At 33.0% G+C, this 51,358-nt stretch overlaps 5 protein-coding genes across 18 annotated transcripts; 2 read left to right on the top strand and 3 right to left on the bottom strand.

Moving 5' to 3' along the window:
* Positions 1-1,218: 1,218 nt before the first annotated feature.
* Positions 1,219-2,411, top strand: LOC133314941 (probable BOI-related E3 ubiquitin-protein ligase 3). Its single transcript, XM_061516493.1, has 2 exons — positions 1,219-1,658; positions 1,774-2,411. The coding sequence occupies exons 1-2, from the start codon at positions 1,413-1,415 to the stop codon at positions 2,341-2,343; spliced, it is 816 nt and encodes a 271-aa protein (XP_061372477.1). The 5' UTR covers positions 1,219-1,412; the 3' UTR covers positions 2,344-2,411.
* Positions 2,412-6,375: 3,964 nt separating this feature from the next.
* Positions 6,376-8,540, bottom strand: LOC133314924 (chloroplast protein FOR GROWTH AND FERTILITY 2). The gene is made up of 2 exons (XM_061516471.1): positions 8,240-8,540; positions 6,376-7,454 (listed from the first exon to the last, which is right to left on the bottom strand). The coding sequence occupies exons 1-2, from the start codon at positions 8,528-8,530 to the stop codon at positions 6,615-6,617; spliced, it is 1,131 nt and encodes a 376-aa protein (XP_061372455.1). The 5' UTR covers positions 8,531-8,540; the 3' UTR covers positions 6,376-6,614.
* Positions 8,541-16,561: 8,021 nt separating this feature from the next.
* Positions 16,562-44,191, top strand: LOC133314906 (uncharacterized). The gene is made up of 16 exons (XM_061516436.1): positions 16,562-16,822; positions 17,002-17,139; positions 17,299-17,380; positions 17,687-17,763; positions 17,887-17,987; positions 18,368-18,497; positions 18,873-18,989; positions 19,077-19,159; positions 20,084-20,150; positions 20,379-20,457; positions 20,647-20,738; positions 21,140-21,283; positions 42,897-43,176; positions 43,341-43,636; positions 43,746-43,886; positions 43,983-44,191. The coding sequence occupies exons 1-16, from the start codon at positions 16,712-16,714 to the stop codon at positions 44,100-44,102; spliced, it is 2,058 nt and encodes a 685-aa protein (XP_061372420.1). The 5' UTR covers positions 16,562-16,711; the 3' UTR covers positions 44,103-44,191.
* On the bottom strand, positions 24,420-35,922 carry LOC133314907 (uncharacterized). Of its 14 annotated transcripts, XM_061516439.1 has the most exons (11): positions 35,830-35,922; positions 35,540-35,577; positions 35,071-35,429; positions 34,081-34,225; positions 32,576-32,671; positions 32,446-32,488; positions 29,675-29,790; positions 28,839-29,017; positions 26,983-27,021; positions 26,667-26,881; positions 24,420-25,384 (listed from the first exon to the last, which is right to left on the bottom strand). In XM_061516439.1, exon 11 carries the CDS (start codon positions 25,294-25,296, stop codon positions 24,643-24,645), a length of 654 nt encoding a protein of 217 aa, XP_061372423.1. In that variant the 5' UTR covers positions 25,297-25,384; positions 26,667-26,881; positions 26,983-27,021; positions 28,839-29,017; positions 29,675-29,790; positions 32,446-32,488; positions 32,576-32,671; positions 34,081-34,225; positions 35,071-35,429; positions 35,540-35,577; positions 35,830-35,922; the 3' UTR covers positions 24,420-24,642. The 14 variants fall into 14 exon arrangements, with proteins under 14 accessions (XP_061372423.1, XP_061372425.1, XP_061372422.1 ...); XM_061516441.1 differs by lacking the exon at positions 28,839-29,017; XM_061516438.1 differs by lacking the exons at positions 26,667-26,881; positions 26,983-27,021.
* A 3,033-nt stretch (positions 44,192-47,224) lies between the features above and the next one.
* On the bottom strand, positions 47,225-50,259 carry LOC133314940 (uncharacterized). Its single transcript, XM_061516492.1, has 4 exons — positions 50,107-50,259; positions 49,123-49,260; positions 48,118-48,329; positions 47,225-48,032 (listed from the first exon to the last, which is right to left on the bottom strand). The coding sequence occupies exons 1-4, from the start codon at positions 50,228-50,230 to the stop codon at positions 47,289-47,291; spliced, it is 1,218 nt and encodes a 405-aa protein (XP_061372476.1). The 5' UTR covers positions 50,231-50,259; the 3' UTR covers positions 47,225-47,288.
* Between the last annotated feature and the right edge of the window lie 1,099 nt (positions 50,260-51,358).

Raw genomic sequence — 51,358 nt, 5'->3', positions numbered from 1 at the left:
ACAGAGAAACTGCCATCCTATATAATATATAGTTTTAGTGGATGTACCGTGACTGCACTTATAACTTAAGGTTTGGTGCGGTTAACTATGTATTTTTGGAAATACATAGTTATAATATTTACTATAATTATGTATTTTCGGTAGTATACCAAAGAAAAACAGTGTACTCTGATGTACTTCCGAAAGTACATAATTATAATATTTATTATAACTATGTACTTTCAATAGTACCTAATGATCCGCATCAATCTTTAAGTACAGTCACTTTACAAACAATTTTCCCATAATATATACAAGATATCATTTGCAACTACAATCACATATTAATATGATCTGTTCTATATTTTTTATGCTATAACTTGAATTTTAATTTAATTTAATTTATGCTTTAAAAATTTAAATATAACTGATCACCTCATGATTTAATATAAATTTGTTTTGGTAATTTCTTCATCATAAGCTTACCAAAAATTGAATCGGTAACTACAAAGGTGAAAAAATGTCATAAATCCTAATAAACAGAGATGGTTAAATGACAGGCAGCTATAATATCCTTATTTAAAACCTTCCTTAGATTTATCAATTATGGAAGGAAACAAGAATTCAATTGACATTTATTAAAGAAAATGTTCGTGCATAATCATGTATAAGGAAAACAATAAGCGGATATTCGTGAAAATGTTAATTCCTGAGATTTCAAATCTTTGGTTTCCATAAAATCAAATTGCTGAAAAATTTGTCCCTTTTTTTTTAATTTTTTGATAGACTGACTGTTTTTATTTTTACTCGTGAATGAAACAGACTTTTTTTATATTCACATGTTTACGTGAGTTTCTCACACACTTGGAATTGAATTCAAATCCTTTATTCAAAAGAAAACAAACGCCTCTGACCGATAGTTCAGTCACAAAATCTGCATGGGGTACATGGTTGCTTACCGCGTCCCACACTCCTCTTCCTTTAATGCTTAGACTATGGATTGAGAAAAAAGAGGAAGAAAGTTAAAAAAAAATAAAGAGTCAGAGAGAGAAACTCTGCAGTATCCTAGGCTAGTATTTCTTTTTTCCTTTTCAAGTTTTTCAGTTACTATTTTCTTTCATTCAAAATCTATCCATTATTTTATTTCCAACTCTTTTTTAGATGCAAAATTTATTCTCCCACTTTATATTATTAAGTATAAATATATTTGCTTGCCAAGTACTCACTCTCACTGCCACAAACAACTCTCTGATTCTTGCTTACGCGTTTTCCTCGAAATAACAAGACAACCAAAAACCCGCCGTTAGACCCTGAAGTCCTTTTGATCCTTCTAGCGTTATATATTCTATTCTATTCTATTCTATGCAAGCAAATATGGTGGTGCTCCTTGTTGAAGGAAGGGATTTGTTTTGATGCTTTGATTGGATCTGTATATGGCAATCGGATCTGCATATGTATTTAGTCTCCAACATCAACATCCCGGAGACCAACGCTTATACAACAACGAGAGTCAGATGAATCAAAACATGTCTGTTATTGGACCCAGTCTTCTTCTTTCTAATTCGAATCCCTACATCGCCACCAATAAGCTGTATAACAATTCATTGCTATATTCTCAAAGCCTTGATCTTGAGCTTCATAAACAGAGGGACGAGATTGATCAGTATATCACATCACATGTTAGTTTCTATTTTATTTTATTGTAGATTAGCACATTTGTTGTTTTGTATTTGTGAGTTTAAGTTCGTATCTGAATCTAATCTAATCCAATTGGTGTTTTTTTTTATGTGACAGAACGAGAAATTGAGAACTATGATGCAAGAGCATAGAATGCAACAAGTGGCTGCTTTGCTGAAAAAAATGGAATCGCAAGCACTTTGTGTGCTGATCCAAAAGGATGAACAAATAGCACATGCAGCAAAGAAAATGACCGAGTTAGAAGATTTTGTAAGGAGATTGGAGGCTGAGAACCAATCATGGCAGAGAGTGGCTCAGGAAAAAGAAGCTACGGTACTGTCGCTTCATAACACCTTAGAACAGATAAAAGAAAGAGATTTTTGTTATTTTAACAATGGGGTGGCAGCAGCAGAAGATGTAGAGTCATGCTGTGACGAAAGCGGGAGAAACATGGCATTGGAAGAAGAAACAGGGGAGAGCAGAGTGTTCAATGGTGGGGTAATAAGGGAAGCTGAACAGATTAGGAGAAAAACTATGGTCTGCAAATGCTGTAATTCTAGGAGCTCGTGCTGTTTGTTCCTTCCTTGCAGGCACCTTTGTTCATGCAAAGCTTGTGAGGCTTTTCTCCAAGCTTGTCCTGTTTGCAGAATGCCAAAGAAGTCTAGTATTGAAACTTTGAACTTTTAGGCTCATGTTCTGTTCTGAGACAACAAAGTGAATACACAAATTTGCTTAGATGTTGATAAACCAGCAGATTCAGATGGATGGTTCGGGCTGTTAGGGATTTTTACTTCTTTAGATTGTCATATTCTCTTTTTTATTTATTTTAACAAACAAATTTTACTTCGTAATGCATCCTTTTATATTATATATATTTTAGGCCTTTATTAATATAATGCAATATAAAGTCTCTGGTGTTATAGAAACAATCATGCATGGGACCATCCACTTATAATAAAGAAAAAAAGAAAAGAAAAACATAAAAATCGATAAAATTCTCTTTTTTATGCCAAATTTTTTGTCTCTCATTTGATGTGTAATGTTTCCATTGATGAGATACACTAAATCTTGGTGCAACAGTGTGTACGAAAAAAAAGTACTCTTCTATAACATAAGAGTATATTTCTCCATTTTTTTATGGAAAAAATATTTCTCCGTAAAGTTATCTCCAGTAAACTTAAAACAATGTTGTTTTGGGTTATAAGATTAAAAAATTATAATGATAAAGACTAATAACCCTGCAATATATTAAAATTACAAAAATACTTTCGTTTCCGTTCCAAAACAATATCGTTTTGCGCTCACCAGAAATAACTTGACTCCATAAATTCTTTATTTTGTTTATGAGAAATAATTTTCTGAAGTTGCATAAGATAATTTATTTCATGTAACGTGAGAAAAACATATTTTTTTTATTTACTCTAACCTTTAGCTTTTAAATTTGTGTGCTTTTGTAATTCTCTTCCTTATTTATTTAAGCGCAAATAACCTTTAAAATTAAGATTTGACTATTTTTGTATTTTCCGAAAATCATTATTTTTTATTTTTTTTGAAAATATTCCAATCGGTTCATCGCTTCGCAACTAATTCGATTCGGGACGGGTCCAGGATTAAGGCTTTAAACCCCTCCCAAAGATGATATGGGAGGATTTGAACACGTGCTCTTTCCCCACCTGCTCAGTTCACCTGCGTCAACTGAGCTACCATATTTGGTAAAATCATCATATTTTCAAACTGCCCTTTATGCGGTCTTTTATTTATTATATAGTTATTTTTCTGTTGCAATATTCATAAATTAAAAAAAAAATTAGGATTCTATAGCACGAAGAGTGATTTGTGATAGCAACTAGCAAGTCGGTGAGGGGGATCTTTTCGCGCTTGGAACGATCGTGATTCGTGACTACTGAGTTGCTATTTCTCTATATTTTAGATTTGAGATCGAAATAAAACGATTCATTCACACAGTGGGAAAAGTAAGACTGACAACTCGAAAGAGTAATGCAAGAAAAGTTATGGCATAAAAAATTGGAGATATTACTTTCCTAATATAGTAGAGAATTTTTTTTTATCCACTCATAAATTAAATGAAAGAGGAGAGAAAATAGAGTAGGCCTCACTTTTTATTTAAGGGTGTATAAGAAAAAATTTCTTTACATGAGAATAACATTTCCTAAAAAAATTGGGAATGTAATTTTATATATTACATAAGATCATTTATTTCATGCACACAAAAAATGGGTGACTGGTCTACTTGTTTTTTTCCGTATCATGGCCGAAACCGAATTGAATTTTGCAGAGGTTGCTCTTGTCGTATCGTGCTTATTTTTTGGGAGGCCGAGACGCTGAGTTATTTTTTCAAACTCTACTCCTAGAATTAATACATAATTTTTGTTTTTGTGATATCATGATTTTTGTGGTGCTCACTACTCAATAATGATAATTGTTGAGATATATAGTCCCACATTTGGTTGTATGAGCAACTAATGTGAAGTTTATAAGGCCTTGGGCATTCCCACCCTTTGAGCTAGCTTTCCAAAATTCTTTACATGGTATCAGTTTTTATTTTTGGGCAACCAAGGTTCTTTTGAGCTAGCAACTAATGACATTTTTTATTTTTGTTTTTCAATACAAATTTGAAGAAATTTTATTAAACGAATTAAACTCAATAAATTTAATATAATATTTTACTTAAACAATAAAACATTAAAGAAATAATATCAAAATAATACCATTATATATCATGTAATATACGTTCCAAAAGTTATATATAACATGGCATTCTCATTTTAACTTGTCAGCGGCATCTCGTTGATGGATTTCTTCTAGAAAGCACCGACATGTAATTTTTTTTATTTTTTTGAAAAATGCATGTCGGCATCAATAAGTATTTGATGTATTTTGGGAGACACAGTCAATATTCTCTATATTTTCAGTTTATTAACTGTATTCTACTGCATATATGAAGAAGCTTTCAAGTTTAAATCGTGTCTATTTGAATGCTCTAATTTAGATTTAGCACGTGCAGTTACTTTGTTCTGAAAACATTGCTTTGTGGCTAGCATGTTTTACTTGAGCCTTGGTGCACTTTAGCTTGAGTTTGGATTTATTAACTCTTTAATACGATTCAGTAATTTAATATTCATGACTTGATCATTGATTTTATAATTTCCGTTCTTTACATTTTAGCTATAAGTATCGGAATAGAATATTTATATATCTTCTACAATGTAAGCTCCAACTAATATGTGTTCATATTACCAAAACAACCGCAGCAATAATAATAAGGAAAAAGAAGTATCATTTAAAAGGACACAAGTTGTGTCTTTTTAGATGATTTATACAGAGTATGACTGATTATACTTTGTGTAAATTCTAAAAGTTACTTTTTTTTTTCTCTCCATTCACTGCTGAGGTGTAAAGTGAAAAACAAAAAGTAACTTTTCAGAATTAGACAAAATATGACCGGTCATACTTTGTGTAAGTCACTAAAAGGACAACTTGTATCCATTTAAATGACTGACACTAAACCCTAATAATAATAATAATAATAATAATAATGAAGTAGTATGTGTTCATGTCATGCCTTTAAGATATTATTTAGTTGTTCCCTATCAAAGCTCTGTAATTTAATCTGCCCGAGGCCCTTGTAGTTTCTGGCGAAGACACCAGCAGATATGTGTGCTTTATCACATCGGCAAAAAACAGAAGCACTGATGTTTCTTGTATGACCATGAATTTCATGTCTTGTGAATACCTTGCCTTTATCTTTAGTGCCAAGTTGAGCTTAAAGGTTAATACTAAGGGAAATATTAGTCTCCTTTTACATGAGGTAGCTTATCTCATTTTTTCTCACTTCGATTTCCGCACCTCACTTTTTTTTTTCTTTTTCTTTTTCTTTTTTCTTGTAATGGTGGGACCCACCTAGTTTCTCTCTACAACATAAGATATCTATCTTATGTAAAAGGAGATTAATAAAATCCTAATACTAATGCCATAAAATCATTGCTTTCTGGTTTCTCACTATTAATCACCCTACAAAAGACATTCATTTCTTAATTCCGAATCCCATTTGTTTCTTTTTCATCTACCGAGGAATAGGGCTGCACCAATTTAGTAGAAACTTGTGATCATGATTTTGTGGATGCAATGATACATACCTATATTCCAAGAACTTGGCGAGTGTTCTTAACATTTCTCATTACTGGGTGAATGGTCATTCCCATTCATGGAATTGGGGCTCATAGATTTGACAAGAGAAAAAAAAAATTATACTTATGAGCCCTTCATATAATGTATCATTTCGACATGGGGTCACGTAAGACGAGTAATTATATATACTTGATAGCACAATTTTCATGCGGGTTTAGCAATTACAATTTGAATGGGGCATGTCTCGACTTTTCATTTTGGCAAACAGCATTGTTTAGCTAGAATAGGGTTTAAATATTAGCTGCAGGCAAATATGGTTTTATCCAACAATATTACGCACACAAGGTCAACTTGATTTTAATTAAAGCTCTAGGCAAATGGTAAGAATTGAAAAAAAAAAACATTCCATATTATGAAATAGACTATGCACTAGTACAAATCCAGGGATCAACCTAAAGCAGGAGCTGCCTGTACTCTACTAGCATGGCCGTTTACTAAAAAAGTATCTTGTTTATATACTTTATACACAACACCCACATATGAATAAAAAACTGTATGTGAATTCCAAGGCACAACCAATATAGGTCAACATTATTGGTAAAATGAATTTGAGAAATATCGATAAAGAGCTAAGTTGTTCTCAGCTGCAGAATCGTTTAACTTAAATATTACACATTCAAAAGCAATGTCAAATAATTGACAGGACGATGAACTAGCCTTAAACAAACAAATTTTTCTCTGACGTCTCTACTTTTTCTTGACCACAAAACGGTGTTCGTAAAATAAGTTCCTTACTGATTAAAGATGTATTAATACAGACTAAACCCAAAAAACTGGCTAATAATGATAGCAAATCCGAGGGCTATTGCAATAAGGGAAGAAGCCCAAGTGAGTTTCTCAGTTATCCTAGGTACTCTATCCTTTAGTGCCTGGCTACATGAACCTATAAATACGGTATAGCTTCCCATTGCAACTACAGTTCCAAGTAAGAACATGACCAGAAATGCAGCACCAGCCAAACGAGAAGGCAAAGCAAGGGCAGGCAATACCATCATCAATGCATCTGGTTGCAGTCCATGAACGATCCCTGTGGCAAAAGTTGCAAAACCAATCTTCTTCTTTCCAACTGTTGGATTATTAAGCGATTCATAGACATCGACATCACATTCACCATTTTCTAAGGCAACACAAGGAGCAGGCACTTCTGAAGCTTCTTTAATTCCCATAGCACCAATTATTAGCAGGGTAAGACCAACCACTCTGGTGCCCCAAGTTCGAATAATTTCAATGTGAAGTCGATCCTTCAGGAGTAAAAATATTAAGCCAAAGATAACCTGACCAGCGTCATGGCCACAACCCCAAAGGGCTCCAACCGCGGCACTCTCTATTCGGGTGCGTCCAATTGACAATGGAGCCAAAGCTGCAAGGTGATCAGGCCCTGATAAGGTGTGCAAGCAGCCAGCAAAGAAACCAGTCCAGGCACTACTTAGGAGCTCAGTGCGGATTAGTTTCCCACCAACTATAGCAGCAGCAGGACCACCGGTCTTGGCAGCGGTTTGAAAGGTTGCAAAAGCTGCTGGTGCAATAGCTGGTTGGATTAAGATCACAACAAGAGCAGAGAGTATTACAAGTGTCCGAGCTGTTATTGCCTGTGACAAAAAGCATAAAGGATGATTTTTTCCCAAGATCAATTTATACACCGGAATTTTAAAAGATCTTAGCTAAAACTAAAAGTAATGTTTACATTGAGTCTGTATAGAGTATAGACCCCCATGCGGCAAAATTGATCGTGAAGAATTGAATATCAGCCAAATGAAAAGGATACACCGAAATGTCAAAAGTCAGGTCACCTACTTCAACAGAGTAATTTTCCAGTGAAACTTTCCATATATCCAAGTCTCTATTCAGTTAATGATAACTCCAAGAGTGTGTCGATTATCATGATTTATTAGCAAAAAAATGTAATTAAAGAGCTAAGATTGGTTAAGGTATAAAAAACCATATAAGACCAACAACAAGCTAACATCAAGCCCTAGTCCCAAAGCCTGGTTGTAGATTGAAACTATAACAGAACGGCTAAACTAAATTCATAAGAAATATGTCTCCAAAAGTAAATAAATAAGTCATAAGAAACATGATATTTAATTTAAACACCCTTCAGTACATATTGGCTGAAAGTCATCAGTCAGATTATAATAGATTTGTGCACACATATCAAATTCAAATCCTTTGGTAAGGTTCCATGGCATTTTAAAAATCAAAGAGTAGCTTTATCTCCCTACAAGACTATTTGACTATAACTCAAATAACCAAATGGGTTTTCCTCATGAAACATCAGCTTGAAAATGACCATGATATACAAATAAACCCCCCCCCCCCCCAAAAAAAAAAAAATTGTATTTCATAAGAATGATTACTCAGAGTACAACGATACCTTTGATTTTTGGAAAGCCTCAGTTGCAATCTGATTGGGAGAATGGGGCTCGGGTATGGACCTGTTTGGAGAAGACGCAAGGGAAGGTAAATTATTGGGGGCCACGGATGAAGCAAACAAGGGAGTTGATGACGAAAATGGAGATGGGTTTTCATGGTTGCAACAAATTGAGGTGGTTCGCCTCAAGAAGGAACGCGTTGATGGGGAAAGATTGAATCTTGCAGATTCAAAACGACTCCGAAATGTAAAAGGCTTAGAAGGGGGTGAAGACAACGATAGAAGCCTATCCATGGCTTCTATCTGCAAAATCAAAAATGAATCGCACAATCACAGATTCTTTCCTTAAATATAAATCCACCCACTACCTAACCCTACCCTTTTTACTTTTTCTTTTCTTTTTTTTCTTGTTTATTAACTTTTTCTTTTCTTTTATTTATGTGAAAAACTGTTGTGATTTTAAAAGACACAAGTTATTAAGTTATGTCTTTTTAACAATTTTAAATAAATATGTTTGAGGATAATTATAATATTATATTTATATTTTTTTTTTACTTTTCATATGAAACCTTTTAAAGAGATAAAAAATATATATAATTTTAATATCACAAGTATAAATCCTTTGAAATGCATCGTTAAAAACCGTTAAACCCTTTATTTATATTTTAAATTATAACCTCAAATGTTTTCGCATCTAAGATCTCCAAATTAATTGTTTCATGCATAAAACATTGTATCTTCAATTATCTTTTTTGTTTTCATTATCTTTGTTTATAGTTGGTAAAATTTTCAGTAATTCAAGTTTAAAAAATTTGTTTATTTAGCACAATCGTAAATTCCAGATTTAATTATTTATCAACGCCTCTATGTCCCGTGATTACATTTTCACGAAATTTATCAGCTATTGACATGCCTTTCTATTTTTATCAATCAAATGGTACAATTTTAATCAGGCTCGCAATTTATTTTGACTCGCGATTTAATATCAGCACATTTTTCTAAAAAAAAATATAAAAAAAATCGGGTGCATTAGTATATCTGTTTATTTATTTTCAATAGAATACGAAAATAGAAAATCACTTCAATTTAACGAGCCGATGATATGCTTCAGTGTACAGAGTAGCTGAAAAAAAAAGCCTACGCTCACCAATTACATCGCAGAAAGATACCAACCAACTTAGAATAGAACTAATGACAGTGTTACAGTTCAAGCCTAAACACAAATACTTAAATTCGATTATTTACGCCAGTTAAATTAATGAAATATGGCAGTTTTCCAAATTATTTTGATTTGTAGTGTGTGGTATATGTGATGCTTATGTGTAACTATAGTCTTCTCATGTACCATGATTTGGTTGTACAAACTAATATTGACCCTTTTTTATTTATTCTCCATTTTGAAGGTGTTCTGGATGGTTCACAACCAAGCGGCCCATTAAGGCACACTCAAATCTTTTTCTACGTCAGTTTTATTGATCAGTAATTACCAACTCTCTTTCCCTTCTATCTCCCACCACACAGTATTCCTAAACCCTCTAAATAGAAGTTTCTCTTCTATAGATGTAGTAACAGTGACGGCCACCAACCTGGCAGAAGCTGCATTGCTGTCGTCACAGTAATGCCAGCCACCCGTATCACCCCCAAGAAGAGTTGACCAGGCTCATTCTTCCATGCAAGGAATGCATCTTCTTCACCTATAAATACCCATCTATCACCAGACAAAAAGCACAACTTATGAACCGTTACTTTGTTATTACTTTTAGCCCTCACTATCACACCCCCCTCCGAACTTGCAGGTAAAGACTCCTTACTTGGGATGTTGTTGTTTAACTTAGTCTCTATCTTTAACATAGAGCAATCCATATCCTCTCCTAGAGAACATATTGGAGTTACAGTACTCAATGGTACTGAAGGAAACAATCACAAATATCTTTTTTTCGTTCTAAAAAAGAAAATTAAGTGGCACGAAGAAAATTCCAAAAGCAACTGCTGGATGACTAACTTCCCCAACTCATGCGTACGACTAAGCATTTGGCCGGTGTCATTTTTGACTTGTCCAACAATAAACACGAATTTGAATTGCTTTTAGTTGAGGACTTGTTTTTTAAATAATTTTAAAACTAATTATTTCTTTAAAATTAACATTCATCAAACATGTTATAAATCTTTCAATAATATTCGTATCAGGATCTGCACGACCTTAGTATGTATTTATTATTATTAGATTTTATAATTAATATTTAAACATTTACTACGTATAACTTGCAATAAATAAAATATTTAAAAACTCCTCCAAAGTACTGAAGGAACAGAAAAAGGCATAGAAGAAACGCAAACGATACGCTCTTCCTGCTCTTATTTAGTAACCACATACCATCAGAGTGAATGAAAAATATTCCTTATTTATAGACAATACTAGCCACGATGAAATAATATTAATTCTCATTTATTAGGACCGATCTTGTTAGCAAGAGACTCATTTTATTGAAAGGGACATGAAATGTAGAGTATTGGTAAGAAGGAGATTAAAAAATAAAAGTTGATGTTAATTGTTTATCATGAACGTGTCTTTTTTTTATTTCTCTGAAGAAAATTTAATTAGGGGAAGAATATGATGATTTATTTTATAATTATGAGATGTGGTGGTTCAGGATTTGGAGATGCGGTGTTGTCGTTATTGAGCCAGCTAAGACTTTGTCGCATTACGGTGATTGATGACATAAAGCGGTCCACATTGAATAAACCAACGCGAAACAGGTATTTCACCACACTATTCTCCTTGTCACCTTGTGAGTGCGTGTGTTCGGCACACACTGCACACCCACTCAGCACATGCCATCCTGGCCCACACGGAAAAGTAATTGAGTCACGGGGCTTGGGATGAGATGAGAGTTCGTAAATTTAATTTTGGATAAATTTATACTTTAATTGGAAGAAATTTGGTTGAATTATTTCATATTTAAAAATATTTCTTTAAAAGTGCTTTTAACATAATAAATATTTTTATATAATAATAAAAATTATTTTTTGATATATATAATTACAAAAACAGATGCGGCTTTTTTATTTAAATGTTATTGAAATAGAAATATAATATTAAGTAAAATAGATATTTTCATCACCCCGCAGAAATGAGATTTTACTCACCGCATAAGCTATAAAATGTTCCTTTCATATTTAAACATCATAATATGAAGTTTCAAGTCAAACTTGATCTTGTCTCAATGAAGCTAAAAACAGCACTTCGTTTGAGACGAAATTCATATGTAGAACGGAAATTTAAAGTTTTCCAAAACCGAAAGCTTGAGTTGATAAATGATAATCACGTTAATAATTTTTATATTAATATCTCTAACAGCAACAGTGCATTGATCCTTTAGTTAATCAACTTTTTTTCGGTTATCAAAATCAATTTGCATAATAATTTCATTTGTTTTTAGTTACCTTTTTCTATTTTTTAAAACTAATTATGTGGTAAGTGGATTGATTTTGAGAGAAACAATTTTTTTTTTTTAACTTCTCCAGTTACTAGAATTGATTGTAGGCATATGATATAAAAGAATTTTAAAAATATATTTATTTTCACTTTGAAAGTGATTCTGTTTTATTGTCCGAATTAAAATAAATTTTTTGTAGAATAATATTCTAAATCAAAAGTAATACCGTTTTCTTTCAAAATTATTATTTTTTAAATATTAATTCTCTCACAATTAATTCTCCCAAAATTATTAGGTTTGGTTGAACTACTTCGACGATGATTTGTGACAATAGAAGAAGAGGTCCAAGTAAGGCCCAAAAAAAAAGACGTGATTCATAATGCAGGGCTTCTTTCTTTTCTTTTTCTTTTTCATATTAGTTTGTTTTATACATCGAGAATTATTATTTTCTTCCTTAAAACTTTTGTTGAAGCTTGGATTTAATGGAATTTTTTTGTCTCCACTATAAAATGTATTGTCAATTATTAACTGATAACTTTGATTTGGGTTTTAAATACAGATGTAACACCTCTATAACTAACTAGCATAGATAATATCACATTATTTTTTAAATCTTATTTTAAATAAAACAATAAGAATTATAAAAATAATAAAGAATATAAGATTATAAAGCAGTGGTTATAAAATAATGAATATGTCAAAATACCCTTAAAATTTAATTATACATTAAACAAGAAGTCAGGTTTACTAGTACATCTGGATTAGGCTAGATTACATTATCATCTAAACCGAAAGGAAACGACTCTACCTTATCGGAGTAGAAAATTAAAGTCACTTCATGGGTATACAAAAAACTGTTTGAACTGAACTATGTATAGCCCTCAAAATCATTAATTATGATGCTTCATCCCTCTCCAAAGATACCCTACTATGCATGTCTATTTTATGTAACATTAGCATAATATAAACACACGTGAAATAAATCTCAATAAAATTGTGGTTTTCAAACTATAACCAGTTCAATCGCTTTAACAGAAAATATCATTCTCTCAAAGTATGTTCATAATTTGAAAATAATAACTAGAATAATAAATATGGAAAATAGGAAAATGTTATACTTACTATCATTTTAGACTTATTACTCTTACTACCCGATTGGTTATCATTGGATAAATTTAAAATAAAGGGCAATTATTTTTTTATATTTTTCAACCATTGGTTTCAAATTGATCTAACGGTAATCAATTAAGTAATAAGAGTAATAAGTTTAAAATAGTAGTAAGTAATTGTCACTTAGAAAATAGTATGTAACTTTTAACTAAAACTACTAAAGCCCAAAACTCTGCGAGTTTCTGCACATGAAAAGTTCTGATTGGCTAAGCTCAAAGTCAAGTAAAATGTTCCTTACAATATTATCGTCTGAACCCAAATCTTTGTGGGCCAGTTCACATAAGAAATATTCAGTTAAAAATTATGTTTTGTTAATATTCATTTGGTACAAAAAAAACAAATTAATTAATATATAGTCTTGCTTCAACATCATTCAATACGAGCATATCCTTCAAATCCACAACCAAAATTTAAAAGACAAAGTCAAAAGTTAAAAATAAAATCAAAAATAGAAGGTATTCGTAAGAGAATGATTTGACAGAGTAACAACACTTTCATAGCTTTTAAAGAAATATTTTTAAAATAATAACTTTAAATATGAAAATAGATGAAGAAAAGTAAAATTAGGAAAATAAGATTCTCTTCCAATATTACCTTTTTCTTTTATCTCTCTTTCCCCCCTCTCTCTTTCTATTTTTTCTTACTTCACTAACTTGGTGGAGGGATAAGTCTTTGTATAGAATTCAAGTTGGCTTTTATAATTTTTTTTCAAAGATTTCACTTCCTTGCAAAGTCTTCAATTTTGGTCTCTTGGAGGGGTGCTTCCACGTTGCCTCCCTCCAAACCAAGTTAATTTCATTTTTTATTTATTTTATATTATTTAATTATTATTTTAAAAAATATTTTTTTTTGAATGTTACACCATATAAGTGCATTAAGTTCAAGCTACAAGACAAAAATAAACTGTCTTAATGTAGGGTTAACTTACATAATTAGTTGGACTATTACTCACATCTTCAATCAACTTATCATGTTATCTGCATTAATTACATGTATATCCTTTATTGTTGTAAAAATAATTCTTTAATCTTTATTTTTAAATTTGACCTAAATTTAAAGGAGAAGGATCAGTTTACAAGTTTTTTTTACAAATTATACTAAATATGACAGTTATACACTCTTGATTGAAATATGACCGGTCATATTTAGTATGATTGAAGTATGACGGGTCATACTTAGTATAATTTGTAAGAGTTTATGAACAAGAGTTTGTAAATATAACTTTTTCCAAATTTAAATTATTTAAAGTTTTAAACAATAGGGTCATACTTAGTATTTTTCAAAATTCCTTTTATAATCAAAACATGTTCTCGCTAAAAAAGCATGATGTTCTTTCATTTTTCTCTCCAACATTACACGACATTCTTTCCTTTTTTTAACCATCTTATTCATACGTATTATCATTCTTTATTTCTATAATTCCATTGCACAATTTCGATTGCAAATTAAGAAGAATTTTAGAGTAAGAGAAGAAACTCCAACTAGCTCGACCACCCATCCTAGATATCGAGTCCAGGTATTACACTCCACCAGCCAAAAAGTTGCAGGTGGCTTTTACCTGTTTTTTGTGAGCCTAAATGCATTGTTTTTCTATCCGAGTCAAATACTTTTTGTTTTTGTTTTTTTTTTCTTTTAACTTATTATATTAATGTCTTGAATAATAATGGTTCCGTTTTCTTTCATTATTTCCATCCCCTTGCGAGCAAAGAAACCAAACTGTAACCAAGCAAAATTATTGGCTTTTGGCATGTTATTTATGATAAAATACCGAAAGAAGCAGGGGATTTGTTCTTGTGGCGGCGTCTTTAGCTAAAGATGCTAAAGCTGCTCGACAGTTACATTTATTCACAAAGAAAATCTGAGATTAATTAAAGGGTTAGTCATTTCTGTTGTCACTGCTAATGGAAAAACTTGCAGCAAATATATTTACATAACACACGGAGATGGATCTTGAAATTAAAAAAAAAAAAAATTCCAAGATACAGAACCTTTCAAGATACGGAACCGAACTGTAAATTTTCTGATTTGCCGAGAGCTATTAAAGCCTTAATTAAATGAGTATTTTCTCTTTCGAAATGTTAAATCGGCAATAGTTCAAGTAATCCTTTCGTTTCTCATTATTATCTTCATCACGGATTCTCTCCTTTCATGTTCAACAAACTCGAATGAAAATATTCATTGATGCGATTTTGGATTTTAATTTTCTGCCTCAATTGTAGACCATGATATAATTGACTGATTCAATATTAGTTAGGTCTTATATAAATAATTGAAATAAAAAAATATAAAGTTTTGTAATTTTTTAAGTGATCGTATGATTTATAAATAGTTTCTAGTCATAACTATTTATGCATATTGAATATTCAAAATTTGCTCTTTTCATTAATTACTCCTCTCACTGAATATAAAAGATAATTAATCAGGATGGTAATAATATTAATCTATATAACCATAAAAACACATTACATAATGTATTGTAAGATAAATGTTATAAATAAAGGGTTCGTTTTTTCTAATGTTACTTTAGATAACTTTATCTAATGTTCGCTAAAACGACGTTGTTTTGGGACGGAAATCATGGTGTATTTGTAATTTTAATTTGTTTCAGGGTTATAATAGTATTTATCATTCTAATTTTTTAATTTTTCAATATCAAAACGACGTCGTTTTGGTGAACATTAGACAAAATTGTCTAAAGTAACATTAGATACTTTTTCCCATAAATAAAATGCATTTAAAATTATGTTTCGCTGATAAACACTTTTAGGGTAAAAAGATAATTAAAAAAAAAGCACACCTCGCAAAACTCTCACTTTCCAATGTAGGGCCATTTTACACGAGACATATTATATTTACAAATTTTTTTGTTTATAAACTCTTACAAATTACACTATGTTCTTCCGGGAGAACATAGCATAATCTGTAAAAAAAAATTCAAAAAAATTTGTAAACGGATTCTTTCACATTTTATAAATTCCATCACGTAAACTTTTGATCACAAAAAAAAAACTTTATCAATTCCCCATATCACCCTCATAATAAAGACTTTTAGGACAATGGTTAAAAAAACTAAAATGACGACTATTAAGTTAAAAAAAAAACACAATTTTATATAGTATGAACTAAAAAATATTTGTTATAAAATTTTAATTAATTAAAAATATTAAATGTTACTCAACTAGACACTAGTACCCCTGGGATACTAGTGAAACAAGTCCCTAGACAAATTTGATTCTGTATGAACTATTAACTGACGAGGAGACATTAAATTTATCAAAACAAAAGTCACAAATATTTTATAATTCTAAAAATACTTATTCCTTCTGGAATGATGTAATGTCTCATATTCAGATGAGATTATGGCACGCAGTACACAGTTTCACACTCACACTGCCACATATCGATTTAGCCCTGTCCATTAGCAAATAGCCCTCGATGCCATTGGTTCTATTTCTATATGTTCCAAATTTCCAATATCACATTCTCAGTGGCTGTGACATTAGCCATACACTAGTCCGATTTGAAATGTCTAAAAAAGATTCAAACAAGGTTGCAAAAGACATGAATTAAATACTTCCTGATTTTCTGTGGCAACAAGACATAATTGGTGTTAATCACTAACATGAAGGGATCCAATCAGGTTGCGCCATGCTGTCAGAAGCGAATAGCATATTTCTAGGTTCTTACGCTGGCTTATCAAACCATACTAAAAAAAAAAGGAAAAAGAAAAGAAAAGAAAAGGAAAGAAAAAGCATCATCGAGTTTTGGTACCATTTGTTTTGTTGCAATCCAGCTCAGATTGATCAGTGGAAACACAATCCGTACTTCAACGGAGTACATTTCGGATAATTTTGTGAGAAGAAATAGAATGGCTGATCCGCAGCCCCTGCTGCTCAACGATTCCGAGCCAACTCAGTTTCAAACCGGCAGAACCACCCGAGTCGCTTCCGTTGACGTCTTCCGTGGCTTCTCTGTCTTTGTAACTCTCTCTCTCCTTCTCTCTCTCTCTGGTCAACAAGTATGTTTTATTTGCTAAGAAATTGAAATTGAAATTAATAAATGAATAAAGATCTCCTGCTTGTAGGAAAAATGAGTTTATCGATGATTTCTTTAAGTTTGCTTAAACATATACATAAAGCTATTTGGTACTGTTTTCAGCTGATGATATTGGTTGATTACGGTGGCTCCATCTTCCCCATCATTTCCCATGCCCCCTGGAATGGTCTTCGTTTGGCTGATTTCGTCCTCCCATTTTTTCTCTTTGTTGCTGGAATTTCCCTTGCTCTTACATATAAGGTAACTATTGTTGTTAATGCTACTTTTTCTAATTATGTTTGATAAAATTACTCTTCAACATAGCATTTTGAAAGAAGCAGTATCCATGTACCTAATATAATTAATTAAAGGCTTCTTCTTCACCCTTTTTCTTTCTTTTTCCCCCTAATAAAACGTCAGAGAAGGCCGCAGAGAAGAGAAGCTACATGGAAAGCCTTACTTAGAGCAGTGAAACTCTTTATTCTTGGTATTGTTCTTCAAGGTAGTAATATCTTCTTAGCCTCTGCCATTGATTTGTACAACACAACATTAATAAGCTCAACTAAATTGTGTGTGTGTGTGTGTGTGTGTGTATATAAGAATTTGTGGAATACATTTTGATGGAATCAAACCTTGTTTACCCAAATTTTCTGTAGTATCCAACTGTAAAGAACCTCATTCATAAGCTTATTAAAAAGGCCCTCGCTCATAAGCTTAAGCTTTTGGGTTGAATTGGTTCTTTACACCAACCAAGTGTTTTTGTCATTCTAGTTTCATCAGCTAAATAAACATAATTTATTCATTTCAGGTGGTTATTTTCACGGAATAACTTCCTTGACTTTTGGTGTTGACATTGAAAGAATACGGTGGATGGGCATTTTACAGGTACATCCGTCATTTACATAAACATTTTGATAGTGTTTTCACTACTTTACACTTTTCATGCTAAGTTGACTGTACAAAGAAATGTAACTAATATAATTAGGATATGGTGATCTATGAATCCAGAGGATATCTATTGGATACATTGTTGCAGCTTTATGTGAGATCTGGTTTCCAGCTCCGCGAGGGAAAGAATTAGGTTTCATCAAAAGTTATTACTGGCATTGGTAAGGTTTTCACGTCATTTTTGTTTTCCATAATATTAAATATGAGAGCTCTCGTGTCTTTATCTGCTCAATTAAGATTGTCTCAAAACAAAATCAACCTTGATCAGTAGAATCAATGTGATAATTCAGATAACTATTTGCTGCCGCTGGATGTTCAAAAGTAAAACTTAGATCTAGCTTGGCACTCACCGAAGTCCAAAATCCCAACCCAAAGATGTTAGTAGAAAATTAACTACATTTAAATAACAGGATTATTCCATTTTACATCCACTTAAATTAGCAAATTATAGTATTATTCACTGAGTATTGCAAACAATATATTCATATTTCTTTTATGTAGTTTTCCTTTCCTCTTAATTTTACAAATTATTTTTATGCAGGTTTATTATGATAATATTGTTGGCACTTTACTCGGGATTATTGTATGGTCTATATGTTCCAGATTGGCAGTTTGATGTATTGGCCTCAGCCTCTTCTTTGCCTCCAATTGATGGTGGCAATATTTACACGGTAAGAGCAGGCTCAGCACCCCTCACCGGCACTTTGCTATCTTTTATGTGCTTCAATTTTTGTTTTGGATTTGACCTGAATGCTTATTAATATTGAAATACTTGCTAGTCCTGGGCACCTGTTTTAAGGTTAGTGTGAAACTGTACATACGGTTCATGCTACAGCGATTGTCTCTAATAGTAATATTCACGCTTTCCTACTGTTGCCTTCAAAATTTGAATTCTTATTAAATTTGACTCTCTATGATAGTTGTCCAATGCTTATTATTCATTGTCAAAAAGTTTACCTGAGCGCGTTCATTTTTGAAAATGTACTTCTAATCAAATTCAAAATATTTAATTCATAATGCTTGCAATGTTCTCAATTCAATATCAGGTGAATTGTTCGGTGAGAGGTGATCTTGGACCTGCCTGTAATTCTGCCGGAATGATTGATCGCTATATTCTTGGTCTTGACCATCTGTACAGAAAGCCTGTTTACAGAAATCTTCAGGTATCTTGTAGTTGATCCCATTTCTTTGCTCGATGCTTTACAGCATAATTTGACACATTAATGCTTTATTGATGATCTAACTTCCAGGAATGCAATATGTCTAAGGGCCAAGTTTCAGATAGTTCACCTTCATGGTGTCATGCTCCTTTTGATCCAGAAGGCATTTTAAGGTGACCAGTCGAAACTTTTGATTTTTCCCTGGGATTCCATAGCTAACTTCCTTCATGTTGAGTTGCACTTTTATCTTGTTAAGTTCTTAGACAGGTATGCTGGGTGCAATTTAAAGCTTCTTTTGCAGATTAACGTGATCTCTCTTCTGATCAGTGATCTCATGGAATTACACTTTGTAAAAGTAAAATAAAGCTTATAGCATGCTGGTTAAATGCAATCAGATTCGTGTCACACTTGATCTGGAAGCTTTAGTAGATGTACCTCCTAGAAATCTCCGTTAAGCAGTATTCCATTACTGGTTATTGAAACAATATAACAGGGTCCAAGTGATATTGTTCCAAATAAAACCTGCTTGATTTTTCCTTCTAAACTCCCTACCAAAAAGAATGAGGTCCTTGTTTGATTTATGCTAAAAGTAACTTTACCAAACTCCTTGATGGAGGAGTCCTTGGTTGGGACAATCAACATACCTAAGTATTTACTTCAATTACTTTTGCAGGCATCTTTCTTTAACATACACTTTGTTTTCATTAGAGTTTTAAAAGGCTTCTACTTTTGGAAAGACCGAGTTGTGATGTGCTTTCAGTTGATGTTCACCTAGAGGTCCTTATTTTCTGGAACTGTCGTACCTGACTGATCTCATGTTTGTGTGTTATCTATTGTGCTTAATGATGTGATCACTTCATGCATTGATTCTTTCAACCGTAATCTAGGTTTCATGATTGATTGAAAGACCTAAAAGGCTCCTTTTCTACTGAATAAATAGCAGATATTGATATAATCTATTCATTTATCCCAATGCTTACATTCTTTTATGATTTTTCATTGATAGTTTGGCAAAATATATTTATTTAACAGCAACTTATATGTTGATTGTATGCTTTAATTAGTATTTAAGTTGTGTTAGTTTTACTTGTTCACAGCTCCATAACAGCTGCAGTTTCATGCATAATTGGACTTCAATATGGTCATGTTCTTGCCCATCTACAGGTGAGATCATATATCAAGTTTACTGAACCTCAATGGCCTGTGAAATTTTAGTGTTCTCAAAGATATGAGTTCTTTAAAATCTTAACTCTGTGGTCTAATAGTACACTTCCCTTTGTAGCTTATTTTGGCACTGAATCCTCCCATATCCGTTGTAAATTGTGGCTTGAAATTTTCTTGTTGACTGTCTGGTGGAGCTGACCTTTTACTTTTCTCTATCTTGTACTGTAGGATCACAAAGGGCGCCTAGACAACTGGCTGTGGTTTTCAGTTTCATTTTTGGGTCTTGGATTGTTCCTAGCCTTAGTAGGTGTGTGCTGTAAACTGTCTGGGGGTATCTTCAGTTTGTGGAATACCTACTAGAAGTTACTAATTGATAATAGTTCAAGCATTTTCTATTCATAATCATATTTTTTTGTTTTTAGCAAATCAACTTCTTTCTACGTTCATTGATGCCATTGAAAAAGTTACGTTGATTTTTTACATTTTTTCATTTCAGGCATTCCTCTGAACAAATCTCTGTACACAGTCAGTTATACGCTACTAACATCTGCAGCTTCTGGTCTCACATTCATCGCTTTATACGTTCTGGTTAGTTCTAAGTGTTGTGACAAGAGAAAGCTGTCTACAGATAGATATTATATACAATACCTGTTTTTTATTTTAGTACAATGACAACATGGGGATTTAAACCTATGACCTCCAACAAATTATCAAACTTTTGACCACTAGCTTATTCCTAATGGCTTATATATAATGTAGAGTATTGTGCCATTGATCAGAGTTTAGTTTTGGCTTCTATACAACGTTCTTTGGTCATTATCTTTCATTACATTATTCCTACCGTATGCACTGTGTTTTGTAACATTTATTTTTGCATGACTCTCCATTTTCTGATGTCAAAGGTTTGTCGTTTCCATTCTTTGTAGGGATCATTTTAATTTGGAACGAACCCAATTTGACCAAGTTGTAATACATTTTCTCCACTGCAGGTAGATTTCCATGGTCACAGGCGTTTGACAACTGTGTTTGAGTGGATGGGAAAGCACTCCTTGAGTATATTTGTCCTTGTATCTTCAAACTTGGCCGTCATTGCTATTCAAGGATTTTATTGGAAAAAACCCGAAAACAACATTGTAAGACTCTGTTGCATGCTGCTTTATAGTTTATACCGGAAAAAGTTCATGGTACACCCAACAAACAATTGACTATATTGTTTGGCTGTAATTTTCTTCCTTGCAGATACATTGGATTGTGACACCTTTTAAGAATACATAACGTCCTCGCATCCTATTCAACTGCTGTTAACTTTACACCCCTCGCCTTTCATATTGTATATCTTCAAAGCAAAGTGACGAAAAGAGGGAACAAGCAAACAAAATCATTGCAGACAGGCTCTTTCCAGATATAACAGTAAGTGCTTACAGAATTGTATAGGTACTTTCCAATTGCACAACTTCAACAATATATTTTCAATACGTATTATTAGTTGAGTTTTTTTATTGCAATGATTATTGATAGCGCCCATGCTCACACTCTCTCTTCAACTGGGCTGGCCCAGGTTACAGCATTACCCCTAAATCCTCTTTGAATCTTTCATGTGTACAAAAGAAAAGAATTCCACACGTTCCTTGCAGCAGGCTTTACTCTCACGTGTAGGACATATTTTGATACGCGGGAATCTTATGAGAATATGTAGATAAGATATTATGTATAACATGTTTAGTTATTAGGATTCCCATATTTGATAGTTTAATTTAAATGCAGTATCAGAAATAATTTCATATGTTGTCAGATTCATTAAATAATTTACAAACTTATTAAATGATGTGACAACACATCATTGGATAATAATGTGCAATTTTTTTTAACACTCGTAGTGCATTCAAATTTGATTCTATTTGATATGACAATGTTAGGTATCCAAACTCTACAGTCTCCTTTGGTTGTACTTTATCTGCCATAAATTTTATGAATTTTAATAACTTAATTGTACGCCTATTTAGAACAACACATCACAAATTGAAAAACTAACAGCATGCACCTCAATGGGCGAGATTAATTTTTTTTAGCAAATACTGAACTTTCATTTTGAAATGATGTTATATGTTAGGTAGTTTATTTTGTTGGTAAATTATAGTAATGTAAAGCAATCAGCTCACCTAAAAGTTTAAGTTGGTAAGTGATGTGCCTGTAATAGTTTTATATTATATTTCTATAACATACCTTCTCACACAGGTCAATTTTTTTGTTCCATCTTATGTTGATTTGATTTCACTAGAAAATGGAAGCGGTGAGGATTGATCTTATGTTCCTTTGATCACCTTAGCTCTGATACCATAAAAAACAATCAACTCACCTAAAAACTTAAGGCAATAAGTTATAGGTCTTTAAATTAATTTGTATCATTTGATGTTTTTCTTCTTTTTAACTTGCCAAATTGGGCCATGGAAGAAGGAACCAATGCACTTCTTTGATTACCAAGGTATCCGAAATAGCCGAGTGCCATGTTGATGCTAAGCCTATGATCCCGTTAATTATTTATCAAAATTTTAATAATGATGTTAATTGTGATACACAGCATTATTAACGAAATCAAATATGGGTCAGTATTTTCAGAGTCAGATTGCTGTGTTGCTTTTGTGCCACAGCTTTGCAAGCACAGGGAAGATAGTGTGCTTTGGGTGCTCCTCTTTGATCTGCCTCCAATGTTCTTATATATTTTGTAGAAAGGATTGAAGTAAAGAACACAAGGGTCAAGTGAATACAACTCTGGTATCCAAAAATAAAAATAAAATAAAAATGCATACAACACTAGTACAGTAGTTCTTGAAATTGATGGCTTGAAAATTAAAATGACAAAGAAGCAAACATATAAAAAAGAATTTGAATTTTTTTTTTATGTACTTTTAGATTGAAATACCTCTCTTATTTGGTGTCATATAATGTTACCTATATTAGTTATACAAGTCATTATTTATTTATTGAAGTTAAAGACAACAATGACATCCTTCTATGACGGATGTCTACGATTCCCAATCCAAGCCCATACAAGTTTATAACTTTGGGAGTGGGCCAACTTTCCCGCAGTGCCTTTTTATCAATCTTTGCCCTTTGACCAAAATCTTCTTTCATTTGGCGTTTAGTTTTGACGGTATGAAAATTTCTCTGGCAAACGCTTTATACCATATGCAATCAAATTAATAGTTGATAATTCGATATATATAAAAGATTGTATGTACCATATTAGAAATATACTCATTTTTATTTTTACATATGCTGATGATTGATTATAGTAAATATATTAGACCTTATTCAAGAATTACTTCTGAATGCAAATGATCATATTTTAATTAATGCCTTTGAAATATTTATTGAAGATATAAATTTTTTAAAAAATTATTCAATTTTTTTATGTATTAATGATTATAGTTTTGATTAATTTTTTTTTTAATTCTGTAACAAGTATTCTTAATTCATTCATTAACAGGACCTGTTATATTTGTTTTTACAATTATAATCTATCAAACATAAAAATAGAATGTAATCAATTTCCCTTCATACCTATATTAAACAAAAAAAATAAATATTTACATTATATTTCATTCCATTCTCACTCTTATTTTCACTCTCTCAAAACCATTGCATCCAACCGAGCATAACCGTAAGTAACGGAGGATTAGAGGTATAAATCAATATTTCAAATTCATGCAAAGATTGATCTTTCATTGTAATTCTCCTATTTATCCTAGTTTATAAAAAGTTGAGTCAGACTGTGGTTGGTGAAACTTCCACAACGGCTACAGGTCCAGTTATCCTCATTTTCAAAGGAAGAAGCTGAAATCATGTTATTTTGTCACCAAGAAATAATATTATGCGAGAGCTCACTTTCAATTTTCAGTTATTACTCGTGAGTTAAGCATTACCAATCAAGAGAAAAACCAATGCTAGAGCTCGACACTTTACCAATTCAAAAAGTGGTGATCGTTCCCTCGGTTGATGCTTCTCTTGTAAGGTCCTATAGCATGAAGGTTCACTGGCTCAATAGAAGTGAAGAAAATCCATATACGTGTAGGTAGCCTTATTCTTGTATCTTTGCACGGAGGCTATTTCTTGGATAAATAAAGAGTAACCATGACCTCTTGGTCACAAAGGAAAAGCTTTAAGTGCACCAAAATTCAAATGATAAAAAAAAAGTTATAGAAAACACTAATTTGCTTGTATTTAGTAATGTTACTGAATATGTATGCAAATGAATATCAGAACTAGGAATACTACTTTTATTCAATATAGAAGGACACGAAGGATAATGTTTCATAGCTGCAAAAAATCAAATTTTCGGTTTATGCTAAAAAATGAGCACAACTTGAAACACAACACCAGCAAAATTTGTGGTATCCTTGGCCAACAACATGAAATTTTCAAAATTTCAGGTAACTTGTAAAAATTTTGAATACTGGAAGAAACATCTTTCCAAGAAACAACATACATCACTTCATTCCAGAACAACTTTTGCACCAAGAGCTTTCATTTTCTCTATTATCTGTTCTCCTTCTTCCTTTGAAACACCTTTCTTAATAATAGAAGGTGTTTTTTCAACCAAATCCTTTGCCTCCTTCAAACCTAAATCAGTAAAACCGCGAACCTCCTTAATGACTTTAATTTTCGAAGCCGCTTCATAGGACTCCAGTTTCAATTCAAATACAGTTTTTTCTGGCTTTTGCTCCTCCTTGGCTGCTGCTGGTGCTTTTGTTGCCATTCCGGCCAAACTCGCAGCTCCGGGTTTCATAAACCCCACGTTAGGCAACTCCTTAATCCCCATTTTCTTCATCAGAATGAGACCCAATTCGGCAGCTTCGGCTAGCGTAAGAGATGCCATTTCATCAACAAGCCTGAAAACTCTTTCTGATGGAGGGCTACGGTGCTCAGTAGGATCAAATGTTGCAGGATCAAAATCAGCTGGGAGACTTCTTTGGTCGATTTCCACTTCCTCGACATCCTCCTCCTCCTCCTCTTTCCTTGCAGCTTGACCAAGATTTCTTGAAAATACTTTTACATTACTAGCATTAAGCCCTACCAAGGTTCGATGAAAAGGCTGTCTATATAAACCATTCGGTAAATAATGCCTTATTCTTAAAAGTAAGTTCATTCTTGGCTTGTAAGGTTGCTATATCTCAGAATGGAAAATCAGTCCAGTATAACACACATTGTAAACTCCTATTCCAGTAAATAAAATCCTGAAACCAGAACAAAACAAAACATTTTGTTTAAATATCATCATCCAAAGCTTGTTGAAATACTGTTTATCTTATATGAATTAAACTTTCAACTAACATCATTAGAAAACCAGCAAAATCAAATACTACAATGGCAGAATCGGAAAGAAAAAGTTGTGCAAGAGTCCTGAAAATTGCATGTTTGTCTAAAGTAAATTACTAAATTTTAAAGAAAGATGGACCCAACACTATGCATATTCTCATGTCATGGATGATTTCATAGAAATAAACAGTTCTTGAAGAATTTAGAAACCACTCGAAGTCAAAGCTTAACAAAATGGAAATATAAGAATGAGGAACAGATAGGAAACGCAAGAAATCACAAATTACACAACAAATTAATACCCTAAGCATAACTGCCAAACCTTATATAAGCCAAGCAAAAGTCAACACTTCCATGCATCCTTCATCATAACCCCACAACAATGAACAGGCACGCCAAAAATAAGTTCTCAGACCAAAAATAAGTTCTAATACCAAAAATAAAATGTATGACATGTACACCAAGTTATGAAACTCAGCAAAAGTTAACAGAATAATACAAAGAATAAATAAATAAATAAAAGTTCAAGAGTTTTGCCACTGAAACAGAATATTAAACTTCGAAAACATCAAATCATCATTCCAAGGGAACCACTTGCAGTGTCAGCTATACCAAATCCAAGATTAAAAAAATATACTTTTTAACCTTGTTTGCAGCAACAGGCAAAACAAGGACTTAAAAGGGGCCACCCCGGCCCGTTAGGCCCTAGCTCACGCGAGCCAGGGCTAAAAAGCCCGCAGGGCCAAAAAGCCCGCATATTAAATAGCCCGCACGGGCCAAAAAATCACATAACCCAATGGGTTAGGACCAGCCCGCGGGCCAAAAAAAATAGTTTTCTCTTTGATAACATGAAATCAAACATGAACCAAATACAAATCCAAATTCACCCCTCCATACTTAGAATTAGAACCATTAAACACTGTCATTAAATTAGTCAAAAAAAAAAAAAAAAAACTTAAACAGTGCAGAAACATTCGGTCTTTTCCTGGCACTTTCCAAATAATTTTAACAAAATACTGAGTCATCAATTCAATTTTCTCCTGTATATTATTGTAAAGATCCATCACTAACAAACAATTCACCAAGTAATATTTAATGCATTTTCCCTGCCTCTATCAAGGACACCAAAAATTCTCATCAATGAGGAAAATCTATAATGGTATAAAAAATAAACAATCATAAAAAAGGTAACATAGTAACTGCAAATTATATCCTTCAAGACAAGCTCAGCAGTTTTGTCAAGCCCCATCCAAGAAAATTGTTTCAAAGAATCAGCTTGTGTGTCTTTTTCCTATAGAATTTTATCCAGTTTCCTCTGGATTGTGGTACTTCGCAAATTGTTTCAAAATTGTTTCAAATAAATAACAAGGTCGTTTTGAACAATTCCACATGCAAGGTGTAATCAACACTGTTCCCTGCGAATTGAAAAGTGAAAACACTAATAATTCATTCCTTCAATAGAAACAGAAATAATGTCACAATATGGAGGACCCTTTGAAGTTTGAACCATTTATACCTATGCATCACTTGTAATACGTGGACTTTCATCAATGGACTGCAGTGAATAAAATTGGCATAAAGTGAATCTACTAGTACTTTCCGAAAATAATTTGAATGAAGTTTTTATAGCACCAACAAACTTGGAATATTTCATGGTTTATTTTATAGGACCAGCATGCATGACATAACATCAATAATGGTCAGCATGAGCAACAATGAACAATAATAGTCCAAGGTAAATCAAAACAAAATAAATATTCCAAGTTTTAATACTACTGTACATGGTCTTTGTCTCGACGAAGTAAATAATACATCAATGACGCAGCAAAACCGATATAATGGAATCAATAAATCTTACACTATCAACCACCATTGAAAATATGAGTACACTGACAAATGTATTCACAAGAACTTAAAAAAGTCAACTATAGACCTGTTGAGGGTGGCGCGGCTTTAAAATAAAATAGTACAATTATTGATGATAGAATAATACGTATAGAAATGAATGAAGGTATCAAGATCCGACTTGTGTGCCTATAAAAACCAGTGCAAAATACAAGTTGAACATCTCCAGCAAAAACAAGCAATCTCCATTTATTTAATTAATAAGAAAGAAAGTGAGAGTGACTGGTAAAGACATGTCTGGAGAAGGAGATCATGGGATGGGGATAGAGGAAGGGATGAAACTGAAAGACATCTCCAAATTTCATATTAGTCTTTTAATAGCTATTTTCGTAATATGTTAACTCATTGTGCCCCACTTTTATGCAATTATAAACCACAAGCATTACAAAAGTAATTGCTATTATGCTTTAGCCGCTAACAATGAACAAGCTGCAGCCAAAGCAGCTGCTGTCAATGCTGATAGTGGAGCTCCAACAATGTATCGGGTTTAACATTATCTCAATATTGTCATTTTAAAGTCATTGAATGCTTATCATTCTGAAAGATATTTGTAAACAATATCACTAACAAAGTTGGAGATACTTCAAAATCAAAGAACATTGAAATATTTTAAATGAGACATAGTCTATTTTTTTAGTAAAATGTCATTATTAAACACAGTCACAAAATAAAAGGGAGCACCAATCTGATTGCAAGGTAGAAATTTTCCAAAATACCCCACCAATTCTCTCTAACACACACACATAACGATGTTGAAGATAGAGTTGATCTTAAATGTAAAGAATCACTGGAATTGTATAAGACTAAATAAGGAAATCTCTCTCTCTCACACACACACAGTCACACACACAATGATATTAATTTTCTTCTTTGCAGATTTGACAAGATCATAAATAAGGAAATCCCTTCAATCGTTGTATACGAAGATGAAAAGGTCCTAGCATTTCGGGACATCAATCCAGAGGCTCCAGTTCATGTTCTTGTCATTCCAAAATTTAGAGATGGATTAACAGAACTTGGGTAGGTCACTAATCACCCTTTTCTATATGTACACTAACAGAAGGCTTTGCACGATTATTCTGTTTAGGGAAAAAGATAAAGTATTTATATATAGCTTCTTATATTTATATAAACTTTAACCTGAGGCTCCCAAGATAGTCTTGATGAACGAAGGCTCCCTACGCTTTAAGCAGGTTTTAAACATACCATGCTTGTGCGAGATTTTAAATTCCAAAAACATTTTACCTCGATTATGTGATAAACAACAAATTTCAATTAACTAAGTTCTCTTATTGTTTGGTTATATTAAAGGAGATATAAGCACAAAACAGAGGGAATTCTCCTCAGCAGCTGATGATCCATCAAGTTGTAGCAAGTGAACACATCATGGTTTTAACAAGCCCTATATAATGTCACAAATAAATGGAGTAACAATGCTAAAGCTACTGGTATATTAAATGGAGATACCTTATTGTTTGCTGAAGATAAGGGAATCAAAGTTATTTTGTGAGAGTGCACTTAGAATCTATGAGAATCCCATGCCTGGGGTCCCTCCAGAAGAGATTGCTACTGGTCTTACTAATGTTTCAGCTATCTATGAATCAATGAATGAGCTTGAACCCGCACTCAAGTTACTCCACAAGGCACTAGAAAATACATGATAAACACAATACTCTTTTCAAGAAAAAATGTTACTGTTAACAATTGCTCCCAAAATAAGAAAAGATGGGAAGAAATGATCACCATCTACATCATTTACCAAACAAAGTTACTTTGAAAAGCTCTCACGGTTAGACTTGGCCATAAAGGTAATAAAAATAATCAAAACTAAAATAAAATCATGTGGTATGGGAAAAGCTATGTATCTCCCTTATCATCTAGATCTAGCCATTTACACCCAGAATCAATTAAACTCGATACAGTGCGGAAAAAAAGCCAAACCAGAAATAGAAACCAATTTTCTAAATGTAAACGAGAACTAGCACAGGGAAAACAACTAAATCTAACTTCGTTAGAGTAGTAACACTGAATTCCTTAACTGGGAATGGGGTATAGCACCAAAGTAGTATCCAATTAAATGTCTTGAAACACATAGAAGATGGTGAAGATGCAGAACTTCCGAAGAAGGTAGATGCATCGGAGAAGGATTTACGAGAAAAGGAACATACTAAATGGTAAGTATTGCATTTTTATGTTAATACATTATGTTCATGTAATGAAAATACTCATCACCCAGTACCATCGTTAAAATTTTTAGAACCAAGGCAACAAGAGCATATCAGTTTGAACAAAAAAAAAAATACCAAATAGTTGATGAGAATACAAAAATCTCATCGGTCCTTCAAAACAACAAATACTTGTGCAAGATTCGATGATAGTGGCAGAAAACAACACCCTTGCAAAGCTGGAATATCAACCTCTGCAAACAAATCCACAAAATCAAAGAAAAATTCAAAACTCGATAGAACAATTTAAATTGATAAAAAAAAAGACCCAGATGAAATTTCAAATTTAAAGGGCAAACACCCCATGATAACATATGAAGCAAGCAGAAAAATCCTAAGAAAAACATATGAAGCCATTGAGGAGAAAAAAAACTTGTGAACGGAAACCGTACCTTTGTAAAGAAGAAGAAGAAGAAGAACTAGTTGAAGCAAGAAGAAATCAGAAGAGAGTCGAACAACCTTTGTGAAGAAGAACTAAGAGAAGAAGAAGAAAAAATGGCTCGTGGAGAAGAAGATCGACGACAAAGAGAAATTAGGTTTCGATAAAGGGCTGGCCCGCGGTTGACCCTTCTGTAACCCCAAAAGAACGAGGGCCAAAAAAAATGGGCCGAAAAGTAAACCTACTATATGAGGGCTAAAAATCGGGAGGGTTGAAAATGAGGGCTCAAGGGGTGGCCCATGGGGTTAGGGCCTTTTTGACAGCTCTAATGAACGATGCTCTCTTATCTACCTTAGCATGTATCCTTGCGTTAAAGCAATGGAGTACTGGTGAAGATCAAATTAACAAAGGTAGCAGGGAAATACAATTATTAGGAATATGGTGGGAAAGTGAGTTTGGTAGGAAAGCTAAAAAAAAATTGTTTAGTACGACGAAATATTACCGGAAAAATTGAGTTAAATTTTTTGAGTCTATATTTGGTTGAAGATTAAATATTGATAGGAGAATGGGTTAAAAAGAGTAAAATAACCTTTTTGTACTTTTTGAATGTGAATAGCCCTTGTATAAAGTATGAATGAGTGTGTCTTCAACATTGGTTGCAACATCAAAGAACACTGTTAATCTCTTGATCTCCGTGCCATCTAGCCGGTTAACTACAAATACCACCTTGGATGTTGTAGTATTTGAGAACAGTGCTTTTATCCCATTTTATAAACATTTTTCAAAGGCTAGGCAAATAAGTTTGCTAGGAAAATATTTGAATACTCTGTACCAAACATGGACTACACAAAATACCAAACTCAGATGCATGGGTATCTTTTGTGAACTCTCCTACCAAACACTACCTAAATTTCTCCTAGCTATCACATCCTGCGCTGTTTATATGAATGCATTGTCCTGATATTCCTGCAGGTCTTGAATTCATTGAGTCAAACATTACTTCAATCAATGATGAGAAGCAACGCCCTCCCATAGGATTTGATATACTTTTTCCTTCTTTGATTGAATATGCACAAATTTTGGGCATTAACCTTCCAATTGGAGCTGCAAGCTTAGAATCAATGATCCAGAAGAAAGAAATAGAGCTCCAAAGGTAGTATTTTGGTCTTCTCTTATATATATTTCAACATTTTTCCTGTCATTGAAATGTTTCTGATTTTTTAGATCCTTTTAGCAATTTATAGATGCTAAGAATTTGAAGGTAGAAAAATCTTATTTTCGACTTTGCCTGAATTCCCTGAACTGACCACTTTAAGTCCATTTGTCTGAACTTAGGGGCAGTCAAAACAACTCAGAAGGGTGGAGAGCATATCTAGCATATGTTTCAGAAGGAATGCTGAAGTCACAGGACTGGAAAACAATCATGAAGTATCAAAGAAAAAATGGATCTTTGTTTAATTCACCTGCTACAACAGCAGCTGCTTTTCAGCACCTTAAGAATAATGACTGTCTTAATTACCTCCAATCAGTATTAGAAAAGTTTGGTAATGCAGGTATGTTTTCACTTTTTAGACTTATGTTTCTCTGAAATTACTTCTATTTACAATTATTTTTATCATTAATTGGCCTTTTTTTTTAAAAAAAAATAAAAAATCAGTTCCAACAGTTTATCCTCTGGATATATATGCCCATCTCTATATGGTTGACAGTCTTGAAAGGTTGGGTATTACTCATCATTTCAAAGAGGAAATTCGAGGTGTGTTGGATGAAACATACAGGTAATAATCCATTTGAAAGGCATACACCTTTCAAGGTGAAATACTAATATGTCATGCACTGGAGAAGTTGGAAGAAAAATATAAATGTATGTGATGAATACCATTATTTAAAGTATTAAGCAGCCTTAGATAGCAAGTTTGAAAACACTCAAATATTTGTCTAAGCATAGAAACTAGACCTGTCAAAATGGGTCAGCCCGGCCCATTTAGCCCTAGCCCGCGTGGGTTAGGGCCAAAAAGCCCACAATGATATAGGCCCACATGGGCCAAAAGCCCTAAGGGTTAGGGCTAGCCCCTGGGCCTTCCAAAAATTTAATATGTATTTTATTGTTTAAAAAAAAATTCATATTTGATATAGCAATGTATGTCAAAAGTCCTTACCTGTTACCTGCATTAAAAATAGATTAAGGAGCAACATTTTCTCATAAAAAAAAAAGTGACAGCATATTCTCATAGATTATTGGAACACTAACGAAAACAGATTTTATAGTAATGCAGAGGAAACTGAGATGGCTAAGGGGGTCTATGACTATGAGTCTATGACACTGCTATGGTATTATTGAAACTGAGAATCCAAGGTCGAATAGCACAAATGAAGTAACAAAAACACAATGATATTCACCAACTAACAATGAGGAGAAGAATACAGACAAGCTTAACATTATTAGTGTTAATATTTAGCTGAGGCTCACCAAAGTACTTCTTGTACTGCCAAGCAATTCTTAGATCCTTTTCCTGCAGTTATAAGCATAATAAACAAATTATATTACCATAATAAAATTTAAAATAGTTACAGAGATAATATGTCGAACAAATACTTACATTACACAAAACAAGATTAACTTCTCCTTCTTGAGTAAAGAACCAAATTGCCTATATGACGTAGTAGAAAACGCTTCAGAATGTTTTTGACCAGCTCTACACGTTGAACATGAATGTTACATTATTAAAGTAACCTAGCAAACGTTAACTATAATCACCTACACACAGCAAAGCTGCTTCTTCATGTTCTTTGTTACAGCATTATGGAGAACTAACTAAAAAAAATTCAATTTTGAAATTAAATAACTCTGAGCTGAAGATACTATTCCTTGGTCGAATAGTTGAAATTAACTAATACTTATAATTAGCTAACAACGATGGTTTGATAAAATAATAAGAATTATTTACTTGGTATTTTATGAAATCAAACAAATGTTGGTTGAAGTGATAGTAGAGGAATAAGAATGGTAATAGATGTATCTTTTGTTGTGTAAAAATTTTGGGAAGTGGTAGTGACTAGTGAGTACCATGCATTGTAAATGGAGTAACAAATTAAGTACAAGGCAGTTTACATTACATACCGGAGACACAATTGGACACATGGCGGTTACATAGAGATAATATGTCAATAAATTCAATGCTATCTCCGGATTACCTTCGGTCAAGGGAAGTATTTGGTAAATCTCCTTTTCTCATTTACAAAATACATGCACATGTGCATATCTGTACATAAATGTTATAATACTAGGATTGGATTATTATATTTTATAGCTTGATTCTTTGCTCACAGCCGAGTCCTTGTGAGTTAGAATAGGAAGAGAGAACTAAGTAATAATCTCAAATGACTCAAACTCTTAATTATCAATATTAATATTAAGCTTACATCCCTAAGACAGATAGTATATGCCTTATATAATTCTGAATATACTAAGGCAACCAAACCAAAGGTAAGAGCAAGTAATCCTAATATTGAATAATAAGAATTAAACTTGATCCAACAAGAAATAACATATCCCATGAAAGTTACACCATAAATCTGTCTCATCTCGTTATATTGCATTCTCCTCTGTACTTTTAAAATGGAATGCAAAAACAAACCCCGATTATTTTATCTCCAAGCAGGATTCTTAATCCATAAAGGTTGCATATTGTATTTCATTTCTTCAAATACTTATTCATTTGATTTTGATAAATCATTTAGTAATACTTTCTGTTATGTTCTTGGTATTTCCAAAAGGCAGCTGAGTTAGAAATTGAAGCTTATCCATTGTTGGATGAAATAACATCTAAAATCAGTACTCTAAATTTGAAACGTGCTTGCCGGTTAAAAAGCAGACTTGTTGCCCTCACTAGAAGGGTTCGTATCCACTTCCCAAAGACAAAACAAAAAACCAATTAAATAAACTTAAAAAAAAGTAATCCCAGAGACACAAAAAATCCCAATCCCCCACACAGCCAAGCCAATGCTTCATACTGACTTCAAAATCAAAACTTAAGAACTATTACGTGTCCATTCATATTATCCCTAAACTAAAATTTCCATAGGAAAAAAAAAGAGTAGGTACCTTTCCGACAGTATCAACAATACGATCTATACAGGGTTATAGACAGGTTCAACAGAGCCAGGTTTAGCAACTTTCAAAGGAGATTTCTTTCAAAGAATTGGGTTCACAGACAGATGAAACACTGATCTTGTATATTAATTTCACCCTGGAAAGACAACCAAGAGATATTCAGTCACAATTGACATACATAGAACAATAAGCAAAAACCCCAAATCTCAAATTCAAGTTCTGATCAAATTGCCCTTCTACTCAAAATTGATTTTTTTTCCGAAGGGGTTATCATATCAATCTTACTCATAAGCTAAAAGCAAAAGAAACCATATTTCGTATCAATTAAGATGGAGTGATTAGAATTGCAGTTAAAAAAACAAAGGAAAAAACAGAACAGGTGGAGAATCATGACAGAAAAACGAATAAGAGATAGCAGAAACTCACATCAAAAGTTAAGCATTAGATGAAGATTAATGAGAGAGAGAGAGAGAGAGAGAGAGAGAGAGAGAGAGAAAATAGAATTGTAGAAAGAGAACGGACGAATGTAATCGAAAGTGCATATCCTGTCCTGCACCGGTTTAAAATAGACAAACATCCAAATCATCAAATGTTTTAATTAATAACAACACTTTGACTTCACATATTTGTTTTTTCAGCTAAAATAGTTAGGGTAAAGAAACAGTAGTTGCTGAAACTCAAAATCGCATAAATATTCTCGCACGAAAAGTCAAACCAAGAGTAAATCACGGAGAGAGATAGAGGAACAAAGGGAAATTCTCAAACTAAGTCAATTCATAGCAATCAGAATTCGAAAGAAAAAAAAAACACAACACACCCACACTTTTTTTTTTTTTGGTCTTTGGGGGTCTTGTAGAAGCAACCAAGCAACTGATTTTCCAGTGGCCACAATCGATTCTAACATGCATTACTACAAAAAAAAAAGAAAAAAAAAAAAGCAGTGAATACAAGATTTCCCTCATTGCTTAACGGTCTTCTCACCGAGTGAAGAAATGAGAGAGAGTCGTATTGTGTTCGGTGAAGGAAGAGTGAATGGAGTGATCAATGAAGGTCGCGTGTGGTCATCTCATGGAGGCAACGATTTTGGCGGAGATCGGCGATGAATGCAGAAGACAGATCAAAATTCGTCACCATCGTTTACAACCTTCTACCATTTCACATCGGATTTCAAATGTTCCTCGATTTTTTTCTCCCACGCTTTTCTTAAATCACCGTCACCTTTGATCTAGGTTTAAAATCCAGAGAGAGGAGTGGCCAATGGGGAAGACAAAGGAATTATGGAGAGTGGAAACAGTGGTTTACAACTAACTGCACTTTACAGCCCAGGTGGAGAATCATGACTGAAAAACGAATAAGAGATAGCAGAAACCCACATCAAAAGTAAAGCATTAGATGAAGATTAATGTGAAAGAGAAAATAGAATTGTAGAAAGAGAAGGGTATGTATATACCTGATTGAAATCCACGTAAGTTCGTCATTCACGCGAACCTGAAATCTCCAAATTCGAAAATTCATATTAATTTAAGAAAAAATAAAAATCAGGTGTGAATAATGAGTCCTTGACTGAAAGAAAAAACATCTCATCTCATCTCACGAATGTACATACAGAATAGAAGCTTAAATTTGAAACCCATTTTTTGGGATTGATTATATGCGAAAGAACGAAGAGATGCATACAATAGAAATAGAGAAAGAGGAAGAAGAGCAATGAAAAATGAACCTGAACTCATATCAACTCACCTGCTAGTTTTCTTCTTCCCCTCAGAGTCGAGTGTGTGAGAGAGGCTCTTAATTAGAGTTTGACGGTAAGGAGAACGATAAGCCAACCCTAACCTAACCCAATAAATAAAAGGGTAATATTACTCTCTAACACGAGAGTAGTTCTCTCATGTTACAGAGAGAGAATCCAAGTAGGACTCATTATTTAAAAAAAAAAAAAAAACACCATTTCTGAAATGAGAGAAAAGAAAATAATTACCTCATGTAAAATAAATGAGTCATATGGGTGAGGACTAAGATGACACTGTTACACGAAAGGCTGAAAAATTGATGGGACTTTCATAGAGCTGAATGGCTGGGTTAGGGCTTTTTTGACAGCTCTACATGGTCCACATTGAGGCTGCCTTCTCCTTAGAGTTAACAATCAACACAGTGATTAATTATTTTGGTAAAGAGATCTTGCAAGCAACTGCCTAATTTAGGGGCACATAAATGATGAAAGCCCAGCTAAGCACGAATGTCATCAAAACCAGGTTCTTTATTATGAGAAAAATTTTAAGTTCTGTTATCAAAAAAAAATAAAAAAATTTAAGTTCTCTCTCGGAGTAAATTGTTTTTACTACTCATGACTCATGAGTCATGAATAACGAAGTGTGTACTGTTTAATTATAATATGAGTCATTACACATTATTCTGTATCACTTTAACTATATTTTTAATATTATAATTAAAGCGGTATAGAATGAGAAATATTTATTAGGATTTTTATAATTATTGTAGGTTGAAATCAAAAAAAATAATAAAAAATGTGATAAGAGCCTGTTTAACACCTCTCATTTTTTAAGCTAAAATTTATTTTGAAGCTAGAGTTAAAAAAATAGAACTACAAGCTATTTGATAATTATATAAAAAATTTAGCTTAAAAGCTATTCATTTAAAAAAAATACACATTTCAAAAAAAGCCGATACAATTTTTAAAAAAAAATCCTTCCTCGGAGGTTTTGGCTTTTAACTTTTTTTTTTCATTATAAAAAAAATGATCTTTTTATTATAAGAGCTTTTGTAAAAATCTGTTTGACATAACTTATATTTATAAGAAAAAGAAAAGCTAAAAAAATGACCTTTCAAATAGGTACTGAGTCATGATTCATATGAGATGTAATATAAAACTCACTTAATTAAGAGATAATTTTATTTAAACTTTGATATATGTAACACTCACTAAAGTGGGCAACAATATAAGCCCAACCAATAGGCCTATAATAAGAACGAGACTAGTAGTGGCGCAGCCACGTTCGCTCCACCCAATGCCTTGACACAGATTAGTTTTTAAAAATTAGTCACGTTTTAAACGTGTGTAAACAACCGTAGTTAGGATGCAGCATCTGAAAGGGATAAAATTTAGTCTTTGGCACTAGGTAAATTTTCTTGGCACGGGCTAAGTAGTTTTGCTAATTCTGTTATTAGAGAGTAAGGTTAATAAGTTTGATTATATCCCCATTCGTGGTATGTCATAAAATAATTGTTCCACAACTTGTCTAATTGATAGTTGTGAACTGCAAAAAAATATTCTAAATTTCCAATCCTTATAAAAATATTGAAACACACCCGATAGCTTTTTGAGATATCAAGAATTATATTTCTAACAAATAAACTTAAAACATTTAGTGTTCTATCTTTTTTTTGAAAATATTTTATCGGTTTATCATTTCACGACTAATTTGATTCGGTGTAGGTTTAGCATTAAAGTTTTAAATCTCTCCCAAAAGTGATATTCAGGAAGATCAAATATATATTCTCATCCCATATCTTCAGCTTCTATGCGCTAATTAAATTACCGCTATTTTGTTAAATATTTAGTGTTCTAATATTACATAACAGTGACTTTATTTTTTCTCATAATAAAACAATTTGTCAAGGAGGTCTTTGAGGAAGCTAGTGCAATTGTTGTCTATCGTGTCTTCCAATAATTGACGGGTCTTGCAATTTTAGGAAGTGTGTCAAGAACAATTTTAATCTAAAAACTTAAATTGACAGGTGAGATTATATTAATGATTTTATACTTTTCTAATATGTTCTATTTATGAGAGTCTATAGGATTTGAAGGGTAAATAATACATAAGTTTACCTACCTGTATTAAGAAATTTCATAATACTTAATCAATTATTAATTAAATAGGGGTGATAAGGGTCTATAAAAAAAAAATAAAAAAATAGGGGTGATAAGGAATAATTCCGTTACCACTTAGTCATTCCAGCTCTGATATTATATAAAAGAATAATTTTAACCCAAAAGTTTAAGTCGATGAATGGTGATATATTAATGGTTTTATTATTTTCTATCATTGAATACATTAATTTTTTTACAAACAAATAACTTGAAAACATTATTTTACACATTTTAATCATGAACTAAGTTTTTTGAAGAGGTACATGCTTGTCTATCAAAAAAAAAAGAGGTACATGCTTGTCCCCTTCGGCATAATTCGGTGATTTTCTTCTAAAAATTTATGTTATGAGAAAATTTCTCTTAATTGGTAGATCCTAAAAAAAGCCTTGACGTAGTTATTTTTTAATCTTGAATTAATCAATCAAATAAGCCTTGATATATCTGTAACTTTAATATATTCAATCAAATAACAAATTTATTTATTTGATCATAAAATATATAATTAATATATATATATTATTTTTACTCTATTCCATTTCATCATATTTTTCTTTTTCTTTTATTTCATCAATCATCTGGTGTATAAACTTAGCCTAAAACGCGATTCCCTATCTCTCAGCTGGTCATCAGAGAAGGATCTAGAAAGATCAATACAGCAGTTTCTAAAAAGATATGGCCGCAACGCAACTTAAATGTGTACAATGATCTGTTTTTTTTTTTTTTTTTTTTTTGTCTTTTCTTATTGACGAGTGTTAATAATGTCACGAATTCAGTTCAAGTGTGCTTCCAGGTTATAAGTTAATAAATTAAAAATCGTAACTATCAAAGAAAATAAAACATATTCAATATCTTAGATAATAAGTTAATATTTAAAACTTCTTTTTATTCAATTAAAGAAGAAAATATATATTGTTTATTAATAAAATAATTTTAATTTCTAAACATGCACTCTTAAAATAAATTCAAATTAACTATAATATTTTCATGAAAATAATGTTCGGCTTTAACATACTGTATTTAAGTTTTTTTACATTAGTTGTGAACTTTCCTGGGGGATTTGAATTGTCACGGCGCAATATTCGTTGCAATTTTAGAAACACTTAAAAGCGGGAGGGACCGAAACCAGTAGTATTTAGTACTTTTAACAACTGGATATCCGAAAGTGGGAGGAAGCGAAAAAATCTTAAGTGTTGTTTATTTGAAAAACTTAAATTAATTAGAAATTAATATATTTTAATGTGATTTACATAATTTAACGTGTATAAAGTCTTAATTTAAGCAATAATAACAGACGTTAAAAGCTTCCGAGCGAAAAATTGTATAGTATTACAGTTGTAGATAGAATGAATCAATGAGAGTATATCACTTTAGTTGATTTTCTTCAGAAGAAAAAAGAATATTTTTATATTTTATACTATATATTTTTTAAAATGTATAGTATAAAATATCCGATCACATCTAATGATATGTATCTCGTCTACTGAAAATGCTTGGGTTTTTGACCCAAAAAATGTGAATTTAAAAAAAGTCTACCTATTTAGTTTGTTGATCAAATATTTTATCAGACTAATGCAGAAAAATGTGTTTTAGATAGCTATGTATTTAATCGCACACCTAAGACATGTGTGTTTTTGACTGTGACACGACTATGTCATGGAACGCATTCTTGAACATGACGCATTTTGGTACTGCGCTGGTTAGAATTGTCAGAAACACGCACCCTAATACATATATGTTCAGACGCGTACCAGGTACAGACGTACTTAAATTTTTCAAAAATGTGCACTTGGTACATACGTATTCAAACACATACCAGATTCAGACGTATTTAAATTTGTTAAAAATATGCATATATCATGTACGGAACTAAATACGTAGTCATCTAAAATATGTCTTACCAGATTAATCCGATAAAATATTTGGTTAATTAACTAAACAAATGTATTTTTTTAAAATTCGCACTTCTTAGTTCAAAAACCCAAAATGCTCTCCTTCTGAGCCGAGGATGGAGCTGGATTCTCAGCCAGCTAATGCCACATGACGTGATCCTTCTGGATTAGTCAGTCCATTGCGACATGTCCCACTCCTACTCATCTTAGGTCCTACTTGTCCAGACCCTCACATTCTACTCCTTTCCATTCCCAGATAATGTTTTATATTTCCATTCTACTACCTTAGTTTTTAAAATGTTTTGAACTTATTTTTTTAAATAAAGTTAACATTAAATTATATTCAATAATAATAAATAAACAAAGTCAAATCTGAATCAACATATAGATTTTATCAATTATCAAATAGTATATTTCTGATATTCTCTTATAGTTTAAAATTTGTATATTTCATTTTTATTCTCTGTATTTTAGCAATAATACATGTTTAATTACATTATTAATCTGTAAAAAAAACCAAATCATCTAAAGTATTTTCTCATAATAATATTACCTATAAATCAACTTATATTAATTTATTATATAATCTTTAAAAAAAATTAAATGTTACTGACTTGATAATTATAGTCGAATCGCACAGACTTTCACCGGTTCGTTTATTGGCCCAGTTTTTAAAATAATAGAATATCTTTCTATAACCAAGGTTTGTTTGTTTGTATTAAATATTAGTTAAATAGAAATGGCAGATTACAGCGAAATAGCATCGTTTTGAATGCTTAGAACCTCCACTCGACGTTTGTGCTTCTTAAAAAAAATGATGCCGTTGATAGGATAAGGACAGGGCATTTAATAGATGGCAGAGCAGAGGACATGTTTGATGGTGATTTGGCATATCAGAATTAACTTCAGAATTCAGGTACCCAACTATAAGCGGAACACTAACCATTGTGTCACTGTTTCAAAATAAATTTATTTAAATGCTACGCTAAAAAATAATTTTATCAAACTGACACGAGAGCAAGTTTGTCCAAAGTAGTAAAAAACTTGGTATGCTGATGTGTCAGTTTTCTGGTGGTGTCAGAGTTTACTTTTGACACAGACGACCTCTGCTGCATGCAAGCCACGTGGCCTGGCAAGTGAGGCATTAATTGCTACCAAGGTCGCCTGTGTCAGAAGCGAACTCTGACACCACCAGGAAACTAACACATCAACATACCAAGTTCGCTACTGCTCTGGGCGAACTTGCCCTCGTGGCAGTTTGGTTAAATTGTTTTTTGGCGTGACATTTAGATATATTTGTCTTGGAACAGTGGCACAATGGTCACTGTTCCGCCATAAGCAGCACTAAACTTTTAAGGGACAATGATCATATTATCACTTTTTAGGCAAAAATTTATCTGATTGCCATACCTCAAAAATTTTATTGTCAAAATGTCTCGTCACAATCCCGCTGGTCTGACAAGCGGGAATGAATTGGACACGTGTCAGCGTCTCAATGGTCAACCATTCTTGTTGGGCTGCCCAGCTAGAATGACAGAATGCTGACACGTGGCAAAAGTACTAGCATTCCCTGGATGTCTGTATTTTTGCCACGTGTGTTAGCATTCTGTTATCCTAGCTGGGCACTCCAGCGAGAATGGTTTACCATTCAGACGCTGACATGTATCCAGTCCATTCTCGCTTATCAGACCAGCAGAATTATGACGTGATATTTTGACATAAAATTTTTAAAACGTGACAATCAGATAAATTTTTATTAAAGGGGTGGTAATACGATGAATATCACAACTTTTAATACATCCGCTTTACCGATTTCACTATATTCATTTACTAAAATGATTAAAAAAAAATTTTGTTTTCTTTAATATTTCCTTAAAATTTTCCCATTTAGTAGTACACCGATAATATTAAAAATATATCCCATGAGCAGAGTCAGAAAAAGTGAGTATAAAATTTGAGCAACATTAATATTTTTTATTTAAGGGGTGAATGGTTTTTATGTGTCTTTGAAACAGTTGTCGTACTGAGCGACACGTATGCGTCTGCCACATTAGGGACCATAGTCCAAACCAGACCGGAACTCATTCGTTGAGGTGAGAGATCACTGAGCAGAAAATAACCACTTCATCCATTTTATTCAACGGATACTTTGAAAGCAATGTTTGTTGGAAACTGAGCCGAAGTGGTTTCCCTTGCCCTGCCGTTGTCTAAAAAGTAAAAATGTATAGTATCATAATTGTTTTAAGCAGCTTTATAAAGATACTTATACAGCTTTATCATCTAATTATAACTAAATATACAATACTTTATATATAAACATACTATCATTTATAAACAAATGCAAAAGATATATTTTACTAAAAAATAAAATAAAATAAAATGCAAAAGGTGTATATTTAAAAGTAATGTGAAGATAACGTTTTTAAATCTCAATTATGTAAAATGTTTTTAATTTTTACTGCATTTTAATATCATAACAACAGAATTGCCTTGGCGTGCTAATTGCTAAACACTTTTCAGTGACAGTGAGATATGGTTTGTCTGTTTTGGGGGGTGTATAGTGAGATATTTTGTCTTTTGAGACGAGCAAATACACGTATAACGTGGAAGAGTCTAGATAATAATCTACTTCATTAATAAATTAAGTAGAGAGAGAGAGACATAGATTATGAAAGAAGAGATGACCGTTGTTGTTGGTGTGTCATGTGTGGGGGTGGAATTGGTTGCCAGGCTGACATTGTTGTGGTGGCTACCCATTAGATGATTAGCTCTCACATGGTCGAGCTGTTCAACCCTGTCCCACTTTCCCTGTGTCAGTGTGTGTCTGTCTTCTACTGTTTTATGTTTTTTTTTTTAACATTCCAAAGTTGCCCTTGCCTTATCCACACTCAACTCAAGTACTATACTACTCCTTTGCCCTTCTCTTCCCATAAAAAGGACCAACCCCTTCTCTCCTCTTCGCACTCTGTAACAAAACTAACACGACTCAGATAGAGAGAGAGAGAGAGAGAGAGAGAAAAATGTCGAAGGAAGTGAGCGAAGAAGGGCACCAGAGCCATCACGGGAAAGACTACGTAGACCCACCGCCAGCACCTCTCATCGACTTAGCTGAGATTAAGCTCTGGTCCTTTTACAGAGCTCTCATTGCCGAGTTCATTGCCACACTCCTCTTCCTCTACATCACCGTCGCAACCGTCATCGGTAACAACAAACAAACCGGACCCTGCGACGGTGTTGGCCTTCTCGGCATCGCCTGGGCCTTCGGTGGCATGATCTTTGTCCTCGTATACTGCACCGCCGGTATCTCTGGTAACAAACTGATCACTTAATCTTCTTTTTCTTTCCTTTTTACTTTTATATATATATATATATATCTATGTGCGTACGTAACGTAACTTTGTGAACCAGTGTTTGTTTTTTTTGACTGTGACATTCTGAACGGATTTTGTTTGTTTGTGTTGTTTTCTGAATAGGTGGCCACATCAACCCTGCGGTAACTTTCGGCCTGTTCTTGGCTCGGAAAGTGTCTCTGATTCGAGCTATTTGTTACATGGTAGCACAGTGCTTGGGTGCTATTTGTGGCGTTGGTTTGGTGAAGGCTTTCATGAAGCACTCCTACAACTCTCTTCATGGCGGTGCTAACATGGTGAATACTGGCTACGCTAAAGGCACTGCACTGGGTGCTGAGATTATCGGCACTTTTGTGCTTGTGTACACCGTTTTCTCTGCCACTGACCCCAAGAGAAGCGCCCGTGACTCCCATGTCCCCGTATGTTTATGTTTCCACTTTGCACCATTTATTATTCAATTACGTACTTATCGATTTCGTGCTGCTTAATTGGGTTCTGTAATTACTAAAAATGGGTCGGGTTGTGCAGGTTTTGGCCCCGTTGCCAATCGGGTTTGCTGTTTTCGTGGTTCACTTGGCTACCATACCAATCACTGGTACCGGGATAAACCCTGCTAGGAGCTTTGGTGCTGCTGTTATCATCAACGATACCAAAGTTTGGGATGACCATGTATGTAATTTTTTTTTTTTCTTTCTTTGAGATTAATTAACGTGCATGTTCATATTTTCTTAATTAACTCGTGGTTTTGTTTGTGTGTGGTTGCAGTGGATCTTCTGGGTTGGGCCATTCGTGGGAGCGTTGGCAGCAGCTGCATATCACCAATACATACTGAGAGCAGCAGCTATCAAGGCATTGGGATCTTTCCGAAGCAACCCCACCAACTAATGAAGACAAACATGAACAGAGAGTTAGGATAGAACTTTTGTGTTTGCATTCATCATTTATTCGCTTGGTTTGTGTGTATGAGTAAGATTTAGATTATGGTGATGGTGACCCTTCATTGCTTTTGTAATTTACTATTTATTTCTTTGGTTTGTTTGTATGAGATGATGATGCCCATGCTGATAATCTTTAATTTCTTCTTTAATTTTTTTTTATAAATTACAGTCTATTTTAATTTCGCTAGCTTTGGCTGCGAATGTTCACGGAATAGCTTAGAGTGCCGCTTTAATTTCTTGCAACATAACTTTTTTTTTTTTTTTTTACCTTCTTGGCTCTTGGGCTGTCTCGTCTTTCTTTCTGTGTTTTTGGTCTTCATTATTGTAGTCTGGTCAATAGTGGATTCAAAAATCCCATGAAAAGGAAAAGACAGCCTCTCAAACTTCAACTTTTGAGCAATTACTTGATTCACTGTTCGCGGGTTAAGGACGTCCGAATTCTTGTTAGGTAGTGTATTTTACAGTAGTTCTGTTTGTAGCTTTTGAGTCATACTTCTTCTGGAGTTTTATTTTGTAATCAGAATTCTTTTTCATCTTACTGAATAAGAAAGATCAAAGATGCCACTCTCTCTTGTAAGAGGTGAAGTAAATTTATTTTTCTTAGGAATAAAATATCTTTTCTATATAAAATAGCTGAGGAAGGTTATTATTGAAGAGGTAGAATTGTTTTTAAATTAATATATAATATCAGTAAAATTAAATTAATTCAACGTTCTCGAAAAAAAATTGGCCTATCAAAAATTCTTTAGTACCTTATTTAGGAAAAAAATAAAATTCCAAGGGAATTTTTTTTTCTTATGTTATATTTGGTTTGAAAATTATAATCCTCATAAAAAGGATTTTGCCCAGGCTCGCATGTAAATTTTGGGGAAGTTTATGTAGAAATAGTTTGTTATTAGCATATTGTGCAAGGGGGTGGGGAGGGTTGATAAACAAATATAAATTTACTAATTATTTGCATATTAATCACCATTTTATATATGGAATTAGTGTACCCAACATAGAAAAAAAAAATTCCTTGCAATTTTTGAGTTCAACTGTGCGCTGAATTATTTTTATTGCAGGTATACATATTCTCATAATTTGTTTGATATATCTTTAACATTATTTTCACCATCGAGCGTTTTCAAAAAATTTTCACCATCGAGCGTTACCTTGCAATGTCAGGAATGTGTGGTCCACAGATACCATTTTAGGGGTGGCCTCAGGCTCTTTAGTAAAGTATGTTAGAAATTGCTGCACATAGCAAAGGGTTCACATCTTTCGAAATAATGGGAGTGACTGACCCTCCAGCTAAATGGGCCATGAAACCCAACAAAAAAAAAAAGTTGAAAAAAGGGAAAAGCAGAAGGCTGAAAAAGTGGGGAAAAGGGTTCGACGAAATGCCAACTATGACTATGAGTCGATTGCCACGTTAACCTCATAGCAGAGCAGCATCACGTGGCCGCAAAATAGGACGCTTATTATTTTATAAGAATGGGAATCATGAATCAAGGTGGGGCCAGTTAATGAATGCGAGGTTGAAACTTGAAAGGAAAGGAATCCTCAAACGGTCAAAACAGACTTATATGAGAGTGGTCCCACGCTTTTAGATCCACATTTTCTTTACAGCCAGAAAAAACTTTGAAGCACCAGAAAACACCTGTTCCCTTTCATTGAAAATAATATTTTTTTTTCAGGACTTAGAGTAAAATATAAAAAAAAAATTGGACACCAAAATTTTTCTCACTTTACAGCGCTAAGTGGTTGAGCTGTGTCCGTGACTCTCTGCATCTATGATTTAAGGACGATAGGTATTTATTAACCTAAACCAAGAAATGGTTTTGGTCTTCGGAACTCTCTGTCATAGAAAATTGAACAAGAATTAGATATCAGAAAACAAAATCAAAATCCAAACATCACACGGGAATTTTTTTTAAATATAGATGCTTTTAATAATTAGTAATTAATACATATTCATAAATTTAAATTTCATAAAATATAAATATTTAAATGATAAAATGTTCTTTCACTAATTAATTAAATTGTAGATAAAAGAATACATATATAATATTTTGTCATATCTATCCACAACACACACACAAAAAAAGATTGTCATATCTTGTTGCATTTTAATGATCATCAGGTAATCATTATCCGTTCTCCCGTGTCCCTTGCATTGCATCCTCAACAATATTAGTGTTGATCCAAGATATGTGAAGTTAACTTGGGCATATTAATCCTTCAGATTTAAATTTATTTAAACTAGTTACGGATCTATAAATATTGAACTGCGAATTTTAAAAAACGGCGACACATACATACTCGTAAAAACTGATTTCTAAATGCGTAGTTAGATGTAAAATAACTATGCAATAACTTTTTAAAAACGTGCAATAACTTTTTAACTAACACTGTCACTTTTTTTTTTTTTTTTTGGTAACAGTACTGTCACTTTTTTAAAGTATATATATGACTTAACGATCATTTAATCATTAATATCTCGTACAACAAAAATTAAAAAAAAATCTCAGTTCATTAGATACCCTGTACAATAAAGATAATAGAACTATATAAAAAGTATTTACATTTTTTTTAGTGTGGCAGCACATCTGCTTATAATATTATATAAATGTAGGAATAATCAGTCATTTCAGATTTACTTTTTGTGTGTGTTCGTTTTAAGTAAAGCGAATTCCCAAAAACTAATAATCTACATTAAGACAAAAGGAAACATCAGCAAGTTCCTCCATCAAAATCCGTCCACAGTCTTGAGTTGAGATGGTCATCATAATCAACTGTAACCCAACCTTGAAGGAGGGAGCAGAGTTAGCAACAAATCATCAGCTATTAAAACCTCCTCCCAGTTTCTCTAGGCTTCCACTGGTGAATGGCATGATTGAACCATTAATGACATGTAGGGATGCAATGTTTTTGTCGCCCTTGTTTGAGCCGCATTAAACGAGATCAAACATAAAAAGGGCTACCACAGGACACTTAAAATTTAACTAATAATTGGATGGTACAAATTAGGGTACATTTGTGTATCACGCGTTCATATCATAACTCAATTAGAAAATATTGCCCATGTATTTATTCAGTTACATATTCTACTTTTTAAGCATTAAGACGATTTTAGCTGAGCAGCTATATATTACAATAGTTCATCTATCAAGGATATGCTATGCAAATTATCAACATTGGACTTGATAGATAGCATGCTCTTTTCCAGTGCAGAAGACTTGAGCTCAAGCTCGGTCAAACGTTCTCTGGTATCAGGAATTCGTGTTTTAATATCAGCAACCTCTTGTTCTTTCTGAGCCAAAGTTTCCAGTTCTGATTCTAGCTCTTTTCTCAATGATTCCACTTCACGATCAGAATTAACCTTTTCAACCTCCACGTCCTGGTGCTGATTAATGAATTCAATATTTTCACCTATTTCATCGAGCGTGCCACGCAGCCATGCTACACGAAGTTGAGCAGATTCTACATCCTTAAGAATAGCCAACAATTCTTTGACTTTGGACTTATTTAATTGCATTATTGAAGCGGATTGTAACTCTTGGACCATAAAGCATACACACTCAACATAATATGAACGCATGACGACTGATTCCAAATGACAGCTTGCTCCTATATCCCCATACTTGTCAAGGATAGATCGCAGTATGGGAGCAAAACTTTCTTTCACATTGTATATTCCAACTGCAATACGGGATTCAGAAATCACGGACTCTGTCTCTTCTTCATCAAAATTATTCTCTACGGTTCCACCAGCTGAAGTAGTACCTTCTTCTCCTGTGTCATCAACATGGGTGATTGGAACAACTTTGTGAGAAGAAATTGGTTTGGAGAGATGCTCAGCACCATTCTTTAATTGGTCTTTGTGATAGACAGGCTGTCAAAGAAACACAATGAGTTTGAATTAGCCCAAAAATCAAAAGGGTTGTCTAAAGAGTATGAGAGAAAAGAAAGGCCACTACCATGACATCTGGGACATGTATTTGTCCAGAATGCATGTGCTCATTGCTTTTTGGTTCCGCCTTTTTCTTCTCAGAATAATCTGATATTGGTGATGAAGCACCGGAGAGATAAATTGCCCCAACTTTTGAGGCTGGAACACTGTCAAGAACAGGGGGTTCTGGCTTAGAACCTATCTTCTTTTTCCTGTCAAACTTTAAAGGAGGAGTGGCACCTGCAATCAGAATGGACAGGAGTCAGAAAAGTGTTCTTTACAGTATTCATTCAATGTGTGAAAGATCTTTATCAATGATCCGTTTTGAAAAAAACGTCTTTATTTAGTCAAACTGTCAAAACAACTAATAGAAAAGCCTCATCTAGCAGTTTTATTAAACATTTGAATTATACATGCTATTTGGTACAGTGAGTTTATAGTCGTGAGCTAGGTAAACCATTTAGAAATTGTCTCGCAGATAGTATGAATGTATGGATGGACAGACAGGATAGTAACATGTTTTGTCAAATAAAACTGCCCAAATATTTATGAAGTGGTCAAACAAAATGGCTAATGAACACAGACGGTTGAATAATATCCAAAGATACTTTATTCTCATGCTGTAAACCGGTCTGTTTCAAAACAAATTTGATTCTAGTTCAATCCCATACTGCTTGAATTCAAATCATAAATGTTTGTTTAGATGACATATTTTGAATGAAAGAGCATTGCAAAAGGACTGAGATTCAATACAGTATACTAGAATTAGGAAATTCTTCAGCTTTGCCGTTCTGATGACGCATTCTTAAAAAAAAAAACCCACTAGTTTTTAGGTGATTCTTTTTTTGTGACAATAGATTGGAAAATATAAATGAAGAGAAATATTGATTTAGTAAAATTTTACTTGGCAATGAAATTCATTACACACTGTACAACCTGTTAAACGATATTGAGATACAAACAAGAAAATTGTTAAATAGAATTGTAGATCACTAATATCATTAAATAGCAGAGAAAAAAGAGAGGAGGGAACCTGAAGCCGATAATCTTTTGTGGCAATTGTCATCACATTCATGGTAAGGATTAGATGCTTTAGGGCAACCTGAGTAAGTTCGTCTTTCTTCTTTTACCTTTTTGCCGAGCTCACCATCTGTCACACTTCGGCCATAACCTTAAAGAGGGTGAAAAAATAAAAAAAGATTTTTCATGTGTTGAGAGATTGGCAGCTATGCTGGCTATGCATATCGAAATAGTATATATCCTTATTCAATGTAACTAACGAAAAATTCATCAGCAAGCCATCCACAATTTCAAGTAGAGGTTGCAAATTTACTCATCAAACTGATCAGTATCATCTTTATTTTAAATTAGTTGGTAAATGATAAATTAATCCAAATAAAAATAAATAAAATAAAAGCAAGAAAGATTGAAGAAAATGAACCATTAAATAAGAAAAAGAAGAATACATATACACACATATGGGAAATCATATTCTCTTAGTACATGAGATTGCTTTCTTACGTGTGCACACACTGAATAACGCATTATTTTTTTTAAATTGGTGGACCTCACTTCATTTGTAAGAGTAGGAGATAAAACTCCTCTCCTACTGCATGAGAAAAATAATCCCCTATGTGTATAGAAAAACAAGACTTAAAAAAAAAAGACAGTAAAAAAAAATCTAGCTTTCCTCCCCTCCGTCTTAAGACAAATCAAAGGGTAACTTATTTCTCGTTTTCATTAAGTTTTATTTTAATTTCTCATATATAGGTTTAGCAAATATCAACAGAGGAAGAATGGATGGACAGGAGAAGCAGAAACAAAATGAATAGCAACGTAAAGCAATTAATCAGTTACACTTGATAGCACTATTTCAGTGTTTTGCTTTTTAAAGATATACAAAGGACTCTCACCTAAAAGCAAATATTTTGGGTTCATATCTTAATTATATACATTTTTTCTTCTCACGTACGAGGATAAAACTTATAAAGCAGAAGAAAGAGGAAGTAAAACTAACCTGAAGTCTTTTTATTTGTGCGTGGCTTGGTTTGGTGGGTCTTTTGGAGGCAAGCTTGGGAGCACTGATGGTAAGGATTAGAAGCATTTGTACAGTTGGAGTTAACTCTTCCGTTGGGAGCCATCTGTTTCTAGTTTGCTAGCAACGTTGATCTGTGACTTACAAGTTACAAGAACAGACACCAATTCCAATTCCTTAACAATAAAACAAGAAGAAGAGGAAGAAGGGAAAGTAGCTGCAGCAATCAATGAGAAATGAAAAAATTGAAATTGACTGGAACGTCCATTTATTGAGCATTCAATTTGACGATGACGTGGGTGCACTGCAACTTTGTTTGACCAAATGGAATTCGATGATGACAACTACAAGTTTTGATTTTGATTTCTGAGAATATACCGTTACTCAATCCTTTGAATATTTTTCTGTTTCGATAATATATATGAATAAAAGGCGTCAAAGTTCTTGTCTTCTAGACACTCAAGCGCGGGAATCACGACCCATATATTTTTTTTTTATTGGCTTTTTCTCCGTTAACGTGTGATTGATAAAAGTTTAATTAGCGTGTGCCTTATGACAAATAAAATTAGAAATAAATAAATAAATAATGTTTAATTAGCAATTCACAATAAAAGTACAATCTTCTAACTTCTAGAAACAATTATTTTTATTGAAAATTGAGACAGGTCATGCCACTTTCTTTTGAATGAACGGAAATTTAAAAGCCTAAACCAATCGTTGCAACGCATGGCATACGAGGGTTTGAGATATTAAAAACGTGATTCGAATATTTTGTCACCTTAAAAAACTAAAAGCATGAATAAAATATAGGTGCATATCCACGTTGTAAGGTATGGATATTGAAAAGTTTTAGATAATAACTTCTAGTTACAAATATTTAAATTTTAACATTGGACCAGTGCAAAAATATTGTTTGATATGTAAATTTTTAATATAACATTCGCAGCCTTTAAATATCAAATCAACTATTGTTTCCACCGAAGACTTTGGTATTTGTCATGAACCGCCATACAACCGCAAAATTATCTGGACAGGCGTATAAAGCGATGATTGGTTATAACCTTGGTTTAAGTGGTTTATTGAACTTTTTAAATGTAAGTAAAAAAAAAATCATAAATACTTTGAAGTTCTAGCGTGCTTGAGCTATTTATTAGGGATGCTCGCGGTCTGAATTGAATTAATTTTAGAAGCAAAAAAATAATCTAATAATCTAATCCAGTCCTTTCAGTTTGAT

The sequence above is a fragment of the Gastrolobium bilobum genome, unplaced genomic scaffold, assembly GCF_033153095.1.
Source record: "Gastrolobium bilobum isolate Gb01-03AN ecotype WA unplaced genomic scaffold, APGP_CSIRO_Gbil_v1 utg8637, whole genome shotgun sequence".
NCBI lineage: Eukaryota > Viridiplantae > Streptophyta > Magnoliopsida > Fabales > Fabaceae > Gastrolobium > Gastrolobium bilobum.
The sequence above is the reverse complement of the archived record's forward strand: the minus strand, read 5'-3'. Positions and strand labels throughout refer to the sequence as shown.

Coding starts and splice junctions, on each gene's coding strand:
- LOC133314941 (XM_061516493.1), top strand. CDS start 1,413: ATGGCAATCGGATCTGCATATGTATTTAGTCTCCAACATCAACATCCC. Junction 1,659..1,773: donor ATCAGTATATCACATCACAT/GTTAGTTTCTAT, acceptor TTTATGTGACAG/AACGAGAAATTGAGAACTAT.
- LOC133314924 (XM_061516471.1), bottom strand. CDS start 8,530: ATGGATAGGCTTCTATCGTTGTCTTCACCCCCTTCTAAGCCTTTTACA. Junction 7,455..8,239: donor AGGCTTTCCAAAAATCAAAG/GTATCGTTGTAC, acceptor TTTTTGTCACAG/GCAATAACAGCTCGGACACT.
- LOC133314906 (XM_061516436.1), top strand. CDS start 16,712: ATGGCTGATCCGCAGCCCCTGCTGCTCAACGATTCCGAGCCAACTCAG. Junction 16,823..17,001: donor TCCGTGGCTTCTCTGTCTTT/GTAACTCTCTCT, acceptor TACTGTTTTCAG/CTGATGATATTGGTTGATTA. Junction 17,140..17,298: donor CCCTTGCTCTTACATATAAG/GTAACTATTGTT, acceptor ATAAAACGTCAG/AGAAGGCCGCAGAGAAGAGA.
- LOC133314907 (XM_061516442.1), bottom strand. CDS start 25,296: ATGAACTTACTTTTAAGAATAAGGCATTATTTACCGAATGGTTTATAT.
- LOC133314940 (XM_061516492.1), bottom strand. CDS start 50,230: ATGGCTCCCAACGGAAGAGTTAACTCCAACTGTACAAATGCTTCTAAT. Junction 48,330..49,122: donor CAAAAGATTATCGGCTTCAG/GTTCCCTCCTCT, acceptor TTCTGATTGCAG/GTGCCACTCCTCCTTTAAAG. Junction 48,033..48,117: donor TACATGTCCCAGATGTCATG/GTAGTGGCCTTT, acceptor TTTCTTTGACAG/CCTGTCTATCACAAAGACCA.